This window comes from Miscanthus floridulus, chromosome 1, assembly GCF_019320115.1.
Source record: "Miscanthus floridulus cultivar M001 chromosome 1, ASM1932011v1, whole genome shotgun sequence".
NCBI classification, from domain to species: Eukaryota; Viridiplantae; Streptophyta; class Magnoliopsida; order Poales; family Poaceae; genus Miscanthus; species Miscanthus floridulus.
In genome coordinates, this window is record NC_089580.1 from 4690806 (window position 1) to 4762175 (window position 71370).

The 71370-nt window shown below is 45.6% G+C and overlaps 5 protein-coding genes across 7 annotated transcripts; all 5 read left to right on the forward strand.

The window, feature by feature from the left end:
• Positions 1-4259: 4259 nt before the first annotated feature.
• On the forward strand, positions 4260-6905 carry LOC136516948 (uncharacterized). The gene has a single exon (XM_066510783.1). It carries the CDS (start codon positions 4260-4262, stop codon positions 5880-5882), a length of 1623 nt encoding a protein of 540 aa, XP_066366880.1. The 3' UTR covers positions 5883-6905.
• A 190-nt stretch (positions 6906-7095) lies between these two features.
• Positions 7096-11792, forward strand: LOC136517812 (probable N-acetyl-gamma-glutamyl-phosphate reductase, chloroplastic). 2 transcript variants are annotated; one of them, XM_066512343.1, is made up of 14 exons: positions 7098-7330; positions 8115-8177; positions 8270-8410; positions 8500-8607; positions 8784-8870; positions 9029-9079; positions 9158-9229; positions 9711-9830; positions 10048-10108; positions 10196-10276; positions 10381-10460; positions 10552-10641; positions 10794-10922; positions 11027-11792. In XM_066512343.1, exons 1-14 carry the CDS (start codon positions 7265-7267, stop codon positions 11132-11134), a joined length of 1257 nt encoding a protein of 418 aa, XP_066368440.1. In that variant the 5' UTR covers positions 7098-7264; the 3' UTR covers positions 11135-11792. The 2 variants fall into 2 exon arrangements, with proteins under 2 accessions (XP_066367863.1, XP_066368440.1); XM_066511766.1 differs by having other exon boundaries at positions 7096-7330; positions 9029-9229.
• A 63-nt stretch (positions 11793-11855) lies between these two features.
• On the forward strand, positions 11856-18905 carry LOC136519382 (transcription factor RSL2-like). 2 transcript variants are annotated; one of them, XM_066513697.1, is made up of 7 exons: positions 11856-12640; positions 13594-13728; positions 16674-17379; positions 17491-17688; positions 17773-17838; positions 17933-17998; positions 18088-18905. In XM_066513697.1, exons 3-7 carry the CDS (start codon positions 16900-16902, stop codon positions 18178-18180), a joined length of 903 nt encoding a protein of 300 aa, XP_066369794.1. In that variant the 5' UTR covers positions 11856-12640; positions 13594-13728; positions 16674-16899; the 3' UTR covers positions 18181-18905. The 2 variants fall into 2 exon arrangements, with proteins under 2 accessions (XP_066369794.1, XP_066369168.1); XM_066513071.1 differs by having other exon boundaries at positions 11856-13728.
• A 24784-nt stretch (positions 18906-43689) lies between these two features.
• On the forward strand, positions 43690-43992 carry LOC136451316 (uncharacterized). Its single transcript, XM_066452032.1, has one exon. It carries the CDS (start codon positions 43690-43692, stop codon positions 43990-43992), a length of 303 nt encoding a protein of 100 aa, XP_066308129.1.
• A 16801-nt stretch (positions 43993-60793) lies between these two features.
• On the forward strand, positions 60794-61720 carry LOC136451325 (protein CLMP1-like). The gene has a single exon (XM_066452040.1). The coding sequence runs from the start codon at positions 60794-60796 to the stop codon at positions 61631-61633; it is 840 nt and encodes a 279-aa protein (XP_066308137.1). The 3' UTR covers positions 61634-61720.
• The last annotated feature ends 9650 nt before the right edge of the window (positions 61721-71370 follow it).

Here is a 71370-nt window from a genome sequence, read left to right on the forward strand (position 1 = left end):
TAGATCCGTACCGCCGGTCACTTCTCACGCGCATCGCATGTGCATCGTCCCGATTCATTTTTGAAATAATTCAAATGCAACAGTTGCAATATATAAAAGAAGCTTGAAATAAGCATTTGAAACACTTGCGAAAACGTCTGAAAAACATTTGAAAACCATTACAAACATATGCAACATCCAGATTAAACACTTACAAACATACGTATGAAACACCTGAAAACGCTTTAAACATATGCTTGCAACATGCATGTATGCAACATCCTGATCTATTTTTGCAACGTCCAGATAAAACACTTGCAACATTTGTCTGGAACATATGAAACATTTAGAACATACACTTGGAACATACGTGTATAGCCATTACAACATGTGTAGCATCCTGATCTACCTTTGCAACATCTATACGAAACACTTAAAACATACATCTGAAACACATGAAACATAGGCTTACAACATGTTTGAAAACGCATGTAAACACTTGAAAAACACAGCATTGCCGGCGGCCATGGGCTACCTGGTGGGAAACTGCATGGGTAGGCTTCCCCTTTCTGCCGACGACGCGAGGTGAACGGAGGCACAGGCACAGGCACAGGCCACCTCCCTAGGCGCAGGCCTCCCCCTGCCTCCCCTTCCACGACGGGTGAGGTGGATGGTGGCGCAGCGTTGGATGGTGGTGCAGCGCGGGCGCGTAGAGTAGCGAGGGAAGGGCAGCGGCGAAGCCAGTGTGTAATTGTCGGGGTCATGCGACCCCGATAACTTTGTACGAATCAGTGGAACCCCGCGTATTCCGGCCAGCTACGACCCCATCAAATTGAGTTTATGAATCTGTGCGACCCCGGCAGCAGTTTAGTCTAGATTCGCCGCTGGGGAAGGGGTCGGGTGCCTCGCGGGAAGAAGCAGCGTGGGAAGGGCCGGGCATGCAGGAGAGACGTTTGAGCAAGGCTTAGCGTAGGTGAGGAGGACACCACAGCCTAAGTGAGAATTTTTTCTTTTTTATTAGAGGTTGGTCCGCTGAAGCGCAGGAGGAAGGTAGGACTGGGAGCCGCGTCCGGCTGGACGAACGGTCGTGGCTGAGCTTTTCCGAAAAAAGCATATATGCATCTGGCAATGTTTTTTTTTGGAAAATCACAGCACGCGCATACTCCCTCTGTCCCTAAATATTTGTCGTTTTTTTCGTGCCGTAAGTTTAACTAGATTATAGAAAATATGTGCATCATTTGTATCTCCAAATAAATTTATTATAAAAATAAATTTAATAATCTATCTAATGATATTAATTATGTACCATAAATATGAATATTTTTTATATAAAATTAGTTAAAGTTATATCTCGAAAAACGAAAACAATAGTTAAAAATATACAAATTGAACTGGCATGTCTTGAGTTTGATGGAAGCACTAAGTTCTTGCTATTGAGTGACATATCGCAAAATAACATTCTTTACATATAAAATGGTGTAGTCCCTTGGTCTCAAAATCAAGGCATCCAAATATACCACATAAAACCTAATAATAAGGACTAGAAAGCTATTAAAGACCACTTTTAAAAAAAGCAGTCGAAAGAAAAACTTCTATCTATGGAGGCCGTTTAGTTTTGATAAACTCTATTTTGAGCAGTGTTTCTATGTATATGATGTCCTTTTTCGAGGTACCGAAAGGGATTTCAAAAAGATATTTATAGTTCTAGTTTATTTTGGCAACGTGACAATCATAAGAAAATATAGACCAACAAAACTAGGTGTCCTATGCTTACCAAAGGAGCAAAGAAGTTTAGGAATCTTAGACCTAGAGACTCAAAATGTTTGTTTAGCAAGTGGCTCTTTAAATTAATCAATGAAGATGGAGTTTGACAACAACAAAAAAAATATGAAGAAGTACTTGAAAAACAAAACTATAGGTGAAACTCATTACAAGCAAGAAGATTCACACTTATCAGCCCGGTTTATTATGGTTGAGACGAATGACTTCATTTCTTATAAAAGATTTTTGCCCTGTTCGCTTGAACTTATCAGCCCGGTTTATAAGGTCGTTTTCAAGGCCACTCACTAGGCACACTTCAGGTCTATCCTCCATAAGGAACATTGTGAATCAGTGATGGCATCGAAGAGGATGATGGAGATGGGCAAATACATCTTCTAGACGCAATAATCGAAGCTTTAAGACGCCATGACACCATTGTGAAATGGTTCAAATATTAAGATTCCTGTGAGAATATATCTTTTCAGTAAAGTATTTGTATAATTTTGAATGAAAATCTTGCATCCACTAAATATTCTGCGTTGTATTGTTTCTTCCGAATTTTATGTGCGCGTAGAAACATTCGCGTTCCAATACGCTCTCTAATGCTTTTCTCTTTTTTTCCCCCTTTCTGTTTCTAGACTAGAGTGGCGGACCCAGCCCAAAATTATTTTGCAAAATAGTATGAGGTAGGGCGGAGCCCACAGGAGCAGGCAGGCAGATGATGTAGGCCAGTGGCCAGATGGGCCGATGTAGGCCAGTGGCCAGATGGCCCATGCTGCCTGCCGGCGTATGCCCCAGCCGGCCAGCCCCAAAACAAAAGGCCCACCACTCCGCGCGTCGTCTTCAACCTCGCGGGCGTCGTCTTCTACCGGGGATTTTTCACTTTTACCATTATTACGGATGGCGCTTTCCGGTTTGGCACTCTTAGGGCTGGTCTTTCAAGTTCATCACTCTTAAGATTGGCCTCTTGCCGTTTTACCACTTTTTCCGACGTGGCAGTCCAGACCGCCCTGACACGCTGGATCCGTGGCCGGGCCCACACAGGAAAAGACGACGCTGCCCCTGCCCTGGTTTCACTTGGCCAGAACGGGCCGGCCAGGCTGCTCGGCCCACTCATTCTCTCCTCGCCTCGCCCCTTCTCCCCCAGCGCGTGAGCCGCCGCCGCCGCCATCGTCTTCTTCCTCCGCCCGCTGCCGGCTGCCTCGCTTCCCAGCAACGGCGACCTGGTACCATTGTCCTTGGTGGCCTCCGGTTCAACCCGCCCCGACGGATCAAGGTATGTGCCCTTACTCTTCTTTGCCACCCCGGCACCGCGTGGTTAAGGTCGCTGACCTCGTCTTCCTCGTAGGCCTTTGATGTAGTACGTCGTCATCTCCCCCCGTCCGCAATGGCCGATTCTGACTGCCCTCCTTGGTATGCACTGGCACTCCCGTCCCCGTCCATCGTAGGCCTTTGAATGTATTTGCTTATCTGTTTTGATTGTTTATCATGATGCTAGGATCGATCCTGGCAGTGCGTTTAGGCTAGTTGTTAAGGTTTCTCGATATGTTGCTGATGGCGAATATGGGCTAGTGGACATGTCAGAGCAGCACCATCACATCTGGTTTGATAGGGACAGTTCTTACTCTCTGGCTCAGTTCCATGAGGATTTAAGCTCAAAGATCATTTGGGGGCCTCTTCAAACACTTTCAGTGTGGGTTGTAGATCAGGATACTGGCTCTGAGTGGCGACTTAGGAGGGATGAGCATGTGCAGCAAATGGTCAAGGATAGATGGGCTGACAGATTGGCTTTTCTTAATGTGGAAGTTGTGAACAAAAATCTGTGCAATGACAATGATAGCTCTGCTGCATCTAAGGGAGGTAGGTGTGTCTCTGGTGTGACTAGTGGCAATGAACCAAACACAGAACCTGTAGATGTTGAGGGTTTTGGTGATACCTGCAGCACCCCAACTCCTCCTCCTGAAGTGCCAGTAGCAATTGATTGGACTACTCTAGTCATACAAGAGAAGCCTGATGATGATGGTACTGCTACACAGCTTGTTGATGAGGAACAGATATATGAGGCTATGGGGTTCCAGCAGGCTGAGGCAACACAAGAACAAGGTGGTACAGAAGAGGTACCAATTCCAGCAATCCCTCCTGAAGTGCAGCAAGAAATGAATGAAGCTGCTGTGGATGTTGATGATACAGCTGATGAGGAGCCTTTGTATGAATGGGACAGGGACAATCCTGATATGAGTGTTGGCATTTGCTATCCTAATATTGATGAATTGAGGCTAGCTGTTAGGCAACATGCTATAAAAAAAGAGTTTGAGCTGCAAACTGAACACTCAGATAGAGATAGATACAGGGTTAGATGTGGTGCTCGTGGCTGTCCATGGAGACTTGTGGGTAAAACCCAGCATGATGGAAGTTGCAGGGTACATTTTCTGCAGTGACTTGCTTACTGATATGGTTATTATTGCTGGTTTCTTACTGATCTTAGTTCATTATGGTCTGTCCAACAGTTCCTAACTATAATGTACCATGTTTTCTGTTTTTTGCAGATTCAAATAAATACTGGGGGGCACAAGTGTGCATCTACAACAAGGGTTGAGGACATAACAATGGCCAATATCAAATGGGTAGCAGAAAGGGCAGTTCAATTCTTGAAGAAGAAGCCAGGAATGGGGGCTACAGAAATGAAGAAAGAGTTGAAGTTCAAGTATGGGATTGATGTCAACTACCACACAGTGTACAAAGGGACAAAGAGAGCATCTGACAAGTTATTTGGTAAGATCAGTGATTCTTTTGATTGGTTGTATAGGTTTAAGGCTGAAATTGAATTGAGATCACCTGGTAGTGTGGTAGAGATAGACACTACAACTGATGAAGAAGGCAAAGTTAGGTTCAGTAGATTTTTCTGTGCATTCAAAGCATGTATAGATGGATTTGTGAATGGCTGCAGGCCTTATATTAGTATGGACTCAACAGCCTTGAATGGCATGTGGAATGGCCACATGCCAGCAGCCTTAGCTTTAGATGGACACAATTGGATGTTTCCTCTTGCATTTGGGTTCTTTGAATCAGAAACAAAGGACAATTGGGTTTGGTTCATGCAACAACTTAGAAAAGCAATTGGACCAATGGATCCTCTAGCCATCTGTACAGATGCATGCAAGGGGTTAGAGTCTGCTGTAAAGCTGGTTTTTCCTCAAGCAGAGATGAGAGAGTGTTTCAGGCATTTAATGGAGAACATGAAGAAGTACTATAGTGGTGATGTATATGGCAAGAACATGTGGCCTGCAGCTAGAGCATACTCTCCACACAAGCACAAGTATTTTTTTGACAAGGTGTTGGCAGCAAGCCAAGGAGTGCAGAAGTGGTTGGATGAGCACCATCCATTTCTTTGGGCAAGAAGTAAGTTTTCACCTGACATCAAGTGTGACTACATAAACAACAATCTAGCTGAAAGTTGGAATTCTTGGATCAAGGAGCATAAGGACCTGCCTCTGCATTGCATGGCAGATGCTATAAGGGAGAAGATAATGGTGTTGTTTGGCAAAAGAAGGAAGATTTCTCTAGCCTTGCCTCAGGGTATATTACCTGCTGTCATTCTTCAGCTGAATGCTGCCTCTAGGGGACTGGGACACATGAACATTACAAAAGGTCACCCAACTGAAGCTGAAGTGACAGAGGTTTACAAAGATGAAGATGTAAGGAGACATGTTGTATACTTACCTCAGAAAATTTGCACTTGTAGGCAGTGGCAGCTAACTGGTAAACCATGTCCACATGCACTGACTGTAATTACAAGCATGAGGCAGCCTGACATGGGCTCATATGTGGACAATTGCTACTCAGTGGCTAAGTTCCAAGCAGCTTATGCTGGAATAATACCAAGCATAACTGATAGGAATCAGTGGCCTGAAGATAAGAAGGGCTACAAAGTGCATGCTCCAGTACAGAAAGAGAAGAAGAAAAAGCCTGGAAGGTTGAGGATAAATAGGATTAAACCAGCAAGTGAGACAGGAGGCAGAGCTACTAGGCAAGTGCAGTGCCCAAACTGTAAGGAGTATGGTCACAGGGCTACTAGCTCCAAGTGTCCCCTCAATGGGACTAAGAAAAGGTGCCCTCTCACTGTAAGATGTAACATGCATTAACCTTTTATTTTCTGTCTAAACTAACAAGTGCTTATTAACTTATGCAGGAAAAGAACTAAGAAGAAGATTGCCAAGGTTGGGAGGAAGAAGACCAAGACAAGTGCAGATGGTGATGATGCACCCACTCCAAGGACAAGGGGAGCACTGGCTAGGGAGGCAGCAGAAAGAGCAAGGAGGGATGCAGAAGAAGCTGAACTACTTGCAGCAGCAACAAGGGAAAAGGCAGAAGCAGCAGCTAGGGAATTAGCTGAGGCTACTACAAATGAATATGAAGCAGCATTTGAAGAAGAAGCAGGGCTGTCACTGATCCCTTTAGCCACTGTTGCCCCAGATCCATCTATAGCTGCAGCAACAGCAAGAAGGTGATCATGCAATCTTGTTTAGGCTACTGGATTGGAACTATTCCTGACCATAAATCTTACTGTGAGTTTTGTTCCATGACAGGGCACTTTTCCTAGAAGAAGAGCTACATGCTGGACCTGTGAAGAAAATGACACCCAAGAAGAAGAAGTTGGCAACCAAAGTGAAGAAAACTCTACCAGCTAAGAAGAAAGGAGGCAATTGGAATGGCAAGGGCAAGGGCAGGGCCAAGTGACCAATCCTGTTATTTTGAACTTTGTGTGAAGTACTTTGTCATGTAATCTGTGTTATGGGCACAAAATTGATAGCATTTGGCCCTATTTGGATGTGAAAAACATCAAAATCATGAACTTATGTAATGGCTCTTAGTTAGCCACTATCTAATGCCAGGATCATGAACTTATGTAATGCCTATGTGCATTATTGCTCTAGTCTGTTTATTTGTTGTTGTTTCAATGATCCTTGACTGTCATTCATAATATGCTAATTTTGCCATCTCCAAATTGTTGCTGTCATTAACCAAGAACAATCACAAAATGATAAAGGACTGCAACTGATCATTCACATATTATGAATGAGTGGGCCGAGCAGCCTGGCCGGCCCGTTCTGGCCAAGTGAAACCAGGGCAGGGGCAGCGTCGTCTTTTCCTGTGTGGGCCCGGCCACGGATCCAGCGTGTCAGGGCGGTCTGGACTGCCACGTCGGAAAAAGTGGTAAAACGGCAAGAGGCCAATCTTAAGAGTGATGAACTTGAAAGACCAGCCCTAAGAGTGCCAAACCGGAAAGCGCCATCCGTAATAATGGTAAAAGTGAAAAATCCCCTCTTCTACCTCGCACGCTCGGCCGCTCGGCGCCACTGCAGTCCGCGCTCGACACTCCGGGCAGGGGTGGGGGATCCGCCCTATTGGTGGAACCCTATCGCCCTCGTTCGCCTCCCTGCCACCTCGCTCCCCTCCCCGCCGCTTCACTCACGGCCTCCGACCTCCCCGCTCGTTCGTTCCGGGCGCCGGCCGCGGGGACGGGATGCAGCAGCCGCAGGCGCAGACGATGGCCTCGGCCGCCGGAATCACCTCTGGGCAGATCCAAAAGGTTCTTCTATTGTGATTTGTGATGACTGGACCCTGTTTACTTTGGCTCGAATGGTTCTTGAGCTTCGAACTATTGATGATACGTTTCCGCAGTGCTGAACCCACTGTGCCTCATTGCCATGCTTGCCCAGAAAACACTACTCACTATTCAGAGCCAATCTAGCTATTACACAGAAAACTCTGCATTGTGACTGTGAGCCTGAATGCTCACAATCTAGCTATAGCCTGTGGTTTCTTTGCTGTCCGTGCACTTTTGAGCTTGGACAGTGTCTTCCTGTCCTACCAAACTGATATTTGTAACAGTGGGCGAACCTGCCCAGTGGACGAGCGGGGCGGTTTGACCCGTGAACCACGTTTGTCAATAGTGGTGCAACGGGTCTTGATTAGGTGCGCCCCGAACCCCACACCGTTTGTAGGCCTAGTTCTGTCATTGGATTGGGGACGACTGGGGAAGCGTGGTTTTGGGTGGAGTCAATGGGTGGCGCAGTTAGAGGGATTCAATTCAACCCTTGTTTTCATGACATACACCGATTGGGATGACCTGCAGCCTATATTAGATTGGGATGCTCTATCATAGTTCCCTACACTTATTATCTAGTACTAGTTTCCTTCAATTTGTCATGTTAACATCCACAGTGATAGTATTCTCTGACTTCTAGTTACAGTAATTTGGTGGTCGTAGTGAGCAATTCTTTGTTCTGATTATGATTGTTTGCAGTTTCAGCAAACTACATTATGTGACTATATGGACCTGACAAGCACTTAAATACTTCTTTTCTGTGCAGAATAGAATCCTTGGATCTAATTCGAAGCCATTTGCGGGTATCGTACTCAAGAAACCTCAGCAGGTGAATTAAGTTTTGCCTTTTTTTTCTTTTCTATATAATAGTAAGATTCTGAGGTGTATATGAAATGCTAACGAAAATGATACTCTGCTTAGGTTGGAGCCCTGCCCCTCCATGTGAGGGGATCCATTGCTTCTTCACCGCGGAAGCTTTTCTCCCCTAAGGCAGCAGCCCCTAAATCAGGGGATGGCATACGCATTGCAGTGCTAGGGGCCAGCGGTTATACTGGAGCTGAGGTTGTCCCATCATTATGATCTCATTTTGTATGATGATTTTTTTTCTTGGTTCTTTTTTGCTAATGTCGTTGCTGTGCTTTTGTTAACAGATTGTTCGTTTTCTAGCGAGCCACCCTCAGTTCCATACAAAAGTGATGACTGCAGATAGAAAAGCTGGCGAGCAGTTTGGATCTGTATTTCCTCACTTGAGAACGCTGGTGAGAACTTATCTTCTCTCTTCCTCCTCATCTATGATCTTAGCCTAGTTATATCAAGAAGCAACTAAGCCTCTGGGCTGTACTACATTTCTGTGCACTAGAGTTATATCATCACAGCTTTATTTGTTATGTTTGTCAAAATCATAAAATATTGTTGATTTTCTTCTGATTTGCAGGACCTGCCGAGATTGGTTGCAATAAAAGACGCTGACTTTTCAGATGTTGATGCTGTTTTTTGTTCCTTGCCACATGGTACAACACAGGTTTGTTTATTGCTACTATGTTTTTACCTTAAATTCTTCATACCTTTTATTGAATTTGTTAATACAATACTATCTTAGACTCTGTTGTACAACGTGTGGAGCACTAGATTTTAATAAACTTTACAATGCACTGCCTAACTATAATATTTTTTTATCAGGAAATTATCAAAAGTTTACCCCGACACTTAAAGATCGTTGATCTCTCAGCGGTATGCTCTGCACACACTATATTTACTTCTCTAATATGGGTACGATCTCGATTGTTGTTGAGAAACTATTGCTTACAGGACTTCCGACTACGTGACATCAATGAGTACGCTGAATGGTATGGCCATTCCCATAGGGCACCAGAACTACAGGTTCTTACTACTCCCTCCATTTCAAAATGTTGGACCAAATAGAACTTAAAAAATCAAACATTTTAAACTTTGGCCATCAATTAGTCAAAATTTATGTATGATTCATCAATAGGTTCATATTTTACATGTGGTAAGAATGTAAGATGTTGATTTGTAGTAATTGATTATATTATTAGAGAAATCAATAGTCAAAGTATACCATGAAAGGCCTTTTTAAATACTAATGCCCCTTATATATAAAAGAAATAGATGGACTGATTTTCTCTTTAGCTTTGCCTAGTAACTAGCACTGCCTTTGCTATCTTGGCACTTGAGTTGTCATCAATTGTTCTTTATGATTTGTGCTATTGATGTCTTGTATGATACTACTAAGTTCTAAGAATTAGGTTTGGTTTTCATAGAGTTTTGATGGTTCTGTTTGTGGCACTATGTTATATTTCTTAGAATTTATATCTTTACTTTAGCCTTTTTCTCCTTTCAGGAAGAGGCTGTGTATGGTTTAACTGAACTTCAACGAGATGACATAAGAAATGCACGTCTGGTAGCAAATCCAGGGTGTTATCCCACATCTATTCAACTTCCGCTTGTTCCTTTGGTAAAGGTGAGGTTTAATAGAAGTTTGTGGCATCTTACACATATCTATGTTAATATTTGTAAATTTAGATAAAATTACACTAAGTTATGCCATAGAATTGAATTGATAAAAGCATAATCTTTATGTCTATAGTATTGAAACTTTATGTGTTAAAATTTCTCGAAAATTTAGTAGTATTCTCAATATCTAGCTTTTTCCTTAAGCTATTTTGTTTGCTTTTTAGGCAAAACTGATCAAGCTGACCAACATTATCATTGATGCAAAATCTGGGGTCAGTGGTGCAGGTTCGTATTTATTTGAGATAATCGATTTATTTTCTATTTCTGCTTCAACATTAAATGATTTGGTCTCTAAAACATGTGTCCTTTTAGGACGTGGGGCTAAGGAAGCAAATCTTTACACTGAAATCGCTGAGGGTATCCATGCTTATGGGATAACAAGCCATCGGCATGGTAATATTTATACTCAACTAGCCATATTAATGTTTTGATTATATTTGTTGTGTTAGTGATATATATCTTACCTCATTAACAAATTGTGATTAAAATAATGACAGTTCCTGAGATTGAGCAAGGACTTACAGATGCTGCTGAATCAAAAGTTACTATCAGCTTTACTCCACATTTGATGTGTATGGTAAGCACTTAATTATACTTATCCTTTTACTTGCTAAATTCAATATTCACTTTGGTAACATTCGAAAATCAGTTCTACTGGTATTTAATAGACACGTGGGATGCAATCTACTATATATGTTGAATTGGCATCTGGAGTGACTCCCAGGGATTTGTATGAACACCTGAAGTCTACTTACGAGGTTTGTTTACTTAACCATGTAGGCTGAATTATGTCAGCTTAGGAAGGACCATAATTTTTCACTGAAGTCATCGATCTATCTTGTGATTTTGTAGTGTATAGAGAAATGTACTCTTGTTAGCACAGAGTTCATTCATCATTGAATCTTTTCAGGATGAAGAATTTGTCAAGCTGTTACATGGTAGCAGCACTCCTCACACAAGCCATGTTAAGGGATCAAATTACTGCTTCATGAATGTTTATGAGGATAGAATTCCTGGAAGGGCCATCATCATCTCTGTCGTAAGTGCCTTCAGTCAACTTTATCACACATAAGTATATAGCAAAAATAATATCACATACTTAAGATGCACGTAGTCCTTACAAGCTACGTTTCAACTTTGCAGATAGATAATCTCGTGAAGGGAGCATCTGGTCAGGCTTTGCAAAATCTTAATCTGATGATGGGACTGCCTGAGAATATGGGGCTACAATACCCGCCCCTGTTCCCTTGATCTTTTGTGTCAATATCTATGATTACATTATTTAGGAGTACGAAAACCAATTTATCGTTACTGTCATGAGGCAAGGAGCCCCACATTAGAATTCAATCAAGTCGAAGTTAGTATAGCTTCGCCTGTGTTGTTTTATCTTTATTAAGAGAATAACGATAATGACAATTTAGCAGTACAATGGTAGTATTATGTGAGCAGCTTGGTTCCAATAAAATTATAATCCTATATACATCTTGTACCCGCAATGTTGTTTGCTATTTTGATCATGAAATCAATATTGAGTTTGAACGCAGTTCTGAGACATCGGCTATCCTTGGCATCACTGGATATAGTTATGGTGTCTTTTTTATTATGTCCAAGCAAACTTTAGCCCTTACAGTTGTACTTTGAGAAGATTGAAATGTCTCTTAGTATTCTCAAGTCTTTTAGTATAATTCTCAAGTTTTATCTTATAGTTGCATGGACCATACCATTGCTATAGGCCCTGTTTGGTACGACTTAAGTTTTAGGAAAGGCAGCTTTTCACCACCTTCCCACAATAGCCACTTATTGGAAATTCTCGAGCCTAAAAAGCTATCCATTTCTCAGTGTCTTAGTGATGAAGATGAAGGGAAGCTTGTGGGTGTTAGCTTTGGGAGGAGAGGCCTTATGAGGTGAGGTTGGGGAGGGAGGGAGGGGAAGGGGGAGGGGGGGGGGGGGGGGGGGGGGGGGGTGGCTCGGGAGCTCATTCACCAGCATGGAGGCCACGAACGGCAAGGAGGCGAAGGCGAAGGTGACGGCAGATGTGGAGGAGAGGGCAGTGGCAGAGGGGAGGTCAGTGTGGCGGCCAGAGAGAGAGTCAAAAGTGGAGGAGAGGCAATGGGCGGCTCTCTTGGGAAGCGTGGGCGACGAGGAGGAAGGCGCGACTGCATGGGGAAGGAATTGCGGGGACGAGGAGGGGGCGCAGGGATGAGGAAGAAGCTCTTGCTAAAAATAGCTACCGAGAAGCTTGGCGTTTGGTGCAACCTTGGCTTATTTATGATGAAAAACTGCCTGAGAAGCACATCCAAACAGGGCCATAGTAATGCAAAGTCACTGGTTGGTCAGTGCAACTCTCTTCTTGACGATCATAGATGACATGGTAATGCAGGTGGTTAGTTATAGCATATTTTTTTTTAAGACTATCATCGTACTATGGTTTTCATGCAAGTCAAATTAAGCACCATGTTTTCTTAAAATTATCTCAATTAAGTTGCAATGGTAGTTTTGTTTTTTGTGATTTGGGCTAACTGTAGAGTTGAAGCTTGGCCCTTATGACATTTGTCACTTTAGGGTAGTCCTGATAGTGACCGAAAGGAATCTAGGTCCTGATAGCATGGTGAGCATGCTAGGCTGCCATCAAATCGAATCTTGCAGTTTATATATGGAAAAAAAAGATGTCCTGTGCCTCAATCCCCCTTTGCTCTTAGAACCATCGAGTGGTGCCATCCTGAGCTACAAAATGTATATTGGGAACTATGTCAGGAGGTAGTTTTCATTCGTCAACTTTTATTATAAATTTTCATTGTTCTCTTCTTCGATTGTCTTGAAACTTGTGACAAGTACAATTCTTACTGCTATTGAGTTTTGGATCAGGTTCAGAGACATCCATAAGCAAATTTACCGTGGCCAAATGTCAAGTGATACATATATAGCTAGGAGACTACAAGTAGATGCCAATGTTGTGTATTTCTCTATGATTAGCCAGCCCTTGATACCAAAATGATACTGTAAACAAATTGGCATTATAAGCACAAGTAGACTTGCAGCGATGTAATAATATATAGTTGTATTCTGACTTGACCATCATTTGTGGCCCTTAGCTATTGTTTTTGCAAGTGGCTCTTCATTTTTTTTAATTGGCATTGAATCTAGTTGAAGAATGCATCTAACAGTTCTTTTCAGTTAAAATCAGTTGTGTTTGGTTTCTTCTGACTGCTGATCAAAGATGCTGTATATTGTTTGACTTGAAAAATGCAGTTGACCTTAAGTTGTTTATGCTAGCCTTACATCTCAATATATAGTTTCTATAAATGTTGTTTTTGTTTTGTTTGACCTCTTGTGTTAACTGATGCTTATGATCTATTTTAAGCTACTATATATTATATAATATGTGCCTTTTGGAGGTACATGGACATGGGCTCTGTGAGGGCAATGCTCAGTTCCTGTACGGTCCAAAAAAAAAAAAAGTTATCTGAAGTCTTATTAGTAATGACAGCATTGTAAGAGCAAACAACATTTATTCTGTTAGAGTGTAATTTGACCATAGCAGCATTTATACTGTGTACATAGCTCCTCTTTTGTCCTTAAGTTAATAAAATGGTAGACTATTTATTATGGAACGAATTTGAAAGAAAAATGTTATCGATTTAAGTTAAAGTTGGATGCCGTCCATCTTAGACTTTTATAATTGTAACCTTGAGATCTTTATTGTTCCATAGGGGTGTCTGCAGAGATGTGGTTCTGATGGATTGAAGTGATCTAACCTCATGCAATGCATCTACACGGATCAATTATGCAGCAGCATATAAAATTTATCATCCAATTGCAACAGACAGTCGACAAGCCTATTATGGGTATGTTGTTAACTTCGTGGGTTTCTTTTTCTCACCTGTGCTTTTGTAGGTAGATTAATGTTACCTGCAGCAGGAGGTGCTATTTGAATGTTTGTACACCATGATAATAACATATCTTGCTGTTAATTCTTGTTGATTCTAGTTGGCCATAGATACAAAGCTCTCTTTTTGATTGCTGCTATAGCTAACTTCTCTGCAGCATTTTTCTTTAACTGGATCTTCTCTGCAGCGTTGCTGCTGTGTAAACATCTGTAATGCAGACAACTAAGAAGCGAAGTTTCTTGTTTAGAATGGAGTATAAATGTATGGAGAGCTTTTATTTACAGATCTTTGTCATTTTTTCTTCTGTGTCGCATTATTGGTAGTGAAAACTACTTGTTAGAAATTTCAGGTGCTGCTGCCTGAAACGCTAATTAACTAAAAACTGGTAATGCAGCAGTTAATTTTTTCTAACATTAGACATTTAGACATATCATTAAATAGTTGATATTTGAGTATGCCATTATTTCGAAATTTGTGGAGAATCAAATCAAGGAACAGTATACAAAATCAGACATGTCATTACCTTTTCTCTTCTTTTCATTGAAAGTGACATTATTTTGAAAAAAAACGGTGCTAGTATAAAGGGATCACGATAGAGAGCAAGGGACTCCCTCCTTTATTTCTATTTGATGTAAAGACTTCAACATCCCTTTTTTTACAAAGTGTCCCTGCTTTATATTGAAAGTTCAAGTTCACAGAAAGGGTAAGATGGAAAACAAAAGAACAACATTGTTTTGTACATGGCCGTCACGTTCATATAAAAGAACAGAAGATGGACACATGCGGCTATTGAATTTGTTTCTATTGCAATCACAATGAATTCGGTTCTCCTAAAGGACCCACTTTTAATACTGTTGATGGATGGGCAAAAAGACTGTTTCTTGTACCACGTAGCATACACCTAATACGGTAGGTAACAACTTAGGAATATGTGATAATGTCTTTTCAAAAATATTTTTGTTTCCAGAAGACAGTTATTGAACTCCACCGGCAACTTAAGTACTCCTAAGTTCACTTTGGCTTTGTCCTAACTTCTAAGTCAGACATCTCTAACTTTTGACCAATTTTTTAGAAAAAAATGCATTAACATCTACATGTTCAAAGAAATGCACTATCAAAATATATTTAAGGGAGAATTTAGTGAAACTAATTTGATGTTATGGATGTTGGTGCATTTTCCTATAAACTTGGTCAAAGTTAGAGAAGTTTTACTTAGGACAAAACCAAAGTGAAGTATAATTTTGAACAGATGGAGTAGCTTTAGATCTGCCATAGTCGTCTACATGGATAAGTAATCCTACTACCAATTTTCTTAAGAATGCAACAGCGAAACCATTTCTCCAAGGTCCATGCATGATTAGGTGAGATTTTGTCCCTTCATGTATGTTTTAAGGGCTTCATAGATTAATCTTGAATTCTTGATGCAATTTGGCTTCTCCACATATGAGTTATTTATCTTCCTTTTTGGCTATTATTTGTTCTTCATTTCTTTCGTTTCAATGTATCAAGATTTCTATATTGTAACATTTGAAGGTGCCATAAGCTTTCGTACAATTGGAGCTATAAGAACAGGGCTTTAAACAAACCGTATGTTCTTGTTTTCTTTATTTTTTCCTTGCCAGCATTTAGCTATATTGTTTATTTTGCCTCTTGATCCTCTGCTTGGAACAAAGAGGCAGGAAGAATAAGTCATTTTTGGGTCACGAAAGGACAATCCAGAACTACAATCATTTTTTAAACTGCCGCTAGATCTGAGTCATGTGCAGCCCTTATTTTACTATTGATGGAAAGCTCAGAATCAGATCACCCAATGACTTTGGTTTTTCAGGCATTGCAATACATCATTGTTCAGGGTTACTAGAAGTTCACATGCTCCGTGAATTTTTAGATGTGTCATAATCTGAAAAAAAGGGAAAGATCTTTTGAAACTGCTGTATTAGTGAATCATAACTATGGCATCTTGGAATAGATTTCCTTATTTTGCATAGTGTCTAGATCTTTATTGCGTTGTTTTTAGCACCCAAGGAAAAGATCCAATAAGAAAAGGGAAAGATCTTTTGAAACTGCTGTATTATCGAATCATAACTATGGCATCTTGGAATAGATTTGCTTATTTTGCATAGTGTCTAGATCTTTACTGCATTGCTTTTAGCACCCAAGGAAAAGATCCAATTTGGTGCAGTTTTTATGTCCCAAAGGTTGCTATTTGATATCTTAGAAGTTCTAAGAATCTATCAAACATAAATTCCTGCAATGGGCCAGCGGGCAAAAGTATTGGTGTTAATATGAGAGGAGGTGATGATGATTGCTTGTTGGCTGTATTCCACAGTTCTTAAGGGCAGTACGCAGTATCATAGTACAGGAGATACATACAACTGGGAACACAGTAAAGTGACTCTGATACCCTTTAACAATTGGAACTGTGGGAAGCTTAATAAAAGATGTAAAACGGCAAACATGCTGGTGATGTGCCCCCATCCAACAAAACATACATATCTTGAGTTGTGGAGGGACTGGCAGTCCTTTTTGAGCTCCCCTAAAGGACGTTAAGACTTGAGTTCCATCCACCATGTTCGTGCAAGCCTCTCTGTGTCAGTATCAGTTTATTACCTTATCGGATTTTCTTTCCAGTAATGTTCCAAATGATCTCGTAATGCCCCATCCTGTATTATTGTTAGGATAAACCCATGCTATTCTTGGTTTTCAACGTCAGATTCATTTTTCTGTCTCCATAATGCTTGAATGGTGGAGACACCCCTTCAATCATTGTAAACAGCCTTCAGACGCTGGCCACTCCAACCTTTGATTCGCTTGACATACAAATCGTGATCTTTGATGACTCACTATCTTGCCTACCAACTAGCAGTTGACATTTTCTAACCTTATAATGTGCACATCTGCAGACAACACCTGGAGCGGTTGCTGTCACCACAGGTCATCCCCAGCCATGGTGATCCATTCTTTAGTGATGATTACATTTGAAAGTTCTGCAACTCTTGTTGGTTTCCTCAACCTCGTCATCAGTATAAATCACCTCCAACAGCCCCACATTTTTTCTTCACTAAGCACATCAAGCAGCACAGGGCCTCACATCACTTCTACTATCTTTCACATTCCATACTGATAAAAATGGAGTCTGGAGGAGTGATAGCAGAGCCAAGCTGGAGTTCGCTTGTTGTACCATCGCAAGCTGAGGAGTCAGAGATAATGGAACAGCTGCTTGGTACCTTCCCCTCCAATGGTGAGGAAGATCACCAAGAGTTTCCTTGGCCTATTCAAGCTTCCAATTCATTTTATTTCCATTGCAATGCTAGTGCAAGTACATATAGCTCCACGAGTAGCAATAGTTCTGGTAGTCTCAGCCTTATTATGCCATCTGAACATGGGAGCTACTATTTAAGTGACTCCTGTGCTGCACCACTGCACTTAAACATGGTTCAGGATCAAGGTGCAGCTCTGTTCATGGATTCCATTCTTAACCCTGCTTACGGTAGTTGTGATTCAAGCTGTGATGATATTGGGGATTCAAGCATGAATCTGCTCGATACCATTGGTACTTCTGACAAGAGAAAGCACCTGGAACAAGGCAAACTGGATGGCCACACAAGAGTAAGTATTTTTTTGCAATTATTTTACAACGAAAATGCATAAGTACTGTTTTTTTTAAATGAGTCCCAAATGCAATGTGGATGCTGATTTGATGATATTTACAAAATCCAGAGTTGGAAATATGCAAAGAAGTCTGATTCTAAGAGGGCCAAGATGGCCATGCAACGGGAAAATGGACAAAGCTTGAGTTCCTGCACCTTTGAAAATGACTCAATTACTCCTCAAGGACGCCCTGTTTCTGATAAGCCGGGTGGCAAGACTCAAGCTGACCGCCGGTCAGCAACCGAGTCCCAGAGCCTCTACGCAAGGGTATTATTCTAACTCACTGTTAAGGAACAATAAGTTTTTAATTGAAAATTGTCAATTACTTATGCTGTTGTTAACTGGATGTAGAAAAGAAGAGAGAGGATCAATGAGAGGCTGAGGATATTGCAGAACCTTGTACCAAATGGAACCAAAGTAATAAGATTCTGAATAAAGCATCAGTTGTAATAACTATAGGCTTCAAAAGAAATCACACAACTCAAATGGCAATATTTGTGTCGCGTTGCAGGTAGATATCAGCACTATGCTTGAAGAGGCAGTGCAGTATGTGAAGTTCTTGCAGCTTCAAATCAAGGCGAGGCCATTCGCAGTTTAGTTATGTTCCATTTTGGAATGGTCCATGGCAATGTGTCACTGAACTGGTATTTTTGTTACTCTCTGCAGCTCCTCAGCTCTGATGAAATGTGGATGTATGCTCCGATCGCATACAACGGGATGAACATTGGAATTGATCTGAACCTCTCTCAGCGTCGGTAAACTTCTCCTGGCATGCTGGAGTTGCAGAAAGTTTGGCATATTCTACTTACAACATTATTCTGATTTCTAGACTCAAGACGAACACTTTTGAGGTCTTTACTACTGACATGTTCCCGGTCTGATCAATAAGCCATTCTGGGTAATCCAAGCTTTTCGACGAAAATGAAGGTTGGAAACCTGTTCTTCAGTTGTTTTTGGGCAACCAGCCTGCAGTTACGGAAGAAATAGTTTGTATGCCCACAAGGATATGGCAAAAGAAAGATGTAGTTATTGTACACCGGGCGAGGCTCTGAAACTTGTGAAGACAAGAAAGGGCAACCAGACTGTCGTTTCATTTTTTTTGTTTTGTTTGCTCTGGTAGCAAATTTCTTTGTACGAATAAAATAAAGCAAATTTCAGTGTTGGGTTTAGCTGGCACTTGGAGCTGGAGAGGTATAAAATGCAGTGCAGTTCTGGATCGTGCAACTTAGTGAGTGGTCGGTTAATTCGTCATAGCTGTTGCAAATTATTTGTTGTAGTCAAAACCCAGTTGTGAATGCTATCTCCGTGGTTGGATGTTAGTGGAACATTTTTATATGTGACGACAATTTGACCATATGTAGGTGCAACTGATTGTCTCATTATCATCTCTATAAGGGAAAAAAAAGGAAGATCAGTTGTCCCAGCGACACTCGTGCTCCTAACATAATTTAGGTAATAAGTGTTGTAAATTATACGGACTCTATGATAGAAAGAAACAAGAAGGAGTAATCCTAATCTTAGTCTGTTTGTATATGTGTTCTTACTAAACTCTTAGGCCTTAACAGGACTATATATGTGAGGGCTCTATGTTGTAATTATCGATATTTAAAGAAATAAAGAATAATCTTCTAATCTCTTGTGTCTATGTGTTCTACTTTCATCTACTATGTTGATCATGAGAGACGGAGAAGAAAAAGTCCTAACCGCTGGCAACATGTTTTATAACATGTTATCAGTACGACAAGCTCTACATCGACATTGCCGTCGAAGTCGCCGCCGCTCTTCGGCACCGATGCTCATACCGATGGCCCTACCGCAACTGCTACGACGACGCCAACATCCTCGACGTTGTTAGCGGAACGGATCTGCTACCTCCACGTGCAACTAATCTGCACTGCATCAACATGCACTGTCGTCGTCAAGCAGACAATTCTACGACAATGTCAAACGTCCTATGCGGTATGTATCTACTAACCACTGCCCTACGTGGTATATGAGGTAGATCAAATTAACATCCTCCACGACGTATGCCTTGTATGATATTAATTTGTGACAAAAGCTTACGTAGTAGATCCGTTTACGTTCTGCCATCAACAAGCCGGATTTCCCTTTTTCCAATCTACTACGGCCAAGAAGGCAAAGCTACCTTGCACCGCTGCATGCGGCCAGAACGTGAAACATTGAAGCATACAAAAGGCTTGAACGCCAAATCAGGGCATACATAGATTCAGAGAAAAATCTAGCGGTATGGGAAAACAGGGTACAGGTTCACCGGCACGAAGTCGGGTGACTAAAATCATATTCAGCACGGAAGCTGATTAATTGGCATGCAAGCCAATTACTTTCACCAGTTTAGTAGAAACTCTACTGTACTCACCGGTTTGAATTGAATATTCAAAGAAGAATCTCCACCAGTAGTTGCTCGCCTACACGCGAACATCAGCACTTGCAGCTGTTGCGCCTCGCCGCCCGCTCGAACGCGAGCCGGCGTGCCCCGCCGCCAGGGGCTTTTATATTTTTATCATTATAAAGATGGGCACTCATTCGAATATCATTTTTAGAATGACATTTATAATTTTACTAGATGAGAGAAGTTTTAGTTTTAGGGGCTGTTTGACACAGCTCCTTGCAGCTCTGGCTCCTCCACTGTACAAGACTGTAGCGACACTGTGGCACGGAGCCGGTGAAGCTGCGAATCGTGGCTTCTCCGGCTCCTCTTTCTAGTTCATTTTCTTCTTGGGAAGCGAAATGGCTCCATGCTATAGTGGCAAACATTGATGCTACAGGAAATGAGAGGAGGAGCCGAAGCCGCCCGAAGCTGCACCAAAGGGGGCCTTAGATTTACCACATTTGCGCATGTGCATACCACGCCAGCTCGACACGTTGTCGCCTAGTCAGCTTGAGCACGTGAAATGTTGTTAGTACCCCTGCCTTGCTCATCTCTCTCCATCCCCGACAGCTAGGTCGCACGGCACCTGTCACTTCCAGGTGAATCCCACTCGTCAACTTTGTCTTCCAGCTGTCACACCCAATTTTAAGGATAAAATTGAATGCATAAAACTCGTGTGTGCCCAGGGATCAATCACACACATAAGCTGACAAATTACATAAAGTATCATCATGGTGTCTCATACATCAGATTCATAATATAACTTAGTCTTATACATCACAGCGGAAAATAAAAGGTAACTCTTTCACGTGGAACACCATCACAGGGAAGGTCAACTGGTTGACCACAAGCCTAAAAATCCTCCGGGAATTCCTCATATCCGTTGTCATCTGTTACCTATCTGGGATTTTTATCCAAATAAAGAAAATAAACAAGCGTAAGTACATCCCGTACTTAACAAGTTAACATGAGGTTATGAAGCTCAAAAGGTTAACACTGGTTTACTGCAGTTAGCATTTTTAGTACGACAAGCTTTTATTATCTGATATTATCAAATTATGCTTAAGCTCCCATTTAATCCCATAAGAACATATATCAGGGTCAAGTGTACCATATATCATCATAGAACAACTTAAATGATCCACAACAAGTAACTAGTTATTCTGTGAGTTTTTCGGGTCGCTCGTGACCGTGAGCACGGCTGTTATAACAGTTTGTTACCCTCTACAGAGGTGGTGCACATTCACCGCGAGTCGTGATTCCCATATGTTCGGGTCAATTACTCACATGTCACTGCCAAGGTGAGCGGACAGGGTATACTATGAAGCCATTTCATAGGTTTCTCTAACAAGTTAGGGCCGCTAGGTTTCCTTGGCAGGCAGATGTAGGAACCCCTTTTCTATGGCACATATCCATCATGGCTATACACATAGGAACAGAGGTAGTCCTATACCCAACGTGGCAAGCCCCTTTTGCGCCATAAAGGTAACCTCTAACAAGCTAGAAAAGGTCATATTACTGAGCTAAAGTCAAAGCCATATGACTCTTCCGGTTGCACTGTCAGTCCCAGCTTTTGCCGACAGATAAGTCCTTATGGAGGGCCGAGAGCAACATGATCAAAAGTCATTTGCACCTTCGCCTTATAGAACAGTTGTTATAAATCATGTTATACTTTTAGTTCTATAGAATCATTCTTCATCATATAGATTATGTTCAGTTAGAGCACTAGTAATCTACCCATATGCAATTACCCCATAGGAGTCAAGGGAACAAGTTATCAAATGTCCAGAATGTCCTTAGGGTTATCAAGATTAGACACATGCACATGAGTAATTGATTAAAGTAAAATAGGACATCAAGGTAGGCCCATGCTATACTTGCCTTGATTCACAAACTCTTGCTGGTCGTGCTGGTCGTCGAAGAATTCTTGGTCTCCAACGTTCTCCTCACCGTCTGAATGCGACCAACACAGCAACATACAACATTCCAAAAGCATTCATGCAAAGCAAACAATCCTATCATTAGAACAGTACACCAACAGTATAGAAAACAAGATAAAATGTTTGTGAAAATAATCTACGTCTCGCTATGATCACGTCAACGCGAAGTTCACGAAAAACGAAGCTAAAATGCGAAAGTTATGATTTAAACGGGATTTTCTATAGCGATATATTTAATTAAATCTAACCATGAAATTTAAAAGTTCCAAACTTGACTAACAGTGGTTCTAACATGTAGATTATGGAATTACGAAGCTAACGCGATTTGAACGGATCAATTCGGAGCTAAAACGATGATTTTATAAGCAAAACAGTTCAAATGGCATTTCTGTAAATACTGAAAATGTATTTTAGACTAAAGCAGTGAACTTTACGCTTTCAAAACGAGAATGCGTACTCGGGGAAATGCGCTTTGGACTGCGGGTTAGGACTTAGAAAAGCTCAGGGTCTCTTTAGCAAATTTACCCGCGAAGGGGTATCGGCCATCCAGGGCACTTGATCTCGCGATGGACGGCTAGGATTATTTCGAAGGAGAGAGAACAGGGGGGCTGGCCGGAACAGTGTTCTAGGCGGTTCTCCATTGCCGGCGGCGTGGAGCACTCCGACGAGCACGGTTAGGGGGCCACGGTCCATGGAAAACGTATCCGATGGCACCGGGAAGAAGCGGAGGAGCAGGGGATCATGGCTAGGCCAAAAAGGTGGCCGGAGGGTGCTGCCGTGGCGGCGGTCGCCATGGACGGCGGCCGAAGATCCTTGGCGCATGCGGCTATGGCGCTAGAAGCCACTAAACGCCATAGAAGAAGGTCGGGGAGAGAGAGGAGAGCATGGGGAGGCTCACAGCGGGGAGCTCGGGGTCGGAGATGGCTCGGGGAAGACGGGCGACGTGGACGGCGGACGGCGGTCGGCGGAGCTCCTCCGTGCGGCGGTTGCGGCCTCCGAGGCGTGAGCGCGAGCGAAAAATAGAGCGGGGAGCGGCAGCAGGGGGGCGGCTCAGGCGTGGCTCCGTTTTAAAGAGGCTAGGCGCGGGGAGGGGCGCTCCCACGACGCGAGAAGACCGGGCGCGGGCGGTGGTTGCTCTAGGCGCACGCGCGGGCGATTGCGAGACGCGCGGAGGGAGGTGGGGGGAGGAGCTGACAAGCGGGCCTGGTCGGTCAGCGGCTGAGGAGAGGGAGGCGCGGCAGTTGCTGCGATGCTGGGCCGGCGGCGGTGCTGGGCCGCGCAGAGCTGGGCTGGCGCGGACGCCAGGGGAAGGCTGGTCCGGCTGACGCGGCTGCTCGGGCTAGGCCGAAAATCCAGGAAGAGAGGGAAGGAGAAAGAATTTTTCCTTTTTCTTTTTCCAAACAAATTTTCCAAAAGCATTTTAATTTCAATTTTCAATTCTCTTTGAAATTTTTTATCAATACCAAACATTCATAAATTAATATGCAGCAGCATGTATGCATCACTTGTAGCTAATCTTATGTTTGATTTTAGTTTTATAAAAATTATTACTTTCCTATGTTTGAATGCTCACATAAATTGCTTAAATAAATCAATTTGACTATTTTTGAAAAAGAAATTTTTCAGGGTGTTATACCAGCTCCAACACCTGGATAGGAGACAACCAATCGACCATTCTATCCAGCGCCAAGGATAGGAAGATAGGGAGTAACCACTCATGAGTAAGACAAGACTCCAGAGGTGCTCACATGTCACAAGCAGGGAGCCAAGGAGGATAGTGGTGACTGGTGTCCAGCTTTGGACGGGCAGCCGGCGTACGCAAAGGCGCACGCCGCACCCGCACAGCGGCTAGTGCGGACACGCCACAGAGCTCAGAGCAGCACGGCGTGAGGAAGCCGAGGAGGAGGCGCGCGAGCAACAGCTCTACCGTGGCCTCGTCGCCGCACGTGCGAGCAGCAGCTCCGTCGCGGCCTCGTGAGCGCGCGGAGAGGGAGGCCGAGGTGGTGGCTCACCCGTTGGGGAGCTCGCATGGGGAGCAGCTGCTCCGGCGAGCTGGGCGTGAGGGCCGTGCCGAGCCTATGGTGCGTGCCACATCCCGGCGCTAGGGCGATGGAGCTCCGGCGAGCTGTCTCCCATCCAGGTGCTGGAGCTGGAAGACGAAGCTGACGAGTGGGGTCCACCTGGAAGTGACAGGTGCCACGGGACCCAGCTGTCGGGGATGGAGAGAGAGGAGCAAGGCAGGAGTAGCAACGACATTTCACGTGCTTAGGCTGACTAGCCGACAGCGTGTCGAGCTGGCGTGGCATGCCACATGCGCAAATGTGGTAAATTTAAAACTAAAACTTCTTTCATCTGATAAAATTGTAAGTGTCATTTTAAAAATAATATTTGAATAAGTGTCCATCTTTATAATGGTAAAATATAAAAGCCCGTGCCGCCCGCTAGCACGCGAGCCACCGTGCCTCGCCTGCACGTGAGCCGGCCGCTTGCATGCGCGCCGCCGCAGACCCACCGAACGCCGCTGCCCGCACGCGGCCCGTTTCCTGGCTGTTGCACGCTCGTACGCGACCTGCAGAAGGCTGTACCTGTACGCAAGAAGATGCCCGCTCGCACGCGAGCATCCCTGCTTGCACGAGCACTCGCGAGTCGCATGGATGAAAATGGTATGGATATTTTTGGATTATATTTGAAATCGAATTTGTTTAGAGGGGTTGAAATCTGTCTGTATCCGAGTCCGGATATCCAACATCCGATACCGTATCCGTATTCGAATACTCAAATCACATATTATGATGTCGATATCCAATCGTATTCTATCCGATATAGTTGACACTATCCGTATTCGAATCCGAATCCGGATAGAAATACCCGGTCCGTTTTCATCCCAGTCGAGACCCACGGCTTGGCTCCTCGCACGAAGACACGTTGCCGAGTTGTACTGGCTCCACCGAACGGAGAGACTAGTAAAGGGAAGTAGAGAAGGGGAACAGAGAAAGCAAAAAGGAAAAGGTTTCAGCCGGGTGCACAGCCTGGATGGATGGCTATTATGATTATAATATAAAATTCTTCCTGTAGAAAGTATACATGAAAATTGAATTGTATAGCAGATTCTGAAAATCTTGTGTTTTGCAGTAAATAAATATCCGTGGATTCTCTATTTTTGAAACCCCCTACGTGACTCGCATTCCAATTTTTTATATTTAATTGGTGAATAATTCTGAAATTTATATAGATAATTAATTCCTGAAGATGTTTTTTCTGAATTAAATAGTAGATTAACTCAAAGTTTTTCTATGCTTTTGTTTTAGTTCTAAAAAATGGTGCAATATCTTTTTGAATTTCCATACCATGTAACTACAAGAATAAATCATAGAATGATTACAATAATAACACGGTATAAGATGCATGAACTCTCTAAATACTATAGACCTTAGACTTATCAACTTTGAGAGGCTCATATTTGTTTTTCCTAGAGTAATAAATTTTTTGGATGAATGAATGGTTGGTATTAATTCTGAAAATTGTCGTATATCATAATCCTGAAAAATGCTAGGATGCTTCTAAGAGTATTTTGTATAACCATCCACTGTCTTTTTGCACTTTACCACTTGTTTACATGTAGTAAACTCATATGCACATGATGATTCTGTTAATAATAATATATGCATATCTTCATAAAGAAGGAATATTCTGGATTTGTCCTGAATGATAGAATTATATAGCACGGCCATTTACTAAATCCTAGTATGATATTCTACTGTCACTGAAGTGAAGTAGATCTTAAGCATAGTAATTCCTGGTATTACTCTCAAAGAATGAGTATGTGACCAAGCTAAATTCTAAAGGTCTTATGGGACTCACTGCATGAGAAATTCTAGAAGATATCCTATATTATGATGCTTGCATAATGCTAGAAATATTAGAAATTGAATTTTCAAGCTTATATGACCATATGGGATATAAATGCTACTCTATAAACAAATACAATTAGCTTGAAGCTTTGTGTTAAAAGTCATAGAAGACGAGATGATAAAGACGAATTTGTCTAATTCCAGAAGAAATGTTTCTTGAAATAGAAGATCAAGAGCATTGAAGTACTAGAAGTATCCAATATCATCCAGATAATTTACTCAATATCAAATAGAAATTGAGTCAAAATTTTTAGATAGCTCTATAAATCAGGATATGTGACTTGCATATATTATACTCCTAGAAGGATCGAGCAAGCATGAAGTTGCTAAATGTTAAGCATTGAAGCTAAGACATGTAAGAATGGATAGAAATTAGAACGTTTAAAGTTTCTCTTAAAGAAGAACTTAAATCATGTGCTTATAGATTTGTTGCTTTTAAAATTCATATCCTGAAGTGTTGATAGTAGCGGTGGTGGTGCTTTAAGTTTTAATTCCCGTTGAATTAAGTGGATTATGTAAACTCGTAAAAGAGTTAATGGTTACTTTATTAGTTTGAAGACTAATATGAAGTTCTTAGTTGTAATTTTTACTTGCAATAATATATGTTAATCTTGCATGGAATGAATTAGATTTATACTCTTCACATATAAACAATTGCCTATTTTTGCCTATCTAAATATTTTTTGCATTAATTTTATCCACAAAGAAGCCTTCGTTAACCATGAAGGTTATAGTTCTTTGTGCACTACTACTATATAGGTACAAGAGAAAATAAATTTTCTAGAAGCACATGAATAATTAAACTATACTGGCATATTAAGTGATCTTAGAAGGATCAATTTAGCCAAGAAATAGTATAATCCTAAAATTAAGTATTGAATACTTAACCTAAAACTAGAAGTTTATGTCATACCCTGAATATGTTGTTGTACACTGAGTAGTACACTAGATATGTGAATTTCATGCCAACACCAAGGTATACTAGAGGTATGATTGGATTCTATGGAACATTAGAAATGATTGTTTATAGATGATGCATGAAGCATATTACTACTCGAAGTAATTATGGCATGAAAAGGGGGAGAAATTTTGGGTAAAGACATAAAAAAATATGGGTAATATATATTTAATAGGCATAGCCTTCCTAAATTTTTCTTTAAGTGCATGTATCAGTACTTAAAGTCCTAGCCGCATCCCTTCCGGCCAAGTTATCTTTCTCTACATTGCACTAATTGCAAGCAAGCTTGTAGCTTTGTATTTTGTTATTATCTATTACGTTGGATTGAATACCAACATTCCACATTACACTCGAATGTGTATCACTATGTTATGCTTTCATCAAGCTGCAACTATCTCCACTCCTGCATGAATATTAGCATAGAAGCTATATTTGTAGCTAGTAGCTACTATGCACTTCCCCATAATTGGATTGGCTAGCTAGTACGTTATGTCTATAGTTTATATTGAACTAAGAAATATCCTGCTTTCAATGGATTGCATGTATAAGCAATAAATTGGTCTAGGATCAAGTAGCCTAAGATCATGTCGCACCCGGTTTTAAGAACAAAACCAGATACACACCATATGTGAGCCCAGGAAGTCAAATCTCACATATAGCTACAAATAAGGGTAATATCAAAAGACAACGCTTAAATACATAGCGTATTAGTATAAAGAATATAACCTCAGAGTATAGATAGCGGAAAGACAACTCCAATCTTCAGGCGAAGACTCCAAATCCACAGGGACAACTGACTGGTTGATCACAAGCCTAATTCCTCCAAACTCTAGCAATCTGGTACCCATCCGGGATTTTTCCAAAGTATTGAGAATAAAACAAGCGTAAGTACATGTCGTACTCAACAAATATAACATGGGGTTCATGAGGCTCAAAAGGCTGACACTGGTTAACTGTGATTAGCTTTTAGTGAGTCATGATTTTAGCAAAGGAGTAGCAACAAGTTTATCAGAAGCCCATATAAACACATGATCAGGTAAACATGAATAATGAATAGCATAAACAATTAACCATTAGTGAACATCTTTATCATCCATATCATTAGTGTCCATCATCTATTCCATAAGGGTTCCAAGGCCGCTCGTGACCGTGAGCACGGCTGATATACCAGTTTTACACTCTGCAGAGGTTGTACACTTTCACTGTGAGTCGTGATTTACCCTTTCGCCCGAGGCGGCCAACCTCTTGACCCACTACCAAGGAAGGTCGGCAGAGTTCACTATGAAGCCTTTCAAAGGTTCGTCTAACAAGTTAGGGCCATTAGATTCACTCAGCAAACAGATGTAGGAACCCCCCTGTCAAATGGCACAATTCCTTCACGGCTATACACATAAGAGTAGAGGCTGTCCTATACCCGATTCGTCAAGCCATTCTTACGCCAATAAAGGTAACCACTAACAAGCTAGAAAAGGTCCTCATACTGAGCTAAAGCCAGAGCCATGTAGCTCTCACAGCTGTACTGTAAGTCCCGGATGATCACTTACAGATAAGTCCTTAGGGAGAGGAATCTAGAGCACCATAAAAACAGCCCAATGCTCTAGCCCCCTTATTCCATGTTGCTAAAAAGCATCTTTTAATGTTTATTGCATATACCATTAGTCAAGTTACAAGATCATGGTTATAGTTGAGCACTAGCATCATACTACCCAATGCAATACCCCAAAGGTATCAAGGTACAAGTACAAAAGACTAGGATATCCTTAGTGGCAGTCAAGGTAGACACATGCAGTATGAATTATATGATTAAAGGTGTATAGGACAACAAGGAAGATCCCATGCTATACTTGCCTTAAAACACCGATCCTTCGGTAAGCTTTAATCTTCAACGTTCTTCTTTTCTTCTTGATCACCACGTATATCTCACCGACTGGACGAAATCATAAAGCACCACACAAGCATCCATACAATCATACACGAAGCAAACAATAGATCTAAATTAGAACAATACACCAATCATAAAATCAAGATGAAAAGTTTGTAAAATGAATCTACGTCTTGCTACGAACACACAGACGCGAAAAGCACTCTACTCGGAACTATGGTTGAAAAGATACAACTACCGAGAGATCTACTCATAAAACCATTAGCTTCATGTGTTTTAATTATATAAAACCATATATAGGATATTCTATAGGTAATATAAATTAAGTCAAGTTTAAGTTTGAATTGTAATACTAAGGTAAAACAAATCATATTTTATTTATAAAACCCAGTTGCGTAATTGTTATTCAAGTTATGATTTAAACCATGAAATTCCAGTATTAGTGACATGATAAATACCGTTACTAACGCGTAGATCTTGACGCTATGAATCTAAAGCAACTTGAATGGACTAAAACGGATTAAGACGCAGAAGATATGATTTAAACAAGATTTCTTTTAGTCGAATATTAGATTAAATCTAATCACGAATTTTAAAAGTTAAAAACATACTGAACAGTAGTATGAACATGTAGATTATGAAATTATGAACCTAACGCAATTTGAACGGATCAAATCGGAGTTAAAACGGAGAAACGGTGGGGATCCATTATTAATTGTAAATGGTGTATTTCTATAGTATTGTTGGATTTGTTTTTCTATAAGAAAACGGCCATAAAACATATACGTGATGTCATGCGATGTCATCAAGCTAATTGGAACACCTAACTGGAGCAGGGCACACGGCAACAGCTATGATGATCGTATAGGAGCTCAACAGATGCATGTCAGATTGTAACCTCCAAGAGACACGAAGAACAATGAATCGATTACAAAGAAAGAGGGACCTAAAATGCAAAGTGATAGAAACTCACATGCAACGGTGATTTTGGTTGGAGTTCTGTGCTGATCAGACGTGGCACATGTGGATTTGATCGATCTTACAAGCATGAAGAAGAAAAGAACGCAGAGTCTTTGCTGGCTGAACTTCGTGGCCGATCGACGCTGCTGCTGGAGCAGGGGGGTTGGACGGCAGCTATGCTGCTGAGGCTCACGGGGCTGTGGAGCAGGAAGGTTGCCGGCCCCATGGACAGAACAGATATCCACGGGCAACACGTCTGCAGCGAAACAAACAGAAGTTTCATGCCAAAATCTGGGTTCATGCGACAGGGAATAAGATAGAGAGGGTTCCTGTGGATGCGCTCACCTACGTTGAAGGACAAAGGCAAGGTCGCGTAGCCTGGCTGAAATCCTCTCTGATGATGGACGTCGCCAATGCCAGCATGTACGGGCGGTGTGGCACCGGGTGATTGTTGATCAGCGAATAGCAGATTGCCGGGAACAAAGACTCGATCGGACGAGCCACGTTGGACATTGGCAGGAACATGGCAGACGGCCTTACTTGTTGCCGAGAAGAGGATGGCCGAGCTGGGCAGGGCAGCGGCGACTGCGACGGCGAGGGAAAGAGGAGAAAAATATAATTTACTACACGAGGGATTTCCCAAACTAGGGGCTCCCCATACGGTAGTTTTGGTGTTCTTTGCCCAAGGGGTTGGTTGATATATATAGGAAGAAAAACTCCCCACATCCACGTCAACTAGCGATATGGTACTAATTGATGTTACACCATCCACCTGCACTTATGGGCCTAAATAAACATTAAAGTCCATTAGTAAATAAATGCATGGGCCTTTAGGATTTATTAGGATTATTGCACGTGGGCTTTGAGCATTAGGATAAATGAGAGATTTATTATTTTCGGAATTAATTAATTTCATGGATAAAATAATTCTAGAAAAGTCCAGAATTAATATTTAAGTCACGAAAAATACTCCGAGACCTCCGAAAATTTGGGGAAAATTCCCGGAGACACTTTGGAACATGATGAACCCAAATAAAGTATTAGGAGCTCATAAAAATATTGTTGGAAACTTGGAACATAAAGATTAAGGTGTAGGAGGCAGGAATTAAATTCCAGAAAGAAGCTGGAAAATTCCTAGAGATAGATATTCATCTCCTAAACGTATAAAAACACACATGTTGCACATAGAAACACAAGGTGCGACCGGCATGAATGCAACAAACACGTTTCTACCTTATAATAAATTTTAAATTAATGAAAATTTTTATTTTCCTATGTTTTCATGCACACAAAAATTCACAGATAAATCATTTTAACTCTATTTTCAAAAGTGGCAAATTTTGGGGTGTTACAATTCTACCCCCCTTAAGATAAATCTCGTCCCCGAGATTCGGAAGACGTCGACTAAGAGATAGGGATACTCTGTCTTTGAATTCTTTACTTCCTCGTGTCATTCCATCCTCATAATAAAGATTCCACTTTACTTTGCATACCTGTAAATCTTACTCCAAGTAACTTGTCAAACTAACTCCAAGATTTTAACACTTACTCCAAACAACTCTCAGGTAAACTCCAATCACTAGGCCGCATTTCCTTTTTAGTCCATTATATCAATTCTTTTTCTTAAAATATTCACCTTCTAACGAAGCCTGACGAATCTCTTGGTCAGAAGGAAATTCTAGTACCAATCTTCAAAACATTAACGATTCCAGTTAAGTTGCTCAAACTTGGAATACAATTCCTAGTCCTTGGTGTCATCCGAACCTTCTTAGCACAATTCTCCATTGCTAAGGGCATCAGCCATGACTTTGCTCCTTAAAGTAATAGCACTTGTCCAAGTCATAATCAATTTTCATTCCAACGAGGGTATCACAAGCTCAAGACCAACTTAGTGAAGATGTTTTGTAGATTCTTGTGATCCTTCTATATGTCACTTTTACTTCTAAAAAGGTAGTACTTCCATGCTTCACAATGGATAACTTCTAGATCGTGTTAGGTAGTTCAACTCATGCTTCCTTAATTGACTTAATAAATAAGCCACCGCTTTTCTTTCTGTATAAGGACACATTCCACACCCTGGCAAGGTGTATCCTTGTAGATATGAAGCTCTTGTCCGGATCTGGCAAAGCTAATACATAGGTTTTACATCAACCTCTTCTTCGACTCCTTCCAACACTTAGCTGAGGTCTTTATCCAAACTAACTTGATAACTTCTCCAGTAGCTCTATCAAAATCTTGATGATCTTGGATAAACCTTCCTTGAACCTTTAATCAAATCCCATTGAAACTCTAAGTTTCTCTCATATCTTTGGGTACCACCACGCTTCTGCTGCGCAAACTAGAACATAGGACACTTCATCTTGCAAATTCTTTCACTTGGCTACCCCCCTTAAGAAAAATAAACTAGGGGACACCAAGCACAGCTTGCATATTCTTTTAGATAAGCTAACTAGTATGAAGTCATTCTGACATCCCAATGATACTCTCGCATATGAGCAGGAACAAGAAATCTAGAATTCCTCGCGAGCAGAAAAACAGCAGCATCGTAAAACAGCTGTAACTCTCATTCTGTTAGTCCAATAAAGTTGTAGCTTATACCGTTGGAAAGCTTATAAAATTCTCCACAACTTCCTTATAGAACACTTTTCCAATTTCTGCAGTTATCTTGGTCAAAAACAGTGCACAACAGAAACTGTTCCAGGTTCCAAACAGCACGGATGCATCACCTTGTGATTTTCGTATCTCCATAACCAAAGTAGCTATTAGGGTGATTCTTATGCTCAGAGAAACATGTTCAAGTCTACTATTGTCCAGAATTTTCTCATGATTTTTGATCATCCAAAATCAGAGATATAAACCGAAGAGTGCAGGCTGCTCCAGAAAGACAGGATAGAGAGAACACAAGAAAACCATACCCCAACTATTTGTTTCACTAATCCTTATACCTTAGGCCTATAAACTATATGAAATTGTGGGAACACCCAACAAGATCATTGCAATCATTACAAAGATTCAAAATAATCATAAGCATAATGACAATTCAACAAGCAATAAAGATGCACAACTCAATCATTGACTCAACTTGCGATACTATCGTTTTTATTACACTAGGGGTAACAATCCTAAGACTTATCCTCAGATTACGCAAGGAGGTGATGAGGAACAGTTCTAAAAGCAAATCAAATCAAGGAGTGAAGATGAGAACAAAGACTTTAAAATAAGCACCAAGGTAGAGATGAATAGCAAGGGTAGAGTTATAGTAGAGAAGAAAATATCAAGGTTCATAGAGCAAGAATTTTATAGCAATTTCGAAACCTTAAGACGACCAATTTTTAACTAGGCTTGCATCCTACAGTCAGCATTGCTCTGATACCACTTTGTCGCACCCGGTTTTAAGAACAAAACCAGATACACACCATATGTGAGCCCAGGAAGTCAAATCTCACATATAGCTACAAATAAGGGTAATATCAAAAGACAACGCTTAAATACATAGCGTATTAGTATAAAGAATATAACCTCAGAGTATAGATAGCGGAAAGACAACTCCAATCTTCAGGCGAAGACTCCAAATCCACAGGGACAACTGACTGGTTGATCACAAGCCTAATTCCTCCAAACTCTAGCAATCTGGTACCCATCCGGGATTTTTCCAAAGTATTGAGAATAAAACAAGCGTAAGTACATGTCGTACTCAACAAATATAACATGGGGTTCATGAGGCTCAAAAGGCTGACACTGGTTAACTGTGATTAGCTTTTAGTGAGTCATGATTTTAGCAAAGGAGTAGCAACAAGTTTATCAGAAGCCCATATAAACACATGATCAGGTAAACATGAATAATGAATAGCATAAACAATTAACCATTAGTGAACATCTTTATCATCCATATCATTAGTGTCCATCATCTATTCCATAAGGGTTCCAAGGCCGCTCGTGACCGTGAGCACGGCTGATATACCAGTTTTACACTCTGCAGAGGTTGTACACTTTCACTGTGAGTCGTGATTTACCCTTTCGCCCGAGGCGGCCAACCTCTTGACCCACTACCAAGGAAGGTCGGCAGAGTTCACTATGAAGCCTTTCAAAGGTTCGTCTAACAAGTTAGGGCCATTAGATTCACTCAGCAAACAGATGTAGGAACCCCCCTGTCAAATGGCACAATTCCTTCACGGCTATACACATAAGAGTAGAGGCTGTCCTATACCCGATTCGTCAAGCCATTCTTACGCCAATAAAGGTAACCACTAACAAGCTAGAAAAGGTCCTCATACTGAGCTAAAGCCAGAGCCATGTAGCTCTCACAGCTATACTGTAAGTCCCGGATGATCACTTACAGATAAGTCCTTAGGGAGAGGAATCTAGAGCACCATAAAAACAGCCCAATGCTCTAGCCCCCTTATTCCATGTTGCTAAAAAGCATCTTTTAATGTTTATTGCATATACCATTAGTCAAGTTACAAGATCATGGTTATAGTTGAGCACTAGCATCATACTACCCAATGCAATACCCCAAAGGTATCAAGGTACAAGTACAAAAGACTAGGATATCCTTAGTGGCAGTCAAGGTAGACACATGCAGTATGAATTATATGATTAAAGGTGTATAGGACAACAAGGAAGATCCCATGCTATACTTGCCTTAAAACACCGATCCTTCGGTAAGCTTTAATCTTCAACGTTCTTCTTTTTCTTCTTGATCACCACGTATATCTCACCGACTGGACGAAATCATAAAGCACCACACAAGCATCCATACAATCATACACGAAGCAAACAATAGATCTAAATTAGAACAATACACCAATCATAAAATCAAGATGAAAAGTTTGTAAAATGAATCTACGTCTTGCTACGAACACACAGACGCGAAAAGCACTCTACTCGGAACTATGGTTGAAAAGATACAACTACCGAGAGATCTACTCATAAAACCATTAGCTTCATGTGTTTTAATTATATAAAACCATATATAGGATATTCTATAGGTAATATAAATTAAGTCAAGTTTAAGTTTGAATTGTAATACTAAGGTAAAACAAATCATATTTTATTTATAAAACCCAGTTGCGTAATTGTTATTCAAGTTATGATTTAAACCATGAAATTCCAGTATTAGTGACATGATAAATACCGTTACTAACGCGTAGATCTTGACGCTATGAATCTAAAGCAACTTGAATGGACTAAAACGGATTAAGACGCAGAAGATATGATTTAAACAAGATTTCTTTTAGTCGAATATTAGATTAAATCTAATCACGAATTTTAAAAGTTAAAAACATACTGAACAGTAGTATGAACATGTAGATTATGAAATTATGAACCTAACGCAATTTGAACGGATCAAATCGGAGTTAAAACGGAGAAACGGTGGGGATCCATTATTAATTGTAAATGGTGTATTTCTATAGTATTGTTGGATTTGTTTTTCTATAAGAAAACGGCCATAAAACATATACGTGATGTCATGCGATGTCATCAAGCTAATTGGAACACCTAACTGGAGCAGGGCACACGGCAACAGCTATGATGATCGTATAGGAGCTCAACAGATGCATGTCAGATTGTAACCTCCAAGAGACACGAAGAACAATGAATCGATTACAAAGAAAGAGGGACCTAAAATGCAAAGTGATAGAAACTCACATGCAACGGTGATTTTGGTTGGAGTTCTGTGCTGATCAGACGTGGCACATGTGGATTTGATCGATCTTACAAGCATGAAGAAGAAAAGAACGCAGAGTCTTTGCTGGCTGAACTTCGTGGCCGATCGACGCTGCTGCTGGAGCAGGGGGGTTGGACGGCAGCTATGCTGCTGAGGCTCACGGGGCTGTGGAGCAGGAAGGTTGCCGGCCCCATGGACAGAACAGATATCCACGGGCAACACGTCTGCAGCGAAACAAACAGAAGTTTCATGCCAAAATCTGGGTTCATGCGACAGGGAATAAGATAGAGAGGGTTCCTGTGGATGCGCTCACCTACGTTGAAGGACAAAGGCAAGGTCGCGTAGCCTGGCTGAAATCCTCTCTGATGATGGACGTCGCCAATGCCAGCATGTACGGGCGGTGTGGCACCGGGTGATTGTTGATCAGCGAATAGCAGATTGCCGGGAACAAAGACTCGATCGGACGAGCCACGTTGGACATTGGCAGGAACATGGCAGACGGCCTTACTTGTTGCCGAGAAGAGGATGGCCGAGCTGGGCAGGGCAGCGGCGACTGCGACGGCGAGGGAAAGAGGAGAAAAATATAATTTACTACACGAGGGATTTCCCAAACTAGGGGCTCCCCATACGGTAGTTTTGGTGTTCTTTGCCCAAGGGGTTGGTTGATATATATAGGAAGAAAAACTCCCCACATCCACGTCAACTAGCGATATGGTACTAATTGATGTTACACCATCCACCTGCACTTATGGGCCTAAATAAACATTAAAGTCCATTAGTAAATAAATGCATGGGCCTTTAGGATTTATTAGGATTATTGCACGTGGGCTTTGAGCATTAGGATAAATGAGAGATTTATTATTTTCGGAATTAATTAATTTCATGGATAAAATAATTCTAGAAAAGTCCAGAATTAATATTTAAGTCACGAAAAATACTCCGAGACCTCCGAAAATTTGGGGAAAATTCCCGGAGACACTTTGGAACATGATGAACCCAAATAAAGTATTAGGAGCTCATAAAAATATTGTTGGAAACTTGGAACATAAAGATTAAGGTGTAGGAGGCAGGAATTAAATTCCAGAAAGAAGCTGGAAAATTCCTAGAGATAGATATTCATCTCCTAAACGTATAAAAACACACATGTTGCACATAGAAACACAAGGTGCGACCGGCATGAATGCAACAAACACGTTTCTACCTTATAATAAATTTTAAATTAATGAAAATTTTTATTTTCCTATGTTTTCATGCACACAAAAATTCACAGATAAATCATTTTAACTCTATTTTCAAAAGTGGCAAATTTTGGGGTGTTACAGATCAGAGAGAGTAGCTTAAATTGAAATTGGCTAAATAGAGAAGTGACCCAATTGAATGGGATGGATTATAGTGGAAATTGAGTTGATAGATAAAACACTTATGATGATTTAGGATTTATGAAGAAAAGACATTTGGGAAATTTTGGATTAATGGCAATTATAAAATTCTAGAAGAAATTCCATGTGAATTTGAATGTTGTGTATTTTATACATTTGAAGAATATGGTCCATTTTTTATGTATGAGTAATTGGATCAATTTGTTTGGCTACACAATAAAAAGCTAGACAATAAAATAGTTATCTAAACTATATTATGTGCAAATCAGGGGGAGAAGATCCAGAGTTTATAGGAATGTTGAACATTCTTAAGTGCACTTTATGTATTCTAGCTCGCTGCATTTAATGAATAATAACCCCCGTGTTTAAATATGTGTGTGAATATTTTCCATAAAACTTCATCATAGCATATATGAATGGGCCTCCACTTGTAGTTGGAGATACATAAATTTGAATTATTTTAAGCCCATCATTGGAGATATCTTTTGAAGTATGCTATTAAAGATTTAATATTGGCATTAGGGGGGAGAAAGCTTATGTTGAATGCCAAATATTATTTTTCATACAAGAAAAATGATTATTTCCATAAAAGGAAAATAATCTTAAGAGAAAATATTCCTTGAACCTTGAAGCAGGAATAGTATCACGCACTAAATCAAAAAATAGTTTGATTAATGCTCTTGTGAAGCATGATGTGGAGCATATGTCAAATATTTTTTAAAAATAAGAGGAGTAACTTAAAGTAACAAACCAGAAGTTGTGTTTACTAGTAGTAAACTAAATGTTGTATACTATCAAGCTAAAATCTATGGGGACACCTGTAGGTTCTAGTTTAGTGTACACTTGTTAAATAAAATATGAACAAACTCCTCCATTCTCATGAAGAGAACACCTTATGAAGAAGGTTAATCACCTCATGAAGAGAATCATCATAAAGATGAAATCGAACACACTAAGCGCGCACATCATTAGTGTTGGGTATGCAGAACAACAAATCATCTCTTGTTTGGGAAATAACAAAGAGGCAGAATAATATCATATTATGAGAATATTGGGAGAAAATAATAGTTGTCGACAACGCTACCTCTATAATTACAAATGTTTCTCATGAGAATCCTGATCCGAAAAATAAAGTCCATGGCAAAGTCACTTAAAGTGATTATATCGGATCAATAAAGAAAGCAATTGAGGATGAATCTTCTACTATGAAGAAATAAATGTTCTGCTATATCTCTGGCAAATGAAATGAATGAATATTGAATATGCAGTTAATAAATGGATTATGAAAATCCATATAGTTCCAAAAGAATATCAATCACAACATATGAAAATTAAATCTTATACCAAGTATTAAGAAGTCTAAGGTATAATATGCTCATGAATGAATATTGAAGTCTCAAGAAGAGCATGTCCTAGAAGGAATATTGTCATCGAATGACTTTGTAGTGAATAACACTATCTCATTGTGTATATCACATAATAATCTCTCATGTAGTAAAGAATATATCTCATAGAGGAGAAATGTTATTCGCTGAAAATGAGAATATCCTTGAAGGAGTTAATCCAGGAAGGATTTACCAGTCGATTCTTGAATAAACACCATTAACCCCTGAAGTAAATATAGACCCAAGAGAAAGAAAATGAGAAATCTTAAACACCATGAAGGTGTCATATAAACACTCACAAAGTGTATATTGAAAAGCTAGCATTGAAGTGTTAATATCCTCTAAATACCATAGAAGGTATAAGAATAATGGTGACTTTAGTAATTCGATTATCCCCTAAATGTCAAATGTAAGACTGGATTTATTATTTAGTGGTATAATCAAAATTCCGAAGATTTATAGAACATATGATTTGAAAATCCACTAAGAAAGAATTATAAGTTTGATGCACTATCTGGAAGATATTGAATATTGTAAGTTATTTACCCCCATAATCCTCTAAAAGGATTTATTACCCTAAAGGATAATTTTTATTTGTTTTGCACAACTAATAAGTGGTCATTTATGCATGAAGTATATCGCTCTTATTTACTCATATTATAATTCATAGAAGAATTCTGAGCCAACGTTTCGAAGAATATAGTATTGCGGTACTGCATACCATTATTAAGCACACATTTATGAAAAGTGTGGCTTAAATAATGAAGTTCAAAGGTGGCTTTATGAGGGAGAGCAATTTGATTGAATCTACCTTGAAGGTAATTAAAACCACTAGAATTATAAAGATCAAGTAGATTATATATGCTAAAACACTGAAGTTTATTCATAGATCATGAAGATCAGTATCTAATCATGAAGGATAGAATATCATGAAGAATACATAACCAAGAAGGTTAAATGTTGTACTCTTTTTTCCTATGTGAGTTTTTACTTGAAGGTTTCTCACACAAGGTTTTTAATGAGACAACATATGCAATGCAATTAACGAATGCGATGTACTCTTTTCTCCAAGAACCGTTTTTCCCACTGGATTTTTTGATGGAATTTTTAACGAGGCATATGCATATCGTGGTAATCGTCCAAGGAGGAGTGTTGTAAAAGATACGGACTCTATCCTAGAAGAAAAGGAGAAGGAGCAATCATAATCCTAGTCTATTTGTACGTGGGCTCTTACCAAACTCTTAGACCTTAACAGGACTATTATATGTGGGGGTTCTATGTTGTAATTACCGATATTTAGAGAAATAAAGAATAGTCTCCTAATCTCTTGTGTCTATGTGTTCTACTTTCATCTACTATGTTGATCATGAAAGACGGAGAGAAAAAAGGTCCTAACCGCTGGCAATATGTTTTATAACAAGAAGAACAGTTGCTAACCGTTCTATCTCAACTAAATGATCACATTCCTCCAAAAAAAACTAACTGATAACCTTATTGTCAGATACCAGAAAAAGGGGTACCCCAAGCAAAGACCGAAAAACTGCTTGGACACTAAAAAGCAAGAACCAATAAAACAAACAAGGTCTCGGCCAAAATCTCCGATTCGCCCAAGGCCCCCTCGCCGAGGCCCCCTCGCCGAGGCCTTAGAGGAAGCAACGAATCTCCGATTCGCCCGAGGCCCCCTCGCCGAGGCCCCCTCGCCGAGGCCTCAGAAGAAGCACCGATTCTCCGATTCGTACGAGGCCGGCTCGGCACCAGCCCCACGATCGCCGCTTTGACCAAACTGCTCTGGCTGAACATCACATCCAATCAAAGCGCTCAACTACTCCGACAACCGCACGACGGCACAGTACAGCGAAGTGGCCGACTATACGTCAGTCGCGTCAACACCCTGCCATCTGCGACGGGACGAAGTAGGGGTTACCGACCACTGTGCTGCCTAACTCCTGCACCAAGGATAACGCGACGTGGGGAGTCAGGGCTGGGTCCCCGTAACCTTGGAATCAGCGCACCAACCGCTCCATCTCGCTCGAGACCCCTCGACAAGGCCTCGGACTCACTGATCCCGCTCCGTCTCGCCCGAGACCCTCTAGAGGGGCCTCGGAAAACTGTTCGTGCTCCGCCTCGCCTGAGGCCGGGCTCGTCCCGCAACCTCGTCGTCTCCACCTCAAACGTCTCTCTGGCAAGTTGTCGCATCCAATTAATGTGCCCAGCTGCACCCACTACATAAGCCACGATCGGCAGTGCACTACTACAGGAGCGACGGGACAACGGTCAAATCTCCTTTTTACCATCCCTTGCTGACAATACAGGTACCATACCCTATAGACGCACGTCCCACACTGTTCCGCCTAAATCAACTACGATGATGGCCGCCGAGACCCCTGCATTGTCGCTTCTAAAGGCCTCTGCACAGCGGGCCTCGGCACGACCAGCTACAGCAGCCGCCAGGCCTCGGCACCTCACAAGTTAACAAATCCATGGGAGCACAGCATGTCGCCTGCCTGACCATACTGACTAGACTTCTATGGGAACTCCCACGATGGCACACTGCCCTAGGAGTAGAGTATGTCATCAAATAGTCCTTTAAAAGCTCTACGTATAGCTCTCTCATGTACACTGGCTTCCCCTTGCGGCTATAAAAGGAGGTAGCCAGCACCGTTTCGGGGGGGGCGAGGAAGACAGATCATATCGGCTCACGAATGCCCACATAAGTAACGCACCTCACTCTGTAATTCATATTTTCCCCTCACAGAGACCTGGGATGAACTCCCTCTCTCGCCTAGCTTGTAACCCCCTACTACAAGCACCCCGGTGCAAGGAATACAAGAACACTCTCTCAGACTGGACATAGGGCATCTATTGCCTGAACCAGTATAAACCTTGTGTCTCTTTGCATCACCATCCGGAATCGGGAGCACGCAGCACAAATTCACTCATTGGTTGAGGACCCCCAGTCCAAAATACCGACAGTTGGCGCGCCAGGTAGGGGCCTCTGCGTGTCAGCTTAGTCATCCCAGCAGATTCCGGATGGTAGATCCCGTGCGACCGCTGCGTCTCGAGACGATCGTCTGGTTCAGAAGCCTAGAGTTCATGTCTCTAGGGCATGAGTACGACATGGTACTCCTCTCACCTAGAGCATCGTTGACTGACGACGACGTCACGCGCAGGCAGCCCACACGCGAACGGCGCCCGGGCCACCGCTCCGGTCAAGCTCGCCAGGCGCGACACGAGCAAGGCCACCCCAACGCCATGCGAGTTTAGGGCAACGCTCCGCGCTCCACCGATGTCCCATGCCCTGCTGCTGGTACAGAGTCACTGCACGGGGACCTGTCCGGATTAAGCCTCGATGGGGGAAAAACACCGGTGGCGCACGGTGTCACCCCATCATCAGGCTCTGTCCCGTCTCCTCCCGAGGAGCCAGCTCCAGCAGAGCAGGGCCCGGCGACGGCACCATCCCCGTACTCTTTTGGGCTGGCCAATGCCGCCGCCTCCTACACCACCGCTCTCGTCTCCATTCATCAACATCATGATCTTGACCCCATTACCACAACTCCGATCCACGCCCACACTGACTCCTCGGAGGAGGACGAAGCATGGGCCGGAGCAGACTTCACTGGGCTTCACGACCCCGAGGCGATGCGCCGCTTCATGGTCGCAAGCGACTACTGCTTCGGTTACTCTGACTCCGATGATGAGGACGCTCATGACCCGACTCGCGAGTGTTTCCAAATCGAGCTCGGAATGTCGAGCACGGGCAACAAAGACGGAGCGGCAGCCAATGCCACCCCGCCACGCAGAGGGTCCCCGCCAGCGCTAGCGGGTGTCCCCACCCCCGATGAACTTCGATGCCTAGACCTGGAGCAGCTCCGTGAGCTTCAGGCCAAGGTCAAGCAAGACCGACTCCTCCTACAGCAGCTCCGAGCCACCCTCGAGCAAGAGCAGCAGGGTTGTGGTGATGGCAGAGTGGCCCGACGGAGGGCTCAAGACGTCCACCGCCGCATCATTAACGACGAGGGGAGTGAGCAGCCCCCAGTCTTCAATCGCGCTAGCCAGAACGTCGCGGCAGCGGCAATGCTAGTCAGAGCGATGCCCGAGCCCTCTACCACGGAGGGACGATGGGTCCGCGGCAAGCTCTAGGAGCTTGAGACCGCCGCGGTACAGCAAGTTGAAAGCTCCGCATCTCAACAGCGCGGGGACACCCCAAAATAGCCCTCGGTGCACGACCGTCTCAAGGCTCCCTCGGTTCACGACCGCCTCGATGACCGATGCGAGGCGCAAGATGACCACAACGTGGTCAAAAGGCGACGGCGCCACAACCACGATGGGGCCACCCGAGGTTACTAGGTGCACCGAGGCGGCCGCTACGACAGTGGGGAGGACCGCAGTCCTTCTCCCGGGCCACCTAGCCCTCGGGTCTTCAGCAAGGCCATCCGCAGCGCCCACTTCCCGGCCCGGTTTCGACAACCGGCCAACCTCTCGAAGTACAGCGGCGAGACCAACCCCGAACTGTGGCTGGCCGACTATCGCCTAGCATGTCAGCTAGGCGGCGCGGACGATGACCTTCTCATCATCCGTAACCTTCCCTTGTTCCTGTCAGACTCAGCGCGAGCCTGGCTCGAATACCTTCCCCCCATGCAGATCCACGACTGGCGAGACTTGGTAAAGGTCTTCGTCGGGAATTTCCAGGGCACGTACGCATGCCCAGGGAATTCCTGGGACCTCAAGAGTTGTCGCCAGAAGCCAGATGAGTCTCTCCAAGACTTTATCCGGCGATTCTCCAAACAATGCACCGAGCTGCCTAGCGCCGGCGACTCAGAGATTGTCTAGGCGTTCCTCTCCGGCACCACCTACCGAGACCTGGTCCGGGAGTTGGGCCAGAGCGTGCCAACCACGGCATCGGCACTCCTCGACATCGCCACCAGTTTCGCCTCAGGCGAAGAGGCCGTGGGGGCCATCTTCCCCAACAACAATGCCAAAGGGAAGCGGAGCGACGAGACCCCCGAGGCCTCGACATCTTGCCCCGCCCAGAAGAAGAAAAAAGGTCATCAGGGGAAGCGGGAGGCCCTCGGGGCTGGTCTCGTCACGGCCGCGGACCGCAAGAACCCCCGAGGCCCAGGGCTCTTTGACGACATGCTCAAGAAGCCCTGCCCTTACCATCAGGGCCTGGTGAAGCACACCCTCTAGGAGTGCACCATGCTCCAGCGTTACTACGCCAAGCTCGGACTCCCCAACGACGACGCCAAGAAAAGGGGCGCAGGTGACAGGGAAGACGACAAGGACGATGGGTTCCCCGAGGTTCAAAATGCCTTCATGATCTTTAGCGGACCTTCAGCGTGCCTCGCGGCGCATCAGCAGAAGAAGGAACGTCGAGAGGTCTTCTCAGTTGAGGTAGCCACCCCCCAGTACCTCCACTAGTCTCGAGAGGCAATCACCTTCGACCGAAAGGACCATCCCGATTATGTCCCAAACCCCGGGCAGTACCCACTTGTCGTCGACCCAATCATCGGCAACACCCGGCTTACCAAGGTGCTGATGGACGGAGGCAGCGGCCTCAACATCCTCTATGCCAACACCTTAGAGCTCCTGGAGCACGACCGGTCATGGCTCCGAGGCGACGCCGTGCCCTTCCACGGCATCGTGCCAGGGAAGCGCACATGACCCCTCGGACGCATCGACTTGACCGTCTGCTTCGGTACCCCCTCCAACTACCGCAAGGAGGTTCTTACCTTCGAGGTGGTTGGGTTCAAGGGAACATACCATGCCATTCTAGGGCGCCCGTCCTACACCAAGTTCATGGCGATCCCCAACTACACCTACCTCAAGCTCAAGATGCTAGGCCCAAACGGCGTCATCACTGTTGGGTCCACGTACAAGCATGCATACGACTGCGACGTCGAATTCGTCGAGTATGCCGAGGCTGTCATTGAGGCCGAGACCCTCATCGTCAACCTCGACCAGCTCGGTAGTGAAGCACCCCACTCCAAGCGCCGAGCCGGGACCTTCGAGCCAGCAGAGGCCATCAAGCTCGTCTCGGTCGACCCCACCTGCTCCAGCGACCGAGCACTAAGGATCAGCGCCACCCTCGACAACAAATAGGAGGCCGTGCTCGTCGACTTTCTCCGCGCGAACGTCGATATTTTCGCGTGGAGCCCCTCGGACATGCCGGTCATACCGAGGGAGGTCACCGAGCACGCCTTGAACATTCGGGCCAGCTCCAGACCGGTGAAACAGCGCCTGCGCTGATTCGATGAGGAAAAGCGTAGGGCCATCGGCGAGGAGGTGCAGAAGCTTTTGGTGGCTAGATTCATCAAGGAAGTGTCCCACCCAGAGTGGTTAGCTAATCCTGTATTAGTTAAAAAGAAAAATGGAAAGTGGAGGATGTGTGTTGACTACACCGGTCTAAACAAGGCATGTCCAAAAGTTCCGTTTCCATTGCCTCGAATCGACCAAATCGTCGACTCCACTGCGGGATGCGAGACCCTATCTTTCCTTGATGCGTATTCCGGTTACCATCAGATCAAGATGAAAGAGTCCGACCAGCTTGCGACTTCTTTCATCACCCCATTTGGCCTATACTGCTATACGACTATGCCATTTGGCCTCAGAAACGCAGGGGCCACATACCAGCGGTGCATGACCCAGGCCTTTGGCGAGCACATCGGGCGAACCGTCGAGGCCTACATAGACAACATCGTAGTCAAGTCCAGGCAGGCCAGTGACCTTGTCAAGGACCTAGAGATAGCCTTCGAATGCCTTAGGGAAAATGGCATCAAGCTCAACCCTGAGAAGTGCGTCTTCGGGGTCCCCCGAGGCATGCTCTTGGGGTTCATAGTCTCGGAGAGCGGCATCGAGGCTAACCCAGAGAAGGTCTCGGCTGTGACCAACATGGGATCGATCCGGGAAATCAAGGGAGTGCAGAGGGTTATGGGATGCCTTGTGGCCCTGAGTCTCTTCATCTCACGCCTTGGCGAAAAAGGTCTGCCTCTGTACCGCCTCTTGAGAAAATCCGAACGCTTTTCCTAGACCCCCGAGGCCGAAGAATCCCTCACCAAACTCAAGGCACTGCTCACCAATCCTCTCATCCTAGTGCCACCAACTGAAGGTGAAGCCCTCTTACTCTACACCGCCGCAACGACCCAAGTGGTCAGCGCGGCCGTAGTGGTCGAGAGGCAGGAAGAAGGGCACGCTCTACCCATCCAACGACCTATTTACTTCATTAGCGAGGTGCTCTCCGAGACCAAGACATGCTACCCCCACATCCAGAAGCTAATCTACGCCATAATCTTGGCTCGACGTAAGCTGCGTCACTACTTCGAGTCCCACCCGGTTACCATGGTGACATCTTTCCCCTTGGGAGAGATAGTCCATAACCAGGAGGCCTCGGGTAGGGTTGCCAAGTGGGCCGTGGAACTCATGGGGGAAGCCCTATCTTTCGCACCCCGAAAAGCCATTAAGTCTCAGGCCTTGGCCGACTTTGTGGCAGAATGGACCGATACCCAACTACCACCTACTCAAGCCCAGGCAGAATACTAGACCATGTACTTCGATGGGTCTCTGATGAAGACCGGGGCAGGCGTGGGTCTGCTCTTCATCTCACCCCTCGGAGTACATATGCGCTACGTAATCTGACTCTACTTCACCGCTTCCAACAACGTGGCCGAATACGAGGCCCTTGTCAACGGCCTGCAGATCGCCATTGAACTTGGGGCACGGCGTCTCGACGTTCGAGGAGATTCGCAGCTTGTCATCAACCAAGTGATGAAGGAGTCAAACTGCCACGACCTCAAGATGGAGGCATACTGCATGATGGTACGCAGCCTAGATGACAAGTTTGATGGCCTCGAACTGAACCACGTCGCATGAAAGTTCAACGAGGCCACGGATGAGCTAGCAAAGATGGCGTCGGCACGGACCCCGGTCCCCCCGAACGTCTTCGCCAGAGACCTCCACAAGCCTTCCATCAACTACGTATCAACGGCAGAGGCTAGCCCCCTGGTTGAGCCCACCGCAGGGCCCGAGGCCCCCTCTGTCGCCGAGACCTCTGCTGCTGAGCCCGAGGCTATGGCAATCGATGCGGAACCTCCCAAGGGTGACCAAGGCATGGACTGGCGAGTCTCGTTCCTTGATCGCCTTATTCGAGGAGAGCTTCCTGCTAACAGGACCGAGGCCCGACGGCTTGCGCGATGAGCCAAGTCCTACGTCCTCTACAACGGCGAGTTGTATAGGCATAGCCCATCTGGTATTCTCCAACGATGCATCACCACTGAGGCTAGCCAATCCCTACTTTGGGACTTGCATGCGGGAGCCTACGGGCACCACGCGGTGCCTCGGGTGCTCGTGGGAAACACCTTCCACCAAGGTTTCTACTGGCCAACAGCGGTGGTCGATGCCACGAAGCTAGTACGCTCCTGCGAGGGATGCCACTACTACGCTCGACAGATGCACCTCCCGGCCCAAGCCCTCCAAACCATCCCCATCACATGGCCATTCGCCGTGTGGGGGCTGGACATGGTTGGGCCTCTGCAGAAGGCTCCCAGGGGCTATACCCATCTGCTAGTAGCCATCAACAAATTCTCCAAGTGGATCGAGGCTCGTCCAATCACCCAAATCAAATCCGAGCAAGCAGTGCTGTTCTTTACGGATATCATCCACAGGTTCGGAATCCCGAATACCATCATCACCGACAATGGGACGCAATTCACCGGCCATAAATTCCTGATATTCTGCGACGACCACCACATCCATGTGGCCTGGTCGGCCGTAGGATATCCCAGGACAAACGGCCAAGTAGAACGTGCAAACGGCATGATCCTACAAGGTCTCAAACCTAGAATATACAACCGGTTGAAGAAATTCGGCAAGAAATGGCTTGCCGAACTCCCGTCGGTCATCTGGAGCCTGAGGAATACACCAAGCCGAGCCACGGGGTTCACACCGTTCTTCCTGGTCTATGGTGCCGAGGCCATCCTCCCCACTGACTTGGAGTACGGTTCCCCGAGGCTACAGGCCTACAGCGAGCAAAGCAGCCGCACTACCCGCGAGGACGCCCTCGACCAACTGGAGGAAGCCCGAGACGTCACACTACTACACTCGGCCAAATACCAGCAAGCCCTACGATGCTACCAAGCCCGGCGCATTCGGAGCCGAGACCTAAAGGTGGGCGACCTGGTGCTGAGGCTAAGGCAGAGTAGTAAGGGCCACCACAAGCTGACCCCGCCATGGGAAGGACCGTACATCGTCGCCCAAGTACTGAAGCCCGGAACCTACAAGCTAGCCAACGAGAAGGGTGAAATCTTCACCAACGCTTGGAACATAGAACAGCTATGTCGTTTCTACCCTTAAATTTCCAAACGTTGTTTACATTGTTTCTCGAAATACAATAAAGAAGCGTTCTTTAGTTGTTATAGTCTTTCGAGGAACCCCCTTATAGACAAGTCGATTGTATGGAACCTAAGGACCGAAAGATCGTCCCAAAGGCAAAAGGCTGGCCGAGCCGTGAGAACAGCCTACACCCCTGGGCTACGGCAGCTCCCTCACCACCTTTTCACCCAAGGGATAGCTTAGGCTCCGAGGAAGTTCTTTGCAAAAAAGCTATCTATCGATAGGGGCTCGACGTCACAATAACGCTATAAGGGAGACTCGGCTCTACCTCTACAAAGCCGAGCCTCCCTTGGGGGCTATAAGGGGGAAACCCCCCCTAAAGTCCCAGGCACCGTTTCTTACCATCTTTCAAAAATTTCTACGCCAAACTCTCTCGTGCTTCGACAGGACCATCGCAAAAAACCTAAGGACCAAAAGCTTGTCTCGAGGCCAAAGGGCCGGTCGAGCCGTGAGAACGGCCTATGCCTCTGGGCTACGGCAACTCCCTCGTCACCCTTCGCCAAGGGACAGCTTACGCTCTGAAGAAGTTCTTTGCGTGTGTCCAAGAACGAGACAGAGGGTACAGGCTCAGAAATAGAACAGAAAACGGTTAAAAACACACACGCGCAAATACTTTAAAGGCCTCGACGACCACAAAACGTCACGATATGACAATTAACCCAATCCGGTTACATGGCCACTTTTGGCCCAGGTCAAAGCTTAAGGGTCGGTGCCTGGTGCGGGAGGGACCACCTCTTCTTCAAACAGACAGGCCAGCGTCGTGCCAGGTGCCTCGGCCGCCTCCATCAGCTTCGCGACCTCTGCATTGGCCTCCTCGTCATCTTCCGGCAAGACGTAGCCATCGCTGACAGCCTTGAGGTTAACGGCGTAGTGCGAAGAGACAACGGCTAGGGCGCGCTTGACACCCGTGTGCAACACCCCCCAGAGTCGCTCATCGACGCGGCCGCTCAACGTAGTCAGGCGGCTCCCAAGGGAGTCGGCTGATTCGACCCTCTCAACCTCCAGAGCCTCGCAGGCGGTACGGGCGGCGCTGCGCAGCGCCTCATGCTCCCGGACCTCAACGTCCAGCACCGCTTGCATTGCGACGGAGGCCTCGGCCGCCTGGGAGAACTCTTTCTCCAAATCTATGACACAACAAAGAGTCAGGAGTCAAACGCAAACCAGAGCAAATGGAACAAGGGGCGCGGCTCGGTAGAACTTACCCTCGGCTTTTTTCTTCCAGTCTAAAGCCTCGACTCGAGAGGCCTCGGCCACCTTGGTAGCCTCTGCCAAAGCGACTTTCGTCAGCTGGTGTTCACTTTGCTCCGCACCCAGCTGCCCGGCGGTGGCCTTGGCAGAGGCCATCGCTTCTTGGGCCCGGACCTGAAGGAGTCCCGCTCCTCCTCCAGCTCCTTGATCTTCGCCACCAAAGGGGCAGACTGCTCCTTAGCTGTGGCCACCTCGGCCTGAAGGTCAGCACAGTGAAGGCGGAGGTCCCCCACTTCCGCACTCCGCGCCGACAAGAGCCCCTGGGCATCGGCAAGCAGGCCCTTCTACCACCGGAGCTGGTCCTAGATGTCCCTCTCCTTTCGTAGGAACACCAATTTCCCAAGGGACCGGGCCTCGAGCTCCTAAAAAGGGAAAAACGCACGTCAAATGCTGCGACGGGGCTTGGAGAGAAAACAACGCGGCATGAGAGAGGAAAGTACTTACCTGGGTAACACTAGGCAAGTCCCCTTCCATAATAGACATCACTGTCTGCAGCGACTCCACTGCCAGTTGGCGGTACTGCTCGAGGGTGTCCCATCGCCCCCCTCCGCAACATCTTCAAGGGCGAACACGGGCTCCCCCTCAGGGTCGGCCCGGTCCCACCAGAAAACACACGGGAAGTTCCACCCGCGGGGCTCAGGTCGGACCCGGACGAGGACCGAACTCCCCTCGACGGGAGCCGGGATTGGCTGCTCCGCGGTACTGACCGCCTCGACGTCCGCCGCCTCCTTTCCATGGGAGGAATCATTAGACGAGATCGCCTGAACCAGGGGAGGTGCCAAAACTTGCCCCATCTCTGTCTCCCCTGCCTCGGCCTCGATGGAACCGGGGGCTCTGGCCTCTGCCAGCTCTACCTCGATGACCCCCGCGTCCACCGCCATGGCTTCGGAAGTCTTGGGAGCTCCAGCCTCACCCTCGATGGCCTCGGCAGGGGTGGATGCCTCGGCCTCATTCACCCCAAGACCCACAACACCGCGGGGCGTGGGCTCCTCCTCCCCCACTCGTTCTGTGGCCGCCTCAGCGCCCTTTTCTTAGGCAACCGGTTCCTCTAGGACGGCCTCACCCGACGCCGCGCCACCCTGCACGCCAGCCTGTGCCTCCTCTGCCCGGTGGGCGGTGGAGCTGATGTCCACCTTGAGCGCCTTATGGGGCACCAAGGTAGGTTCCTCCACCCGACGCTTCAGGCTAGACGCAAAGACACTCCCAAGGTCAGCGTACAACCAAGGGGCAAGCAGGGAATACTACAAACTCCGCCAAAAAAATATACACTTACCACGAACAGGGACACAACCGCTTATGTACGACGTCCCTCCTCTTCGACGGCGGTGGTGGCGGCGGTGGCACGGCCTCTATATCCACCAGTACCGGCTGGTCACCGCCGGACCCTGGCACCCCCTCAACCGTCTGCAGAGACGGTTGAGGCGCCCCCACCATCGCTCGCCCTACCTCTGCTGCCGAGCTCACCGGGCTGACAGCCCGCTTCCCCAACACCCGTGCCTCGGGCGTATCATCCTCGACAACAAGACGGACGTCTCCCAGAGACACCCCGGGTGCCACCTCCTTAACGTCAGGGAGGTGGTCCAGGGTACCCTTCCCCGCCTCGCTCTCGTCGTCATCGCCCGAGGATTCCGACGACGACGGCATCTGCGACGACTCCACCGGGAGACCCTCAAGCTTCTGATGCCGGTGACGTTCGTCCAGCTTTTCGCGCTCAAGGATCTTCCTCATGTGCTTGGCCTCCTCGACATCCTTTCGCTTCTTTTGCACCTTGGCACGCATCCGGTTCGCCGCCCGACAAATCGCGTCCTCAGGAACAGGCGACGGGGAGGCTCGCACGTCTCTCATCCCCTGCAGGAACGATGAAATAAGGCGACAGACAAAAAAGACAAGGAGCAAGAAGGCCGTGAAGGCCTCGGCAACACCCAACTTACCAGTGGGATGTACCCCCGCGACGGGCGCATCGGGAAAGGCATCAAATCATCAAGCTTCACCTTCCCATCCACCGCCTCTCTCACCCGACGTAGGGTCTCGTCGTTTGAAATGGCAAAGGCGGACATCTTGATACCTTCGATCGGATCACTCGAGGTCATCTCAAACAGGCGCCGCCGCCGAGCCATCAGTGGCAGCACCCTCCGGCGATGAAAAGCCGCCACGACCACGGCCGCCGTAAGGCCGCAGTCACGCAGCTTCCCCAGGGCCCTTAGGAGCGGTTCTAGCCTGGGCTGATCGACCTTGACAACGCCGTAACCCCATTTCTTCGGCTGACTCTCCACAATCCGCCCAGTATAGGGGGGAAACCCGCCATCATCATTGCAGAGGTAGAACCATCTGTTATGCCAGCCACGGTTGGACGACGAGAGCTGAGCCAGGATATAGAGGGACTGTCGGTCTTGGCGCACTTGGAGAGTGCAGCCGCCGGCCCTCAACGCCTTTCGAGCGCCCTTCACGCCCGCCGGCTTGGTGGTGAAAACCGCCCGAAACAAGTGGAGCCACAGCTCCCAGTGGGGAGCGATCCCTAGATACCCCTCGCAGACGGCGACGAAGATGCCCGCCTGCGCGATGGAATTGGGGCTAAAGTTGTGAAGCTCCACACCGTAGTAGTGCGGGAGCGCCCGCATGAACTGGTCCGCCGGCAGACCAAGGCCTCGCTCGTGGAAAACGACGAAGCTCACCACGTAGCCATCACATGGCCTCGGCTCTGACTCGCTCCTCGGAGCGATCCACTCTGGCCTATCGGGGTCGGTGATCGGGCGGAGAAGACCAGCGTCGACAAGCGCCTGCAGCATCTCCATCGACGCGTCAGAGCGACCCCAAGGATCCGCCTGGAGGATTCTGATGCCCGCCATCGGTGCAGTGGAGAACACAACTGCAATGGTAAGACGAACCCTCGACTACTCGCTCCCTCTTTCTCCCTTTTCCCCTCTCCCCACTTCTTCCTGGCGCTCTCCTCTGCTCTTAGCAAACGCTCGAAGGCAGAGAGGGCGATTGCGAGTGAAAAAGGTAAGGAGAGGCAGAGCCACGGCTCGTCGTGTATTTATAGGGGAGCGGGCGAATGGCGAACGACGAAATCGGAAATGGGTGAGCGACGAAATCGGGGTGATGATTTTCTAGATCTAGTGCGATTAATGCAGATCCGGTAAAACCGCCCACGCGTCCGTTTTTTACTAACTGCGCGTAGTAATGTCCCGTCCGCAGACAGCGCGACAGAGTCTATCCGCAGCAACGGCAGGCGCCTTTTTCGCCCCCCGAGGAACCACCGTGAAAGGCGCGCCTGCCGTTGTCAGCCGATGGAAAGGGAATATCCCCCACGCGATTCCTTCCAGACTAAGGAACTGGGCACCGAGCCCATTACGGTCCAGAGGTTCGAAGGCTGGGCCCCCGAGGGTCGCGACAGCCGCCTCAGGACAACAGAGTCAAGGACAACTATGGGCGAGCCCGTACATGGCTAAGGCCCAGGCAAGCGATTGCTTGGGATGCCCTATGTCGTGTCCGAGACCAACAGGAGTTCTCTAAAGGGGATCCCATCATAGGGAGGCACCGAGCCCCTAGGGCCAATCGAACGGCACTGGCACCCATTAGAGAAGCCCTCTGGTACCTTTTTGGAGTGCGTCTCTAGATCACTAGCCGACCCCTATCAAATGGGGCACGGGCCTGCACTCGGACTTACCCGATAACAGCTCACCAGAAGTGTCACCGCTCGCACCCACCGAGGGTAGCCTGGCATATTCCACCCCTCCTTCTGAGCGAAAAGGATGCGCGAGGGTCGCACAAAAAGCCAGGGGAACTCCTGACCGCCCTCTCGCTCCGTGCGGAGGCTCGGGGACTCTTCCTGCAACTTTGCCAAGACCCAGCGACCTAGGCTGACATGTGAGGGCTCGGCAAACAACCCCTCCTTCCGAACGAAAAGGATGCGCGAGGGTCGTACAAAAAGCCAGGGGAACCCCTGATCGCCCTCTCGCTTCGTGTGGAGGCTCGGGGGCTCTTCCTACAACCTTGTCGAGACCCAGCGACCTAGGCTGACACGCGAGGGCTCGGCAAACAACCCCTCCTTCTGAACGAAAAGGATGCGCGAGGGTCGTACAAAAAGCCAGGGGAACTCCTGATCGCCCTCTCGCTTTGTGCGGAGGCTCGGGGGCTCTTCATGCAACCTTGCCAAGACCCAGCGACCTAGGCTCGCACGTAAGGGCTCGGTAAACAACCCCTCCGTCCGAACAAAAAGGACGCGCGAGGGTCGCACAAAAATCCAGGGGAACTCCTGATCGCCCTCTCGCTTCGTGCAGAGGCTCGAGGGCTCTTCCTGCAACCTTGCCGAGACCCAGCGACCTAGGCTCGCACGCGAGGGCTCGGCAAACAACCCCTCCGTCCGAACGAAAAGGATGCACGAGGGTCGCACAAAAAGCCAGGGGAACTCCTGATCGCCCTCTCACTCCGTGCGGAGGCTTGGGGGCTCTTCCTGCACCCAAAAACAAAAATGAGTTACCCAAGCTCACACCCCGAGGGTCGAAAAAACGCGACGAAAAAGGCACCGAGCCCGTTACGGTCCAGGGGTTCGAAGGCTGGGCCACTAAGGGTTTCGACAGCCACCCCAGGACAACAGAGTCAAGGACCACTATGGGCAAGCCCGTACATAGCCGAGGCCTGAGCAGACAATTGCTTGGGGTGCCCAAAATCGTGTCCGAGACCAGCAGGAGTTCTCTAAAGGGGATCCCATCGCTGGGAGGCACCGAGCCCCTAGGGCCAATCGAACGGCCCTGGCACCCGCTAGAGAAGCCCTCTGGTACTTTTTTTGGAGTGCGTCTCTAGACCACAAGCCAACCCCTATCAAATGGGGCACGGGCCTTCACTCGGACTTACCCGATAACAGCTCACCAGAAGTGTCACCGCTCGCGTCCACCGAGGGTAGCCTGACATATTCTACCCCTCCTTCCGAGCGAAAAGGAAGCGCGAGGGTCGTACAAAAAGCCAGGGGAACTCCTGATCGCCCTCTCGCTCCGTGCGGAGGCTCGGGGGCTCTTCCTGCAACCTTGCCGAGACCCGGTGACCTAGGCTCGCACGCGAGGGCTCAGCAAACAACCCCTCCTTCTGAATGAAAAGGATGCACGAGGGTCGTACAAAAAGCCAGGGGAACTCCTGACCGCCCTCTCGCTCCGTGCGGAGGTTCGGGGGCTCTTCCTGCAACCTTGTCGAGACCCAGCGACCTAGGCTCGCACGCGAGGGCTCGGCAGGCTCAGGGACTCCTCCTGCACCCTGAACGAAAAACTAACAACCTAAACTCACCCTCATGGGTCTGACAAACACAACAGAACACCTTGCTCGACGAAGAAAAAAGCCCCTGAAGGAATGAACTCACTCCTCCAGGGCCTCGGGGGCTACACCCGGCGGGTGCGCTCGCGCGCACCCACCGGAATCATGAGTACAAAACAAACCCGACAAAAGCCACTGAGAAACAAAGTCTCGAAAAAACCTCAGGGAGAGTGCCTCACACTCCCGCCCGAGGCTCGGGGGCTACTGTCGGATACCAGAAAAAGGGGTACCCCAAGCAAAGACCGAAAAACTGCTTGGACCCTAAAAAGCAAGAACCAATAGAACAAACAAGGTCTCGGCCAAAATCTCCGATTCACCCGAGGCCCCCTCGCCGAGGCCTCAGAGGAAGCAACGAATCTCCGATTCGCCGAGGCCTCAGAAGAAGCACCGATTCTCCGATTCGCACGAGGCCGGCTCGGCACCAGCCCCACGACCGCCGCTTTGACCAAACTGCTCTGGCTGAACATCACATCCAATCAAAGCGCTCAACTACTCCGACAACCGCACGACGGCACAGTACAGCGAAGTGGCCGACTATACGTCAGTCGCGTCAACACCCTGCCATCTACGACGGGACAAAGCAGGGGTTACCGACCACTGTGCTGCCTAACTCCTGCACCAAGGATAACGCGACGTGGGGAGCCAGGGCTGGGTCCCCGTAACCTTGGAATCAGCGCACCAACCGCTCCATCTCGCCCGAGACCCCTCGACAAGGCCTCGGACTCACTGATCCCGCTCCGTCTCGCCCGAGACCCTCTAGAGGGGCCTTAGAAAACTGTTCGTGCTCCGCCTCGCCCGAGGCCGGGCTCGTCCCGCAACCTTGTCGTCTCCGCCTCAAACGTCTCTCTGGCAAGTTGTCGCATCCAATTAATGCGCCCAGCTGCACCCACTACATAAGCCACGATCGGCAGTGCACTACTACAGGAGCGACGGGACAACGGTCAAATCTCCTTTTTATCATCCCTTGCTGACAATACAGGTACCATACCCTGTAGACGCACGTCCCGCACTGTTCCGCCTAAATCAACTACGACGATGGCCGCCGAGACCCCCGCATTGTCGCTTCTAAAGGCCTCTGCACAGCGGGCCTCGGCGCGACCAGCTACAGCAGCCGCCAGGCCTCGGCACTTCACAAGTCAACAAATCCACGGGAGCGCAGCATGTCGCCTGCCTGACCATACTGACTAGACTTCTACGAGAACTCCCACGACGGCACACTGCCCCAGGAGTAGAGTACGTCATCAAATAGTCCTTTAAAAGCTCTACGTATAGCTCTCTCATGTACGCTGGCTTCCCCTTGCGGCTATAAAAGGAGGTAGCCAACACCGTTTCGGGGGGGGGGCGAGGAAGACAGATCAAATCGGCTCACGAATGCCCACATAAGTAACGCACCTCACTCTGTAATTCATATTTTCCCCTCGCAGAGACCTGGGACAAACTCCCTCTCTCGCCTAGCTTGTAACCCCCTACTACAAGGACCCCGGTGCGAGGAATACAAGAACACTCTCTCAGACTGGACGTAGGGCATCTATTGCCTGAACCAGTATAAACCTTGTGTCTCTTTGCATCACCATCCGGAATCGGGAGCACGCAGCACAAATTCACTCGTTGGTTGAGGACCCCGGTCCAAAATACCGACACTTATCTAGATAACAAGCCATTTTCTGTTCTTGACATGCACGCTAAGTGATGATGCATGTTGAGCATAAAATGGATTGCCTGGCTTATCTCTAAACCTGGCCGGTTGGAATGGGAAGAATGGCTTGTCTTTTTTTTCGCTAACATGCTTTATGCATGTGTTGGAATGGAATGGCTTGTGTTGACAGTTACACCTGTACACACTAGTGGGCCAATGCTCTTGTACTTGGGTGTTTGGTGTTCAGCGTCCAAGCCTGAGGCTGAGGGCCCAATAAAACCAAAAAGATCTGTACTAGTTTCGAGAGAGAAAGGTGAATGAAAACAGTAAACACCTGGAAGGCTGGAAGTAGGGTTACATCTTCTTGCTCGCTCAAGGCCCATGTCAAGCCAGTCGGGCTGCTGGGCCTTTATCGCGATGGGCCAAAAGTTGTGCCGAGCAATCCTCTGTTGTAATTTGTGGTCCGAAATCCTCCTGCAGCATCCTAACACAAAGAAGCTCTGCCTGTTTTTTCGCAAATGGTTACTGTTATATTGATCTCGCAGTGGAGTACGAGTATTATACCAGGTCATTTTCGTTTTTTTGCCCGCCTCTGTCAGACAGACGCCTGCTGTCTCCTAAAATCAACACTGTGGCGGTGTTGATCACGTCCGGACTGAAAATATCTGCAACCCGGCCTTTCTCTGAAACTTTACTTAAGACGAATGGCAAAAGCCACTTGAGCTCACATAAATGCATGGCACTGTAAAACTCTGGTAAGTACAATTGCGCGCACCTCTGAAAAACTGTAGTAGCCACACTTGAGTTGATGTATTTCGCATTTCAGGACAAATAATGTATAGTAAGTAGAAGTGGTGGTCCCTGTTGCTTCCAGCTGTTAAAGAGGTGTTTAAGTTAATTAACTAACCATCTTATCTTATGGATCGCCATGGGTTTACTACGTTATCATGCAGCAAATGGGAGAGCTGCTAGACGGCATGGATCCATTGGTTCTCGATCGGCTGTCGTCGCTCTGACACTGGACACGAGCGTACTGTATGTATATTTCAGTGCACCAAATGGCATCCGTGCGTCTGCTATCGATCTCTGCACGTGCTCATGAACCCCGTGCCGGGCCGGCCGGTCAAACACGACCCATATGCTGCGTCCATGCAGTGCAGCAGCAGCATCGTGATTGCAGATTTGCAGTGGGTGAGTGGGAGATTATATTAGTGAGTTTTAAAGTCCAATGCAAAACATGGGGTCTAGCCACTTTAACGGATGCATCAGACGGACAGGGGGCGGCAGTTGCATAGGAGTACTCCTATAGGCTTTCCGTCAGTGCATGCATGATGCATGACATGCATGTCAACTGTAAAGCCTGCCTGCAACCTTATTCAACCACCCAACGAACGTGCAGCCTTTTAATTTGTTATGATCGCTAACCCTTGGGGGTTGGGGCCTTCCATATGTACCCGTCAATTAGATGTGTGCTTATTAAAATTCAATTCGCGTCTGTTCCAACAAAGCTTTTTATGAAATGTCGTGATGGCTTAATTTCTGCACGATCTTTATACGGCCTGCATGCTGCGCTGCCGTGAGTTGAACGTGTTGACAGCCGTCGTTGCGTGATTGGACGACGCCCGCATTGTCGTCTTCTTCGAGGTCGAGGGCGGCAGCCATGAGGTTAGGTTATGGGGACAGCGGTAGAATACCTCCGGTGTCGGAGCTGCAGAGGACAACTGGTTTGGCGGAGCCAGCGTCCGGGGGCCAGCCGGCCAGGGATTGCACATCCTCTGATTGGGATTAGGAAATGGCGAGGACGTGGGGTAGAGGCCATGGTAGTGTGAGGTCAGCGGCACGAGAGATGCCAAGGTGGTGGAAGTGACTCCTTCGCTTCGGATTAGGGGAGGGCGGAGCGGCGGGAGTGGTTTGTCGACGACACGCACGACTGGTGGCGAGGCACCTCACTGGCCAAGGATGGTGGTGGGAAGGGGGCAGTGCGACTCGAGGAAGGAGAGTAGGAGAACGATTCGGGGCGAGCGCAGATAAAGAGTCTTTGCTCCTTCCATGCTAAACCGTTTCTAGGTTGTTCTCAGGTTGTTAGATACGCATACACTCACCCGGGCCTCGTTTAGATTGCGAAAAAAAGTGAATCCGATAAATAATATCACTTTTGTCTTATTTGACAAATATTGTCCAATCGTGGACCAACTAGGCTCAAAAGATTCATCTCGTGATTTCCAACTAAACTGTGTAATTAGTTATTTTTTTTACCTACATTTAATACTCCATGCAAGTGGCTAAAAATTGATGTGATGGAGAGAGAGTGAAAAAACATGAAATTTGGAATGCATCTAAACAAGGCCCCGTATAAATACCTGCACAACACCCTATCTCTGTGAGCACCCTGAAAGACTGAGCGACAGATCTTAAGATTGAGAAGTCATTACAAAATACTAAAAGAACAACGTTGTTAAATTCTAAAATAAATCCAAAAAAATACAAGCACACACATCAAACTGAGGACCAGCTTCAACTCAGATGGACAAGTTCCATCACAAGAAATCAATCAGCTGAGCCACACTAAGTGCAGAAGTTGACCTCACTTGATATACAACTCCTTTTTGGAACCCTAGCCTTTTTTCCCCGATCAACAGTGTGGCCCTTGTAAACGTTTTTCTACTGATATTTAAATCAGAAATAAAACCTCTCTAGTAGCATATTAACACATTCCCATTAAAGCTAAACCTTCCGACCACATCATTAAATTTTGGCCGGACGTATACGTGCCTTCGCGGGTTGCCTTTAATTTGTCTAGCAACAGCCAACCGATTCATCTGTTTATATATGGAAAATGTCATGTATCCAAAAAAATTCTCGTTTGAAAAGGACAGATAAATAAAATATGTCAGAGTCACTGCAACATTTCTCTATGCTAATAAAACAGGAGTGACTGGGGCGGTGGAGACAAACTTGCTCCAGTAGTGCCAGCGCACCTAGTAGTAGGCGCGCCACCTTTTTGGTTGCTTGCTCTAGTGTCTCAAGCCTCAATCCAATGTCACCGTGCCATCGGGCATGGAGGTAGGCCCCTGTCCATGAATGCGAGTTAGTGACACGGACAGGACATGACCGAACAATGACTTCATTTATCCAGTGTTTTGTTTGCTTACTTGTCAAACATGGCAGTTACATTGTTCATACATACTCTCTATGTCATAAATATATAAGTTTTTGGAAAAATTCAGATTAAGGACGTTGATAAAAGACACATGTACTCTCGTCTCCTTTCCTTTCTCGGAGAATATCTATTGGATTTGGCGGTTATCATTTGCATGCATCAATGATTAGTTTCTGTTTTAGAAGATAATGTTCCATATTTGTATAGAGTGCTATTTATCTAGGACAAATTTTAAACCTTAGAATGTTATTTATTTCAGAACTGAGGGAATACCAGTAGCTAGTCAGCGGTGAAAGAGATGGTTGCCGATGATTATAATTTTCAGCACACTCATTCTATAGACCACAACGAAATCAGCGAAAAATGGTTTTGTGAGCAGTCAAGTTTTTTAAGTTTGACAAATACTCCCTTCGTCCAGAAAAGAATGTAATTCTAGCACAGTGTCCCGTTTTAGTATCTTAAGTTTGACTAATTATAGATAAAAAAGTATCAATATTTATGACATTAAATAAATATCATTAGATTAATTACGAAATGTATTTTCATAATAAATTGATTTTGAGCCATAAAGATGAACATTATTCACTAGAAATTTGATCCAACATGAACTACTTTTATTGGCACGCAACCTATAGTTGAATTCTTTCCCGGACGGGGAGAGTATATCAAAATATTAATATTTATGAGGTACAACAAATATCATTAAATTAATAGTAGAATATGTTTCCAAAATAACATAACGGAAGATAGAAATGGCAATAATATTTCTATAAATCTAATAAAACTAATAATATTTTTTTTGAAAAACGAGACATACATTTATTTTGGGACAGTTTCTATTCAACACAAATTAAAAGACGAGAGTTTGTTTGAGACAAGCTTGGTTGGTGCATGGGGTTTGGCATGCAAATTCTTGGACATTATGTTTGGCTACCTATTAGGGAACTTGATTTTGATCTTGGCAATAATTAAGAATTAGTTTAAACTTTAAATAAGGTGACAAAAGTTTCTTAGCTTGATCAATTTATTATATTAGTATATTTGGTCAATAAAATGAACCCCCACATTATTTCTCAAGGCCACAAATTAGAGAAAATAAAATCAAAATGTCGCTATACATGTTGATAAATTATTCTCCACTGCTATGACATAAATAATTAGGTTAAAATAACCCTATACATATTTCTCTTTTACCCAACTATGTGTTATATACCTATATTAAAAGCGGTAAATTTCTTTTTTCCTTCACACTCACTCTCTCCCCCACCGTCTGTCCCTCATTTCTCCCTCACTCTCATCATTTTCGCTTTGAATCTAGAGCTGCAAAACCTTCTTCGGCACCGTACCACTCATGTCATGACCTGGCCATTTGAGCCCATCTCATTGCAGCATGCGCGCAGGCATTTCGTTCGTTTTTCACCGTGCACACAATAGGCACCTATTTAAGTTGAATTAATCTCCTATCAAACTCTTATATGTGATTAATTATTTATTGTACTATCATTTATTAAGGGCCTTAAAATTAATCTCCTGTCAAATTTATTTGATTAAAGTTCAGTAAAAATAGTTAGTTTATTATCATTGGTATAAACACCACACAATAAATTGTACGTCCCATTCCAACGCACAAGCATAATAGCTAGTTATTTAAAAAAATATAAAGCTCATATATGTGATATAATTAATAATGTATTTATGTTTAAAGTTGAAATTTAAACCATACAAAACATAATAAAAATATAAAATGCATACTTAACTGTTGCATTAGTGGAAACTAGGGCTTGCTCACTACTACATAAACCATCTTTAGGGCTTGTTAAAATGGATTATCGGGGGGCTGTTGCACCATTGATTGTAAAAAAAAATAAAGTATTTCAAGGGGCAGGTAAACATACTTTTCAATTTTTTTATGAACTGACATACTTTCCAATTAAGTGAACCGCTCATGGGGAATCATATTTTTTGGTGTAGCTGTCTAAATATGGCGATTTCCACGAGCGGTTTGCTTAAGAGAATCATCCCTGGAGCCATAGCCTCTAACAACGACAATAAGGGCCTGTTTGGTATGGCTCCACTCCAGAACTCCAGCAACTCCAGCAAAAAATTCAGCCAAACACCCAAACTCCAAAACTCCATAGAGCTGCCAACTCCATGGAGCTATAGTGCAAATGGGGGTGGAGTTTTGGAGCACCTCATTTGCTGCTCCAGAACCCTCTCTTTTGAACCTCCTCGTGGAGTTGGTGGGTAATTACCCACCAATGCCACTGATTACAGAAAAAACGGTTCGATTCTATTTTTCCGAGCCCCCGCGCCGTGACTCCCTCCCCGTCCGGCTGGATTCGCAAAGGTCTTCGAGCATCTCCGTCGCCCGCTCGCCTAGCTCCGGCCCCCGTTCCCGCCCAACTCCGGCCGCCGTGCCCGCCCAAATCCGGCCGCCGTGCCCGCCGTGCGCGCACGAGCTCAAGGAAGAGGGCAACCGCCTGTTCCAGTCGTGCGACTACGCCGGGGCGCTGCGCCAGTACGAGCTGGCGCTCCGCCTCGCCCCGCGCGGCCACCCCGACTGCGTCGTCTTCCACAGCAATCGCGCGGCCTGCCTCCTCCAGCTCCGCCCCGTGGACCACGAGGCCGTCGCCCAGGAGTGCTCCCTCGCGCTCCAGGCCGAGCCGTGCTTCCCGCGCGCTCTCCTCCGGCGTGCCCGCGCGCTCGAGACGCTCGGCCGCCACGAGCTCGCCCTCGCCGACACGCTGGCGCTCCTCGCGCTCGACCCTGACCACCGCGACGCCATCGACCTCTCCTACCGACTACGCGCTCGTGTCAACGCGTCCTCGGCTGCCTCCGCTTCCTCGGCAACCGAGCCCACCAGCCGGCCCTCCCCCACTGCCCTTGGTGCCTCCGCAGTTGTCGCTGGACTTGGCCATTCCCTCCCCGCTCGCCCATTCCCTAAGAAACAACCACCACCACCCCATCCTGCTACTTTGCTGTCCCTGAGGAAGAAAAGAGGAGAATAAAAGGATGACAGGTGGGACCATGAGTTGGGGGCAAGAATGACAATTCACCTTCAAACTCCTCTTTTCTGGAGCTGGGGACATCCTCTCAGCCAAACACCTCAATCAGACAGCTCCAACTCCACCTAGAGCTGGCTCCACCTGGAGTTCTGAAGTGGAGCAGCTCCACCCAGAGTTGGAGCTATGCCAAACAGGGCCTAAATATTGATAACCATCAATTAGGCCCTGTTTGGTTTCCATAAGTCAGGTGACTTATTAAGTCAGGTGATTGAAAACTAATGACTTATAAGTCATGCATGTTTGGTTGCAGATGACTTATAAGCTCATGCCTGTTAAGTGAAAGGTGTGGGCCCCATGCGGAAAATGGTGTCTTATAAGTTTTAAGCAGGGGTAAACCAGCTTATTTCTTATAAGCAGGGGTGACTTATAAGTTGGTGGTATTTGACAAAATCAGTCACTTATTTCACTTTTTATAACTTATAAGTAGGTGACTTAGGGGCTGTTTGGTTCCGGCAGAAACTTCTAAAATTTCTGTCACATCGAATGTTTAGACATATGTATGGAGTATTAAATATGGACTAATTACAAAACTAATTGCATAACTTACAACTAATTTGCGAGACGAATCTTTTAAGCCTAATTAATCTATGATTTGACAACGTGGTGTTGCAGTAAACATACGCTAATGACAGATTAATTAGGCTTACAATTTTCGTCTCAAAAATTAGCCTCCATCTATGTAATTGGTTTTGTAATTAATCTATATTTAATACTCTTTATTAGTATCTAAACATTCGATGTGACATAAATTTTAAGAGCGACTAAAGAACCAAACACCCCCTTAATGAGGACGTCCGCAATGAACTGCACCAAATGGCTAGCGACATGCACACAATATAGAATAAAAAAAGTGAAGCGCAAGACATGCAAAACATGCGAAGAGGAGAGAGGCAGACACATATTTTATAGCGAGTTCACTTCTCGCCGTCTCTCTTCTACAGATAGTATAAAAATACACCTCGCTAGCTTTTTTTTTTCCTGTCATCTAGGTACAACTGTAGTATCTGTTCGTGAACAGACACACACCAACACCACACACACCACACTCACTCACACCATAAGTACACAAACAGATCTTACAACCACACCTAGATTCTAAGATCGTGTTCTTTATGAGATCACTGGGTCCATGGATCCGTAGACAACGAGGTGCGTCATATTCCCTTTATGATTCCACGCGCGAGAGACAATAGAGTTATTTGGGATCGAACCCTGATGAGACACCAGAAAATCACAGCCACTGGGGCTCGATCCCTGGCCGGAAGGTCCCGGCCACCGGACCTTGCCACCCGAGCTACGCTTGGTTCTCGTCTCGCTAGCTATTTGAGACACCGTTGGGGACGCCGTGAGAATGGCATAAAGGTTGCACGACTCTAATATCGATGTCGTGACATTGGTAAAATAAAAGAGCATGGCATAGCTAGCTTGCAGATTGCTAAAGATGAAACACTTCAATAAAAATGTTAATGAAGTTATAAATTCGATAGCTAGATACGGAAGTGAAATGAGTGTGGAAAGTATAATATTGAGTTGTCCTAGCTAGGGTTGACAGCACGCTAGCCGTGCAATTTGTACTGGCCATCTTGCTAGTTCTTACTTATCACTTCCTTATTTTCTTATGACTTTACCATGACAATTATTTATGTACAATTATTTAACTCGACCAATCGATCGAGACAATCTGTCAGTTAAAGTCCACTGGATGCGCATTGTTGCTTTAATTTCAGGTCTGGTAGCACCAGCTTTGTAGACATTCGCCAGAAAGTTACCTCCAATCACATGCTGTGTGTTGTGTTAAAGAAGGCATCCCACATGATGTTAATCCCAAAGAAAACTGGACTAATAATAAATATATAACCGAGGAGAGGAAACAAAAGTTATATACAGCTGAAAAATCAAACAGCCTGCATATTATTAAGGTAGGTAATATAAGTTTTTTTTGGTTGATACTAACTAGTAAGGCCGGGCCGAATAGGTACTGAAATGTAGCTAAAATGTGATGATCAATAATCACATATATCATGGCCTTCTTTTGTGGATATATATAGGTTCAGATTATATCAAAATTGTGAAGTTTCAACTGATCAAAAACAACGTGCATATATCGTGGTTTTATTTTGAGCTAACGCCCGGTCCATCTATCACCCGCAGGGGCTGGAAATCAAAGGCGTCGATCGGTCTATAATAACATGGTTTCAGATTATCAAGTCTTGTTTGAGAGAAGGCCAGAAGGGTGACACCCAAGTACACAGTTTTAAATGCTAACTAAAGCTACATTTTAGCACTAGGTTCACATTTTATCAAGTCAGCATTACTTTTTGGTGGTACTTTCTTACAATATATTATATTGCAGAAACGTGGATGTACCGGTCATGCGTCGTTCTAAAGAGTAATGGACAAGAAATCATTTGGGTGTTTTGTCATCGAAACCTAAATACACGAAACCTTCGTCTCATCATAAATATGCGATTTGAGTATTCGGAGTGGAAGATGCTATGTCGGATACGGACGGATATCACCGATATTATATTTGTTTTCATATTTCTGTCCGGATTCGGATTCGAATACGGATAGTGTCAACTATGTCGGATAAGATACGATTGGCTATCGACATCATAAATATGCGATTTGAGTATTCGGATACGGATACGGTATCGGATGTTGGATATCCGGACTCGGATACAGACATATCTCAACCTCTCTAAACGGATTCGGTTTTGAATACGGTCGAAAAATATCCGTACCGTTTTCATCCCTAGTTACATCGCACACCTCAAAGGTGAAAAACACATGTAAAGGCAACAGCAGTTATTAACTCTTACATCTTGTCCAAATTAGAAGTTGCTACTGAGGACATGGAAGTGGAAGATGCGAATGCACCCATTCATCACTAGGTACTTACTCCCTCCGTACTTAAAAATAAAGTTATTTTAGAAAAGGCTTGGGTCAAACATTGGGAATATAAATCATGAATAATTTTTAAGTTATTGAGTTTGAAAATATGAAAGCCATATAAATATATTTGTCTTGAAAAATACTTTCATAAAAATATACATATATCACTTTTTGATAAATATTTTTATAAAAATAAGGAGTCAAAGTAATACTTTGGAGACCGTGTCGCTGTCCAAAACGACTTTATTTTTAAGTATGCATAGAGTATTTTATAATGTTCCATGTTATTTTCCATGAATTGTACTGTATTGTCCGTACTATTGTGTCGTATTATATTTGTAACTTTTTTTTGAAGAACCGGCGCCAAGAGCATGCTGGGTATATATTAATAGAGAAGAAGTTTTATAAAAATTAATTAAGAAAAAAAATAAAACAAAACCCTCGCGTAGGAGGCAACAGTAAGACCGCTGCCACATGAAAATACAGCACCAGTGAACCTCAGAAGCAACAATCATCGATCATCATCTTGCACGCATAGAACAAGCGAACTAGTAGGAGAGAGTAGATTTTCCACGGGGATGTCTTCAAGGTTATGTGACATTGACACACACATATAGTCATATATATTATGATGTAAGCACGAGTCCGCTACTATGGCTCAAGGCGGAAAGGCTCCACCGTCGTCGACCCACCACCCTCCCCCAGATCGAACAACCATCCCCAAATCTCCACCAATCGCCTCCAGATTCATGTTCCCATAAGCTAATCTACCGATTCATGGGTAATTTGAAGGTTTTCCATCGCCTATTGCGAAGGGCTGATGGGCGTCCCCAACCCGCTGCTAGCCAGTCCGGCTCCGGCGTCCACCTCCTCTCCATCATCTAATAAACCCCACTCCTGAAAGGTCCTAATGGCTAGAAAGGGGTTGAATAGCCTATTAAAAAATTCTACAACAACACTTAGCAAACCGGTTAGACAATTATGAGACGAAGCAAGTGTTGCGCTAGCCTACTAAAAATACAAGCCACCTAACACAATTCTAGTTTCTATAGTTTCTAACCACACAATGGCTATGTCACTATACTAAGTTAGTGTGCTCTCAAAGGCTAACTAAAGAGCCACACTAACCAAACTAACAAGCTCTCACAACTAGTTACACTAAAGAACTTGATAACTAGTTTGCGGTAATATAAAGAGAGTGAGCAAGATGGTTATACTACCGAGTCGAGGAGTGAACTAATCAATCACAAGAATGAATACCAATGAAGACCAATCACCTCGGAATCAAATGTTGACACAATGATTTTTTACCGAGGTTCACTTGCTTGCCGGCAAGCTAGTCCTCGTTGTGGCGATTCACTCACTTGGAGGTTCACGCGCTAATTGGCATCACACGCCAAACCCTCAATAGGGTGCCACACAACCAACACAAGATGAGGATCACACAAGCCACGAGCAATTCACTAGAGTACATTTTGACTCTCCGCCAGAGAAAGGTCAAGAACCCCTCATAATCACCATGATCGGAGCCGGAGACAATCACCAACCTTCGCTCGACGATCCTCGCTGCTCCAAGGCTTCTAGGTGGTGGCAACTACCAAGAGTAACAAATGAATCCCACGGCGAAACACGAACACCAAGTGCCTCTAGATGTAAACACTCAATCAATGCACTTGAATTCACTCCCAATCTCACAAAGATGTTGAATCCATGATGGAGATGAGTGGTAGGGCTTTGGCTAAGCTCACAAGGTTGCTATGTCAATGTAAATGGCCAAGAGAGTGAGCTTGAGCCAGTCATGGGGCTTAAATAGAAGCCCCCACAAAATAGAGTCGTTGTACCACTTCACTGGGCACAAGTCGGGGCGACCAGATGCTCCGATCAGATCGACTGGATGCACCCTACCAGCGTCCGGTCAATGGATGGCTACCACGTCATCCCTCTCTTCAAATACTGAGTGCCCGATCCCAATGATCAAGTGATGACCGGACACAGCACAGTACCACAACCGGACGTAGGACCCCAGCGTCCAGCACTTCTAGTAAGGTTCTAGCTGTGATCGGAAATGTCAGTTTGATCATGACCGGACGTAGGACCCCAGCGTCCGGTCATTTCCAATAAGCCTCCACTCGTGATCGGACGCGTACGGTCATGCCCGACCGGACTCACCCAATGTCCGGTCACTCTCTATCTCCTCAGTGCGCTGCCATGTCAGCAGGACCAGATGCACCCTGCTAGCGTCCGGTCACGAAGTGACCCAGCGTCCAGTCAAAGACCGACGCCAGCATCTTCACTGCTTCCACTGACCGGACGCGTCGGTCCAGTTGAGGCCAGCATCCGACCCACTCTGTGAAACCCTGTCTTTTCTATACAGGGTGCCGGTGGCACCATCGAACTATCCGCGCTCTACGGACGGACACTCCGCTGGTAAAATTTCTAACCCTTGCTCAAATGTGCCAACCACCAAGTGTATCACCTTGTGCACATGTGTTAGCATATTTTCACAAAATGTTTTCAAGGGTGTTAGCACTCCACTAGATCCTAAATGCATATGCAATGAGTTAGAGCATCTAGTGGCACTTTGATAACCGCATTTCGATATGAGTTCACCCCTCTTAAAAGTACGACTATCGAACCTAAATGTGATCACACTCGCTAAGTGTCTTAATCACCGAAACAAAATGGCTCCTACCATTTATACCTTTGCCTTGAGCCTTTTGTTTTTCTTTCTTCTTTTCCAAGTCCAAGCACTTGATCATCACCATGGCAACACCATCGTCATGTCATGATCTTCAGTTGCTTCACCACTTGGAGTAGTGCTACCTATCTCATAATCACTTTGATAAACTAGGTTAGCACTTAGGGTTTCATCAATTCACCAAAACCAAACTAGAGCTTTTAAGTCCCCCTCTCCCCTCTGGCCCCACCCTTCTACCCCGCGTGTGGCTCCGTGGGCCACTCCTAGGCACTGTGATGGGTGGGGGAGAGCCCCTCTGGAGACTCCGATTCATGCTGCTCGCCGATGGCACCCCCTGCCTCCTACCTGGACGTCACCAAACGCTTATTGCCGCTGCTCCACTCATCTTTGTTGTCATCAGAGCAGGGGCTGGGGCCTAGGTGGGTGCTCTCCATCGTCGTTGCTTAGGCTGGCCCCACGGTCAGGATGGGCGCTCCGTCCGGTGACCTGGCCGGGTGTTGGCGCTGTTCTAGGAACCATCGGCGTAAGCATGTCGCGTGTGGCGCTAGTTGTCGCATGCCGGTCCACCAGAGGCTCGGTCCCACAGTGTCGCCCACCTCCTGTCTACTGGGGGCGCAGGTCCCTGGAGGGGGGCGCTGGCGTTCCACGAGCTTTGGCTCACGAGGGTGTGCGCAATCAGGCCCCCAAACCTCGGAAGAGGCCGCCTCGATGGATCCTGGAGGAGCTGCACGGCAAATGCTTCAACTGCCTCTCCACGTCCCACCGTGTGGCGACGTGTAGGCTGCCACGGCGATGCCTTCGGTGCCATGGATTCCAACACCTTGCCCGTGATTGCACGCGGTCGAGCGCTGCATCCCTGGTCTCCCGGGGTGCTGTGTTCGGGTGTCGTTCGACACCATGGCCTAAGAAGTCCAAGTTCGGTGGTGATGGCGTCGTAGGTAGTGCTGGTACGGGTGCGGCGCTGGGCCAGGGCAAGGACACAACCTTGCAGCACTGCGGCCGCTCGTCGACGATCGCTCCTGGACAAGATCTTGAGGCCATGGTCGTGTCCAGGCCACAGTTGCCCGACATCCCTTAGGACCCCTTGTTCTGTGAGTGGGGCGTGATGTCAATGCCAGTGACACTGGTCGTCGACCTACATGGATGTGCAGGGCTGATGGTGCAAAGCACTCGGAACCAGAGTTCGCGGTGGACCATTGCTCCGAGGTTTCGCACTGGCCCTTCGATCCCATGCTGGTTGAAGCGGAGGCATGTCTAAGCGAAAGGCCACCTCCTTGCTCTTCTTCGGACGACGGTGCCGCACAGCCTTGCTCGCCGCCGTCGGCACCGCCGAAGCTGACGACATCTGCGGCGCATGCTAATGACATGGATGGGTCTCCTGAGGCCGTGCCTCGGTGTCGGTCTACCCGCTCGCCGCCATCGGCTTCTCTTCATCACAGTGGCCGTCTCGGGGCCAAGTCCCACTCGTGTGCCACAGACGCCCTCCAGGTGTCTGTTACTTCAGATGAGTCTTTCCCTGGGCAGGGAATTCTGGATGTTCAGCATGCTTCAATTGCTGGCATTCCACGCATGATTGAGGATAGAGTCTGTTCAGCCTTCCAAACTCCTGTGCTTTAGGGAAGACCTATCCTCAGGGTTGCTCGGGCCCAACCCAGTGTTGATTTGCCCATGAGAAGTGTTTGCTTAGCTGCTAAGCCTCGGGTGCCTAACCCGACTCTCCAGACGCAGAAGGTTCTTATGGTCAAGTCGGGGCTCGTGAATGCTTCCGAGCCCATTGACACTGCAGAGACACAGAAGTTGGAGTCCGTCTTTGCTGAGCCGCTTTCGGAGTCCAAGCATGAGGCTTTCAAGGTTATTTTCCCAGACGACGCACTCCTAGATGACTTTGTCCCAGAGGTTTATGGGCTACTGCCGTAGACGCGTTAAGAAGTTAACGCAGCCACCAGTTGTCTCTCCCTATCGTCACAGAACCGGTTCTGTTGCTTTGTGCGCGGGCTGAGCGGCCGTGTGCGTTGTTGTCTGGTTAAAGAGTCGATGTCGTTTTTAGGCTTACTGTCTTTTCTCCCTCAGTTCTTGTTTCAGTAGTAGTTCTTTTTTTTCTTGTGTCTTGGTTCTCCGTCTCTCTGGCAAGCTTGGCGCTTACCAATGAGCAGCTAACTTGTAATGTACTTCTAATTTCTCTTAATAAAATACGTGCCTATAAGTGGCACGGTCGTGAAAAATATTATGATGTAAGCTATCAGTATTTTTGCCCAATTTGGTCCTAGTCTTAAATTCTGGGTCCGGCCCTTCGTTCCCTACCAAGGAGACTGTACCAGCACATCACCTGAACTCGAAGCTCTAACTATCCCAACTCAAAACTAGCTTCCCCTCAAAAACCCTCAAAACTAGATAACTTCCCGTGACGCTTCATCACACCCACTCTCACACACACACACTCAGAGGAGCCTTCGAATTTCCTCGTTCCCTAGGTCGATCTGTGTGGCCCATACTACACCAATACTTGCGGCCTGTCAATTTGCTGTGAAACACGCAGGAGGTGGCATGTTCGGATTGAAACCGGGAAGACTTTGGACTTTGGAGGCTTGCGCAGCTCTGCCGGGCACGGCGCAACCTCACCCACCTTAAATCCCTTGGTCGTCGGCCACAGTGGATCGACGTGTGACCGGCTGACCGCTCACTCTCAGTCTCTGAGGGCCTGTTTAGCTGCACCCAAAATGTCAAATTTTTCAAGATTTTTTGTCATATCGAATCTTCGGACGCATGCATGAAGCATTAAATATAAATAAAAAATAAAACTAATTATACAGTTTAGACGAAATCCACGAGACGAATCTTTTAAGCCTAATTAGACTATGATTGGACACTAATTGCCAAATAACAACGAAAACGCTACAGTAGCGTTTTGCCAAAAAATTTAGCATCCAAACTGGCCCTGAATCCTATTACTATTATCACGGCGCACTGTTGGTATAATATATTGCTTCGCTGAAAAAATAAGCCGAAATACTGTTCCGGTTGATTTGTTATGAGAGAAAAATATTGTTCTGACTGAAAAAACAAGCTGAAAAAGACGGATTATAAGAGAAGCGAACAGGACCATTAGCCCAACTAGATATTTTTATATACGAGAAAAAGTATCCCTCGCCTCTCAAAACTATCATCATGGTCCGATTTTCTCCCAAAACTCTAAAAATGGATACCTTAACTCCTCAACTGTAAAACTGGATGTCTTGTAAATGTACTTAAATAGGTCTTATGCCCCCGCATGCCTCAACAATGTGATAGTTGAACAGTCTTAAGAGGTAAAGGTTGTAAGGCATGGATTTTTTTTTTCTTTTCGGCCGTCTTCATGCCGTCGTATATTAACCGGGTAGTAGGAATCCTTGCTGGTGATCTCCCTAAAAGGGCGCAGTAAGGATTCTCGCATGAATCACAGCCCTTTCTGCGTGGGCAATTGGGATTAAGAATTTGACAAGGCCTATGCTGCTAGCCTGCTATGCATCATATGCTTGATGACCATGTTGTACAAGTCTAAGTACTTCTTGTTTGGAAGCTTGGTTGAGATAAGGAGATCATATTGCTTTGGGTACGTGATCTTATACTTTCTCTACATGATTAGCAAAAATAAAAATGTGTATGCCGTAGATCCCCTCATTTGGAACTTTTCAACAACCTCCGTTTGAACTCTTGGAGCTTCTCCTTAAAGACACGTATAATGAGTTTAAAAAAAACACGTATAATGATATACTTTAATATAGCACCATTCTAGAATTATAACCTTTTTTTAGACTGAGGGAGTATTTATTTTGGGGAAAATAAGTAGTTACGGAGTACTAGAGCCCAGGCACATCGCATAGCAGCCTAGCAGTAGCAGGCTAGCATAGGTAGGTTAATTAGTTACCAAGAAAAGAGATCGATCGGCTGATCGGCAATTCGGCGTCGCAGTGCAAGTGTGGTCCGTGGCCCCTGCTATGCTGCCTGTGTTTCATCTACCCTGGTGCGTCCGCTTTGAAAGATCAAAAGTACTGTAATACTAAAATCTAGAAGTTTTACTGCACTTATAATTCAAGTATTACGTACTAAC

What these genes read in the sequence shown, in the direction of transcription:
- LOC136516948 (XM_066510783.1), top strand. Translation starts at nt 4,260, where the DNA reads ATGTACCATGTTTTCTGTTTTTTGCAGATTCAAATAAATACTGGGGGG.
- LOC136517812 (XM_066511766.1), top strand. Translation starts at nt 7,265, where the DNA reads ATGCAGCAGCCGCAGGCGCAGACGATGGCCTCGGCCGCCGGAATCACC. An exon ending in TTCCTCACTTGAGAACGCTG is followed by an intron (nt 8,608 to 8,783) that starts GTGAGAACTTAT and finishes TCTGATTTGCAG; the next exon opens with GACCTGCCGAGATTGGTTGC. An exon ending in ATCTGGGGTCAGTGGTGCAG is followed by an intron (nt 10,109 to 10,195) that starts GTTCGTATTTAT and finishes GTGTCCTTTTAG; the next exon opens with GACGTGGGGCTAAGGAAGCA.
- LOC136519382 (XM_066513071.1), top strand. Translation starts at nt 16,900, where the DNA reads ATGGAGTCTGGAGGAGTGATAGCAGAGCCAAGCTGGAGTTCGCTTGTT. An exon ending in CCCAGAGCCTCTACGCAAGG is followed by an intron (nt 17,689 to 17,772) that starts GTATTATTCTAA and finishes AACTGGATGTAG; the next exon opens with AAAAGAAGAGAGAGGATCAA. An exon ending in TTGTACCAAATGGAACCAAA is followed by an intron (nt 17,839 to 17,932) that starts GTAATAAGATTC and finishes GTCGCGTTGCAG; the next exon opens with GTAGATATCAGCACTATGCT.
- LOC136451316 (XM_066452032.1), top strand. Translation starts at nt 43,690, where the DNA reads ATGGCGATCCCCAACTACACCTACCTCAAGCTCAAGATGCTAGGCCCA.
- LOC136451325 (XM_066452040.1), top strand. Translation starts at nt 60,794, where the DNA reads ATGGGGGTGGAGTTTTGGAGCACCTCATTTGCTGCTCCAGAACCCTCT.